The sequence below is a fragment of the Panicum hallii genome, chromosome 9, assembly GCF_002211085.1.
Source record: "Panicum hallii strain FIL2 chromosome 9, PHallii_v3.1, whole genome shotgun sequence".
NCBI classification, from domain to species: Eukaryota; Viridiplantae; Streptophyta; class Magnoliopsida; order Poales; family Poaceae; genus Panicum; species Panicum hallii.
In genome coordinates, this window is record NC_038050.1 from 31,154,577 (window position 1) to 31,226,665 (window position 72,089).

Genomic DNA, 72,089 nt, shown 5'->3' on the forward strand with positions numbered 1-72,089 from the left:
GTCACAACGCCCAAGAAATTCATGCCCATAGGGAGTATGTGGATGAGCAACTCTTGAAGATGGAGGAAAGGCAAAAGGCTCTTATGGCAAAAAATGACATGCCTCTCTCTCCAATTCATGCTCCAATGGACTTCCCTCCCCCTCCAACTTTCTAAAACCCTTGGGAGGAGCTTGGTAGCTCATCTATGATATTTGGTGCTCAAATGGATGATGATGATGATATTGTGGAGGATTTGGGCGGCCGTGAGGAGATGGATGAAGAGGAAGAAGACGATGTGCCCGCAGCCGACACACCCACAGATGAGGAAGAAGATGATGAGGACGATGACTGATGGATATGGAAGGGCCTCTCTTTTTTGGCACTTGATACCAAACGGGAAGTGAGCTCACCATAGGCCATATGTGGATGTTGGGCTTTATCTATCTATCTAGGCCATATGTGAACCTTGAACTCTAAGTGCTTGTGGACAAATGAGACTTATATTTGTGTTATGTGTGGTGGTGTGCCAATTGAGACTTTTAGTTTGTAAGACTTATTCATGTTTTGCTATGCTAGTGTGATCCTAGAACTTATTGTCTGTGTGATGATCATGACTTGATGGTTGTTTATTTCCATTTTGTTGTTGTGATATCTTATCATATGCATCACGTTGATATTTATCACACCTTGCACCCCACGAATGCAATGATATAGGGGGAGCTCTTTTAATATGAGCAAATGACATTTAAGGCTATTTTTTATTTTTTGTTGAAAAATACACATATTAAGGAGGAGCTCAACTATATGATTGGATTCAAAATGATTCGATATATTATTTGTGAGCCTTAATTCTGTTGTCATCAATCACCAAAAAGGGGGAGATTGAAAGTGCATTTGGCCCTCTAAGTGGATTTTGGTGTTGATGATATGCATAATTAAGGAGCTAATGTGATTATCGAGCTATGAACAGGTTAAAATTCAATGTAATTAATTATAGGCGTGAAAAGACGCCGTGAAAAGACGCCAATTTACTTGATAGACGGTGATGGAGCTCAAAAGAAGATCTTTATTTATTTTTTATTTTGAATTTGAGTATAGGAAATATCATACTATTAAGAAGGATACGAATGGATAGATTGAAAATATCAAAGTGCTTAATTGAGATGCTAATTGCACAAGAGAGATACAAAATCACACACTTGTGCACTTAGTTTTCTCACTGACTCAGTGTGTGTCAGAAGTTCCGACCCCTCTCAGAAGTTGGTTAATAGTTCCGACAGGGAGTCCTCGGCTGTTTTTAATAGGGTCGGAAGTTCCGACCCTATATTGGAAGTTCCAACAATCACTTATTCTGCACACTAACGGCTAGATTTGAGTGCTCGGGTATTTATACCCCCTCAGTCCCTCCTTGATTTGCTGCTGACCTAACCCGAGATAAACACCTCCAAGAGCATTCACTACTCCTCTCCAATCCTTCCAAGAGCTAATCCTTTAGTTGATTTGATGTAGGGTTGGGTGAGAGTTAAAGTCAGGTGTGAGGCTTGAGCTTTTGAGTGAGAAGGCAGCCACGTTCATCTCAAGAGCACATGAAGCATCTTCATCCATCGATTTGTGTTTGTTACCTTTGAAGCTTGCTTCTAGATGGTTTGGTGTCGCCCGGTTGAGCGTCCTCTCATGTGTGTGCACCACAGGAAGTTTGTATTACCCATTCTTTGTGGATTTCGTAGTAAGTTACTCAATCCTCCTTTGTGGTTGATTGAGTGAGGTAAAGGGTTAGTGGAAGATCCGGCTATTTGTAAGCTTCTCAACGGAGACGTAGCTTTCTTAGTAGGGGTGAACTTCCGGAACAAATCTTTTGTGTTTTGTGCTTATTGCATTTATTTAGTTCTTGTTGACTTAGAGTTTATTTTGTGCCGATCTACGTACTCGAGTTATTGTGCTTGCAAAGATCACCTGCAGAAGTCTCCTAGTATCATTGCGCAACTTTTGATTCAACCAGGTTCTGCAGTTTCAAGTTTAATTTTGAATTTCGTATAAGAACTTTTCTTTTGTCAGAAGTTCCGGTCCAGTGTCGGAAGTTCCGACCCTTCGAAATTCCTACACAGTGTCGGATGTTCCGACAGATTTAATGGCTGCGAAGAATTTTTTAGATTTTTCAGATATGCCTATTCAAACCCCCTATAGGCATCACCAAGATCCTTTCAACTACACACAATGAAGTACAAGATCGTAGATAGTTTGATAGTAGAAACAATAACCAAAGAATAAATCGGCTATGAGATAACTACGTAAAAAGATTAGATGAAGCCGACAACCCAATGACTACCACTTGATAAATTGTGAAATATATTAAGAAGCACGAGATCAAACGATGCAGCCTTACAAGAATTTGATAGAAATCGATAACTTGTAGTTTAAACTAGATGAAACTACAACGATGCGCCGGTAGCTAAAGCCTAGAGAATCTGAAATGCGAACTTACCAACAAGCCGGAGATCGATCCGATGCAACCCTACTTACTAAAGAATTCGGCGAGAAAGTACTCTACTCCTACTCCTAGAGTTTTGGCAAAGTGCCGAGAAAAGTTGTATTGAATGGTAATTTTCCTTTACAAAGTCCTCAGATCTACTATTTATAGCCTAAAGCTAGACTCCTGATCGATCACGACCCATTACAATCCTAACTTAAATAGAAAAAGTTACCATATCTATAAGATAAAATAAAAGGAAATAGACTTCTGCATGATCTTCTAATGATGTCATCTCCCAGTCTGATTGAAACCTCCTCTATTGACCGAATCTTGTTAGCTTTGATCAATTACCATGTTACCTTTGACCGGGATCCTTGATAGATTTGACCCGAATAACCCTTCCCGGGATTCTATCGGCTTCCATAAATAACTCTACAAATTTTTGACATCAACAATTACTTTATAATGCAACTTTTCATTCTGAATGCAAACAAAAATGGTGGGTACCAACTTAATTTCATCCATGAATTCACTCGTACTTCAAGAAACTGCACTTTCCAGTTTACTAATAAAAAAATATAGACATGTAATCTAACATTATAAGAATAGCGCCGGTTAAACTCTATGATAAATTCAGAAACAAATATAACCATCTGTGTCGAGTCAATAACTGAAACACGGACGAAGGTTCCGCCAAAAGGAACCTCGCTAGCTCAGAAAAGCTCAATTCGTAATATTTTCTATTTAAAATAATTTATTTTTAACGACGTTGTCGGTAATAAAGATGAAAATATTTTATCTAGTACCAACCTAAATAGAACTATAATATAGGATGAGTGAGTAGAGCGACAAAAAATATATTGTCCACTTTATTACAGTCGCATATATTAACTTTCAATACAATTGATTAGTCCGAACAGGTATATTGCGCGCGGGTTCGCTTTGCAACGAGTTCGAGTTTTGTTTAGGGCGACTTTGATAACAAGCCGAAGAAAAAAACAAAGAAAAACACAGTCCCGGTTCGTTTAAAACAGAAGGAAAAAAAAATACCGTCCCGGTCGGTTTGCATCTACCGGGCTATAGTCGGTCCCGCACAAGCAGGCAACGCTGTCCTTGGCGTCGCCGGCATCGATGCCGCCTGGCCGCAGCAGCTAGGGCCGCCGCCGCCTCACCAGAGCACCTGCGGCCAACCCGCCTTCTGCGCAAGCCTTGCTGCTTTCTCGAATTACACGGCACCCGGGGTGCCCCTCTCCCGCTGGCTTTGGTCATCCCCAAATTCCGGCGGAAGCTGCTGGCCTGGCGGCGCGGCGATGAATCAGACGAGCAGGTCGTTGTACCTCCAAAGTAAGTAGTCCCACCCTTGGGTTCCCCAATTGTTCAAGATTTCCTGCTGTGAGAAATTTATCCTGTAGCTAACGATGTGAGGAATCCTTTCTGGAACACGTAACTTTGGTTTTGGATCTTGTCATTAATCTACGAAAATAGGAATCCGCAAGACGTTTATTGTGAAGTAGTAGCGTGTCGAATCGGATTAAGGGGGTGTTTGGTTTGGAGGGGCTTATTACAAATTCAAACTGGTGTTTAGTTGTAAAGACTTATAAAAAAATCCCTATACTTAGTAATGATCTTTCTACCCTTTCTACCTCTTATTAATGTTCTCTCTCTCTTCTTCGCCTCCCACCGCCATGGCCTTCCCGCGATCAACCGGCTGACTGGGCTACATGCATGCGCGCTGCACCTGCTTGCAGCACCCTGCATGCATGCGCGCTGCATGCACCCGGTGCTCTGCTGTTGCTTGCAGCTAGCAGCTGGGCAGGCTGAATTTTTCACAAAATTCACACAAATTTTGACACAAATATTCATACAAATATATATTGTTCGGTCTGGCAATCACACAAGTAATAAAGTCCCACACAAATAAGGAAATCAATTATATTTATCGTCTACTAAACAACCCATTAGCTATTTGATCATGGAGTGAATTCATGTTTATATCTTCTTGGAGTATTTCGTCACCATCTTGGGCTATTTCATCACCATCATCCATGGAGGCTTCGATCATAGGAACAAAATTTTCATCTTCATCGACCAACTCAAAGTCCCTATCCGCAAGAGCACTATCCCTAATGAAATTATGCAGTGCCATGCATGGCTTTGCTTTTTTGTTGGATAACTAGGTACATTCAACAATATTCTCCACTTCAACTTTAAAACCCCAAAAGATCGCTCGATGACATTTCTAAGGGAAGAATGAGCATGATTAAACATCTCTTTCTTACCTCTTGGCATTGATCCATTTCTATACTCAGGGACATGATACTCGGTAACCTTGTATGGTGATAGATATCCCGGTCGGTTTGGATATCGAGAGTCCACCAGGTAAAACTTCCCTAAAAATCAAATCATCTTCAATGAGTAAAATGTGATTAAACAAAGAAGTGGAACAAACAATTAACAGAACTAGTATTGTATCTGGAGGTGGATGTGGAAACTTATCACCGTATTTGTTTCTAGCATCACTGAACACTCTCATATCATGTACTGATCCAGGCCATCCCGCAACAATAAAAGTAAACCTCAAATTGAAGTCACAAATACCCATCACATTCTGACTAGTGTATCCATGTCTCCTTATATGTTGAACCACCTTATTAGCTGGGACAACAACTTCTATATGTGTCCCATCTATTTCTCCAATGGCATTGTTGAAGTAGGGAGCAAACCGAGGTTGTTGGAATCTTTAGTGCACATACTAAATGTGGGATCCTTAGGTCTAATAATATCTTTGGATAACTTGATTACACAGGCTAAGACATGGTCAAATTTTCTGCTCACTGTCTCCATTGATCTCACAAAATGATCATCAGCTTGTCTAACTGATTGAGGTGCACCAACTACCCACAAGAACAATGCTAGAGTGTAACGCCCGCGTTTTTACCCTACTTAAATTACAGTACAAATCGCTCGCTAAAAATAATTTTCAAAACTTTTCCGTCGTCAGGGTCGGATCGATCCTAAACCCTTACCGCTCAAAACATCCCTCGACCTTTCGCCGTCTGACATCCGACATTGACCGCCAGCCTTTCTCTTTCCTCGACCCCCGCGACGTGCCGCGTGCTCAACTCCACACTCGCGACCGTCGCCGCGAATCCCGCCGACGCAGCTCTTCCCCCCTCACGCGTCGCGTCGCACGCTCGCGACCTCGCCGCGAATCCCGCCGACGCAGGACCCTCCCCCCCCCCTTCCTTTTTCTCCCCTGCTTCTCTCTTTTCCCCCTTCTTCTTTTTCCCTTTCTCTTTTCCCCTTTCCTGCTCCTTCCTTCGCCCCCCTGCACGCACAGCACAGCACCGAGCAGGGCTCGGCGCCGGTCACCACCACCACCACCGCCCTCTCTCCATTGACGACGCCACAGGGACGGCCTAACCAGGCCCCTCCTCTGCGCGCGCCGTACCCCGCCGTGCCGTCTTGGCGCTCGCGTTGCCCCTGCCGGTCACGGCACCGAGCAGAGCCGGCTGCCGCGCGTCGTCGCGCCACTGGCCGTTTGCTCCTGCGCCGCACACCCCCAGGCCGTCCCTCCCCGCTACGCGCCAACCCCCGCCCTGCGCAGCGACGACCAGCGCCACCGGCCGCCCTGCGCAGCGGCGACCCTGCCCCCCGCTGCCATTACTGCCGCCACCGACCTCCACCGCGCCTCCCTCCTCCCAGCCCTCGCCGGCCTACAAATACCCCCCCCCCCCCCACGACGCGCCTCTCCACCACCACAAGCTCCCCCCGCAACCCCCAGCCCCTCCCCGGCCTTGCTCCACCGCCGCCGCCAGGACCTCCGCCCGCCACCCCTGGCCCTCGTGGGCAGCACGCCCCACGCAGCCCCGACACAAGGTGAGGGGTGGAATGGATCCCCCTCACTCCCCTCTCCGTGTAGCACCGTCCCCGGGCGCCGCCGTGCCCTAGGGCCGTCGGGATTGGTGGCGCCGCCGGCCCCCATCCCCTCCCCTGTCCCTGGTAACGGGAGGAGGAAGAAGGGCACTTTTGCCCTGAACCCCCTGCCTCTTTTGCCTATTCCCTTAAGAGCCCACCCCCTCTTACCCTCTCTTTACAAATAAACCCCCCTGCTCATTCTATTTAGAAAATGAACCCCTCCACTACACAAAATAGTTATGGATAGGTCCCTGACCCTTTTTAGAGCACCCTAGGTATTTCCGGAAATTCCAATCAAGCCCTCCCCTCCCAACAGAAATTAAGAATAGGTCCTTAGACCCTTATTCCTTTCCTAAAACCCCATTCGACCTATTATTTTATGCGCCAAAAATTCCCCGTTTGCCCTGAAACTTTACCACGCCATTTCTAACATAATGTCGGCCTTGCCATCAAGGAATCCCCCGGAAATCTTCCCTCTACCATAGTTTCTTAAGCTAATCCTGATTCGGGCTTGTAAATAAAACCCTTAATCCCTTTTCCTTATGGAATGTTTGTTTGTGTGCGCCATAGATCACGAGGTGACCGAGGGAGAACCCGTCGACGAGCAGTACTACGAGCAAGAGTCCGAGAACCAGTGCCGTGAGCCCGAACCCGAAGGACAATACCTCGATCAGGACTTTCCGGAAGGCTTTGTGAATGGCAAGTCCAATCCCATCCTTTGACGCATATTTATCCTAGATTTATAAATACAACCTGTTGGCCTGTTTTATAAAATGCATCGATTTATTGCAAGACATGGTTGGATAGCCACCCTTTGATTGCTACGACTACTCCTTGATGACCTAGGGTTGCTCTGCTAGACGCTAACTACTGCTAGAGATGCCTAATACCTGTTATTCCCTTTATTATATTTTGAACCACGACCACAAGTGCTTTACCAAAAGTAAGGGTACGAGTGTTTTAAAAGCTAAAACGGGATTTTGGGAAAATAAAAGAGAGATATAATCCGACGAGATGGAGGGCGTTTTCTGTGTGAAATGCCGCTAGTGTGCTTGTTACCTTTGTGGTTGAGCATGGTCGGGAGATGTCCGTCTGGTCAGTATAAGGATGAACTGGGGTGTCATCTTGCCTAACTCATTTATCGTACAACCACTCGACCGTTGTGTGGGCAACGGCTTAGCATAAACCCCACTAGTTGTTCTACTAGCCAAAAAGGAGAGCGGGTGAGTAACGGGAGACCATGGAGAAGGGATACGATCTGTGTGAGTGATATTCCGGTTATGACTTCATTGATGGGTCATTAACCCCATGGTAGCTTCCGTGTTGGCTAGTTAGATTCAGCTAAGGTGGGTAATGGCTTTGTTAGGATCCGCCGCGACATTAAGGTGTTCGTAGCGCGGTACCCTTCTTGTGGGTAAAGTGTACAACCTCTGCAGAGTGTAAAAATCTATTCGAATAGCCGTGTCCACGGTATTGGACGCGTTACGGCATGGTCACTTCAATAGATGTTTCGGGATGATTGGTTTTGTGGCATGGGTTGTTTTGAAAGTACTCGGCAGTTGTGCAGTAAGCTACTGTGGACGCCGAGTCCGATGACACTAAAACTTGGATCCTTCGTGCAGGACCAACCCTACTTAAGGTTCGATTACTATAAAAATGTTTTGAGAAAGTGCTTTTGTTAAATAAACCCTTGCATGTGTAAAATCTTGCTTTATCGCAAATAAACCCTAACCCCACCCTTGATATAACCTGCATGATCTCTGTTATCACCCCCCTCCGCGGGTGTGGTTGGACTTGTTGAGTACCTTTGTACTCACCCTATATATATATATGTGGTTTTCTCAGAGGAAGACCCGGACTACGTGATCGGAAACGACGAATAAGGGTTGTGTCCGCGCCCAACTCTGCCTGTGGTGTTGGCCCTCCGCAAGATGCTTCTGCTAGCGTGTTACTCTGAGCCCGAGTTGGATCCCGCGTGGGTCACGCTTTGGTGTATTACCATAGCTATTTTATTACTAGTTATCGTCTGTATCGAGTGCCCGCCTCCTCGGAGGTTTGTACGGTAATGTACCATCTGATGTAATAAATGTGTATCAGCCTCCTGGGACTGATTTGTATATCACATTTAAGTCTCCTCGGATGAGGGGACGCTTCATAGAGCCTCTATAGATGTCATTTCCTTGTAGACTTCAATCCATAAGTTCCCATCAACAAATTATACAGTCTATCAAATAATGGTCTACTCATCCTAAGCATGTTGTAGCAAGAGTTTCTATTGGCAAGTGTTCTCTCAACCCAGTCCAGTCCTGTTTTGGTGGCAACCCTATATGGTGCTTTGTTCATGTAAGTTTCATAGTACATACCAATCATGAAGACCACTTCCATGAACTGTCTGGTCCTCTATCTCCCATTCTGAAGCATCTCCCAAATGTCACCATCACTTGAAGAACCACTTGATCCCCCTTCAGCTTCAGAATTCCCATCAGCTTCATAATTCCCTTCGGCATCATTCTACAATAAAGACATATTAGTCCAACAACAAGAAACATTTCAAAAACTAAGCAACAAATAAAAAATATTCACAACCATATAGACAAATTAAGTTCACAGCCACATAGACGAATTAAGTTCATAGTCACATAGACAAATTAAGTTCACAGCCACATAGATAAATTAAGTTCAGATCCACAAAGAAGACATAGGTACTACTTGACTTCTTGACGGCCACTCAAACATAGATTCCTAACTATATAACTTGTCATGAGCACACATTCTCTTGATCCAATCTAGCTTTCCTTCATTTGTTGGAATGGACTTGAAGACCACCCTGTTATACTCATCTTTGAAGAACAAGGTACATCAAAAAAGCTCAACACTGCCTAGTGCGGCCCCACACTCCATTGCCAAGTCCATGCAGAACTGCACATCAGCTCCCAATTTGTCCCTCTTCCTTGTTTTCTCCTCTTGCTTGGCCTTCAGGACATCATGGTTTCTTTTCTCTACACTTTCCCACTTGTTCGTCATTGTGCTCATCATACTCATAAAACCTCCTTTTGCTTTTTTTTCAGGACTTGAAGCCGTTGTACTAGTACTAGTTAACCTCCTCTTGCTCCCTGAACTCATAGGAGTATCAAACTTGTCATTCTCTTCTTTTTCTTCCTCCTCCTCATCTTCCTCTCCTAGTATGTAGGAGGTGGTTCCATCAACAGCCACATTCTTGAACATGATCTTAAGATAAGGGCAATAATCAGGCTCCCCATGGATTAGCTTCCTCAACTCAGCTTTATTTTGCTTTCCCTGCAGTATGACAAACAAGCTCACAATCAGAGAAATCTAGTTTATCATAATAAATACTTTGAACAGGCAAACAAATGATGTACCTCAAGGTTGGTCTTCCATTAGTGATGACTGACTATTACTTCCCCACTAGGACCACGGTTAATACCACTAGAGTTGTTACGCATCTTCCAGAATAGGTAGAATTGTTTGAGTATACCAACACGGTTCCTGAGTTGTTTCTTATCATATCTGAAACCAGTTCTTGCATAATATTTGTCAGACACAATCTTATATCCTTTTCCACTCATAGTGCCATTGTTGCAATTTTCTGCTTCTATTTGGTCACACCACAACTCACACAAGGTGTAAAGATTTTCTTCTGACCAATCGGCCTTGTCAGTGCACATCTAGTAAAAAAAATATTGGAAATAAATACTAATGTCCCTCCATGAACAACTCTAAAAACTGAATATCACCAATTACTGCAAGGATTAAAAAAACCTAATCCAAGCATCAAACAACCTACTACAAGCATCAAACAACCTACAACAAGCATGAAACAACCAATGCATCAAGGATTAATGTGAAGTGAAGGACAAACTTACATTGGAGCTCCCATGGGCAACTTCTTCCACGTCGTCATCATCGTCGCCATCCCAATCATCAGCAGGGCATTGCCACTGGCAGGCCCGGCACTGCCCGAACCAGATTGAGCAGCTCGGGATCCTACACGGGATCCACGAACAGATCCACGGGAGCCTGCTCCACGCCCACCGCGTCCGCCAGTACCACGTCCATGTAGATGAGCTCCAAAATCTAGGGATCTTGCGAGATCCTCACCAACCCAACCTCCTCCACAGCCACCTCGGGCAGATCAAGCAGCACGAGGGGGGCGCACTGGTAGGATCTTCGTGGCGGCACCTCCACTTCCCGGCGCGGATTGGAGGATCTGCTGGTATTGATCCATGTAAGGGAAATCTGCCTGGGAGTTGAGATCTAGCGCCGCCATGCCTCTCCGAGGCCCATGGACGGCCAGAGCTAAGGAAATGGCTTGAGAGAACAAATCGAAGCCGGCGGCGGGACCAGGCTACGAGAGATAGTCCGGGTAGCCGTTGTTCCCATCTCTGTCCATCTCCCGACGAGGTTGAAGACAGCAAGCAGGGGCGGGGACAGGGGCGCGCAGCGGTGGAGGACCGCGATGGCGAGGAAGCTTTACGGCGGCGCGCTGGGATGGGTGCGCGCAGCGGCGGCGGCTGGAGCGGGGTGACAAGGGCCGCCGGGAAGGGGGACGTGGGACCGCGCGCAAGCGGTGGATGGACCGCGGTGACGACAGTGGAGGATCTGCGAGCGCTAGGGGCGGAGACGCTGCGAGCGCGGGTTTGCGGGGTACGGGTTAGGTGAGGGAGACAAGGGTAGTGGGAGGAAAGATGAGAGATTTTACTGGGGCTCATAGAAAATAAGCGCCATAAGCATTCCTTGGAGGGGCTTATGGGCATAAGCCTCACCTATAAGCCCTCATGTTTGGATAAAAAGAGGTTTATTAGAGATTTATTAGTGGACCAAACCAAACACCCCTAATACAATGATTAATTCAAGATCTGCTTGGAATCATGCCGAATCCGGCTAACAAGTGTTCCCTTTTTTTCCTCAGAAAACCCATCCTTTTAACCCTTGTAAAAAGCCAGCTCCGAGTCTGAACTTAAGGTCTACTGTGTCATGCAGTACTCTGAGACTCCGGTATCCATTAGAGGGCACTAGAGCATATAATCTATTTCGAAGGAGACAAGAAAAGGACATACAGGAGGAAGAGGATCAATGATACCTCATCAGTGGACCAAAGGAAGGAGGTCTACACGTTAATTGCATATTCTATCAATTTTTTTTAAGCGAAGAACCAGCCAGTTTTCCACAAGCGATGCCCAAAAGGTGCTTTTGAATTGTTCGATGAAGAGGATGATCAGGGAAGATTGGATTGTGGTTTATATCAGTTGAGAAACTCGTTGACTTCGTGCTGTCTTGAGAGCCTTATAATCATACTGTATATCTAGGTACTCCATCTATTCAAAATTAGATGTCAGTCTAGTTTTTTCCTAAGTCAAACATTTCTATCTTTTACCATCAGTTCCTAGAAACTCCTATAGGTTAACAACTTGTGAATTATATATTATAAAACTATTTCTCTTGGTGAATCTGAAAACATAAATCTTATGGTGTTAAACTATACAAATTTCTAGGAATTGATGGTCAAAGATAGACTTAGGACAAAACTAGAACGATAACTAATTGAAATAGAGCGGGTATCTGTTATCTTTGTGTATCCATGGTGACCTGATTGCCCTCCATCCTATAATATTTAACCTCTTTGCTTCCTTATTAGTTATTTTTAAAAAATGTTTTGCTTCAGCAAGTAAATTATTGTTTGCAATGATATGCGGTTTTATAATAAAATTAATACACTTAATCCTTGAGAGATTAGTAATGCCCAAGTTCTTAATCAGTGAACTTTATTTTCCTTGATCGACATGAATGGCAGTGATCTGCATGGACAGAATCAATCTGATCCATCTCTGGTAAGGAGCAAATGAAGCAAAGTGAGGTCCCCTGATGGTTTCTCTACACTGTTCTTCAAAGAGTTTTGGGGCTTGTGTAAAGCTGATATTCTGGAGATGCTTAAGGACCTGCACAAAGAACACCTGAATTTAGCCAGGCTGAATTTTGGAGTGATCACCCTTATCCCAAAAGTTAAAGGAGCAAATAACATCAAGCAGTTTAGACCCATATGTTTGCTGAAAGTGATATACAAGATCATCACAAAGGTTCTCACTGTTAGGCTGACTAGAGTAGCTACTTAGGTTATTGGAGAAAGTCAAACAGCCTTCATCCCAGGCAGATTCATTTTAGATGGAGTTGTTATCCTGCATGAGGTTCTTCATGAATTAAGGAAAGGGAAAAAACAAGGCATTATTCTAAAATTAGATTTTGAAAAAGCTTATGATAAGGTGAGGTGGAGCTTTGTGCAAGAAGTTTAGGAAAGGAAACACTTTGATGGTAAGTGGATTGGATGGGTCATGGCTGCAGTAACTGGAGGACGAGTTGCCATCAATTTTAATGGGGAGATTGGCAACTACTTCAGAAGTTTTAAAGGCCTAAGGCAGGGTGACCCCCTCTCCCCCCTCCTGTTCAACATTGTGGGAGATGCCTTGTCAGAAATGTTGAATCTGGCTAAGAGGAATGGAGTGATTACAGGCTTAGTCCCTGATTTGGTGGAGGGTGGTTTGACTCATCTGCAATACGCAGATGATACGGTTCTCTTCCTAGAAAATAAGCACGAAAACCTGTCTAGGATTAAGTTCCTGCTTTATTGCTTCGAGGAGATGTCTGGGCTGAGAATTAACTATAACAAGAGTGAGGTCTTTGGGTTGGGGATGGAGGAGCAGGAACAGAGGAAGATAGCACAGATGCTGAACTGTAAAGTTGGAGCTTTCCTTATGAAGTACCTGGGTATCCCAGTCAGCGATACTAAGCTATCAAAGAATGAACTCAATATCGTGGCTGAGAAGATAGAGAACAGGTTGGCTACCTGGAAATGTGGTCAGCTCTCGTATGGAGGGAAAGCGGTGCTGTTGAATTCTAGCCTGACTAGCATCCCAATGTACATGATGGGTTTCTATCTGCTGTATGAAGGGAACCACCAGAGGATGGACACTGCAAGAGCTCGTTTCTTTTGGCAAGGGATTGGCAAGAAGAAGAAATACCACATGGTGAGGTGGGATGCGTTGAGTATGCCCAAGGAGTTTGGGGGCTAGGTTTTTTGGATACTAGACACAGCATTGCTTGCCAAATGGATTTCCAGGATTGAGAGTCGAGATGATAGCATGTGTATCAAATTGCTACGAACCAAATACCTGGGTGGCAAAAGTATTTTCCAAACGATACCCAGAAGCTGCTCTTTCTTTTGGACAGGTTTGAACAAGGTTAAGGAGTGGTATAGCCATGGTAGGGAAGTGAGTGGGAGATGGAAAGAGCACGAGGTTCTGGATAGATGTCTGGAGGGGGAATTGCTCCTTCAAAGTCAGATTCCCGCGGTTGTTAAGAATCTGCAGGGAGAGTGGAGCTAAGGTGGAGGAAATCATATCTGGAGGTAGGAACTTGACCTTCCGCAGGAGTCTTGGGGTTTTAGAGAGGGAGGAAATGTCTCAACTCCAAGAGTTGATGGCCTCGGTTAGGCTGCGAGAGGAGAGGGACCTCGCTGCTTGGAGTCTTGAGAAATCAGGCAAATACTCGACGAGATCCTTGTACAGATTCATGGTGAGCCCGGGCTGTGTTGACCTCAGGATGGTGGACATCTGGAACACTCGGATACCCTTGAAAATTCAAATTTTCTTGTGGATAGTATGGCATGATAGAGTTCAGACAGCGGTGCAGCTGAAGAGGAGGAATTGGGGTGGCCAAGCAACCTGTAAACTTTGCGGAGAAGTAGAGGACTTGGATCATCTTCTCTTCAGATGCCCTGTGTCAGTTTTTGTGTGGTGCTGGGTGAGGGATTGTCTGGGTTGGAGGTCTATCCCAACTAGTCTGGATGACTTCCAGGCAAGGGTCTTGGGTGCCCCGGGGGAGAAGGGCAACAAACTTCTAATCTTTCTGCTTGCTGGGGTTAGCTGGGCGCTTTGGCGTACAAGAAATGACTGGGTCTTTGATGATTTTTTGGTTAACCACCCGAAGCAGATTGCTCACCGGGCGTTTGGCTTTCTTCAGTACTGGTGTCCACTCTCGACCAAGGAAGCGCGGACGAGGGCGGAGGAGCTGTCGTCCAAGCTACATGCGGGGCTCGCGGGACTCTAACGCCGATGATGCAAGCTTGAAGCTGCGCTGCAGTTTTTCTTTTTATCGTGTAGTCTGGACGCTTGTTGAGTTTCTCTTGTTTTCTGTTTCGTGCTGTGTTGGTTGAGGAGGTGAAGTGGAGCGTGCTTTATGTTCTGATCCTTTGTAAGCTGGCAACCCCAGCAATCCTTATATTTTGCTTTTAATATAAAGCAGGGCCAAACGTGGCCTTTGGTCTAAAAAAAGCAAAGTGAGGTTAGAGGTGTACTTGAGCTGAAACATCAGTGATTTCATATTTTAGTGTCTACGAATGGTGTGGAGGATTTGTGTTTCTCAGCCAGGATTAGAGTAATCTGTATCTATTTTGGCATGCATGACGAGCTAGAAATCCATGATGAATTTAGACTCTGTGTGTTGCTTATGAATATCTGGTTCAGACACGATGTGTGTACAAATATGGAGGATAACTGCCTCCTTTGTTCGTTGTTTTCTGACCTTGTAAGTTGTAACTGATTCCTTCAGATAAATTATACGATGTGATTGTTTGTACAAATATGGAGGATAACTGCACCCTTTGTTCATTGTTTTCTGACGTTGTAGGTTGTAACTGATTCCTTCAGATTCTTATGTTTTACGGTGAACTACTGAACCTTTGTATCGAGCGGTTTTTCTCCTCGGTCCGGCTTTTATTGAAAGCCAAAATATTTAGGTTTTACACTGGGTCTCCAGCTTACAATCACATGGCCAGGGGCGGGCATCCAGGCCACAGCTGAAATGGATAAACCACTCCAGTAGAACTCTCTCCTACCCCCCTCCGCTAACAGAAAACAACCAAAAGGCAAAGCCAGTTTATACAGTTTTCTGCCAACAAGTACATCCACCAGGATGGCACACAAACAAAGATCAGAAAGACAGACAGAGATCAAAAACAAAGATCTTTTCTCTTTCTGACTTCTCACCATCTTCGGAGCCCTTCATGCAGCTTGAACAATAGGACCTTTCGCTTGCCCCTGTTCCTCTTTGCCCTAGTCGCTTCCAGTATTGTAGAAAACCGAAAGCCTTATGGGCAATTACCTTTATTTGGAGAAGAAACCAATACATTGTTGAAGCAAATCATTAGCCTATTGCAACTAGCATAAGGCGTTCGTTTTCTAGTTGCAACACTCCAAAATAATTAGCTGCAGCTAGTCACATAAAGTACATTATTTCATACAAAAACATTCCAGAAGTTATTCCCATGCGCGAAAGATTTATAAGCTATCATCAGTAGCAAACAGAAAGATTGATTCTTTCCTAACGCATCCAGGCATTCAGCAATAATTCTGAAACATTGGCGCCTCCAATTTTTGCATGCATAACGAATTTACAGTTGCTTGGAGTCCGTTGTTCATACTCAAATGGCCTTCAATTTCCCTAAAATCAAACCTGAACTGAACTTGATTGCACTGGAGTCACAATCAGAACATTTTTAACATCATTTATGTAATTAGAAAAACAACATCACAAACATCAATACTGGACTTCAGACTCGACCAAAAATGTAGTCTGATTGCGCTTTTTCATTCTCCTCTTCCCATCTCCATTGTTTATCGCAAGAGTCACATACGGAAAAGAAAATTTTTTAAGAATTTATCCACCAAGTCTATCAAAATGTAGTGTGCTTAAACAGCATATAAAAGACATCGTTTATATGCTTTACTTAATTACATGTGTTACTAATGCAACAAACAGCAAATAAACATGATGTATTAGCCTAGAGTCGAAGAAATAAGCTCAAGTATTCCCATTTGGAAAATTTTATAATAATAACAAATGTCCGAAGAAGTTCTTAATGTGCCTGACCATTTATAATGTAGTTCACCCTCACAGGTTGTTGAAGCATTTTTTTTTCATCAAACACTCAGGAGATCTACGTGTCATTGCATTAAGAGAGGAACAGATCGTTGAAGCATCAAATATATAGCTGAGTAATGTTAACACTACAAAAGAAAGAATCATTACCTGGTGTGAAGAAGTTTGCAAGGTGGACCTTCTCTACCAGTACAGTTTACCACCATGATTTTTTTTTTATCTCATTTCTGCTTAAGAGTGAGTGAGGTGACTGGAAATTTGGATGTGAAATACATATAAGCATTGAAATAATTTTATGGCTGTGGTTAAAGGCTAAGATGGGACAATATCAGTATTTATTTGTCAGCATCAGCATCATTTATGAGTTCCATGGAATGAGACTGCTGCCATGAGGCACCTAATATGCCCTTAAGAAAGTAAAATATCCCTTATTTGGTGCCATTTCACAGAAAACCTGGCCAGAAGATTCTTCTAAATATTGGCAAAACTAAAGTGCAAAGGACTGACAGAAAACTAATTTCCAGCATACCATGAACAGTGGCAGCAATGTTTAAGATTGTACTCACCATAGGCTATTCTGGACTGAATTTAGATTGATGGAACTTCAACTTGTCCCATGTCTGAGCTGCTACATTCCAAATCTCCTCAAGGAACAGTGTATAGTTAGTGAAGCCCTCAGCGAAAATCGCAGGCTTTGCTGACCTAAGACACACGTAATGATGCCCAGGTCAGCGAGGATGACAAGGGGGACCCACTCTCTCTCTCTCTATAAGACCGTACAAGACGATGCTCTCTCAAATGTATAGAAATTAGTAGACTAATTGAAATGATAAAATTACGCATCACTGCTCTTACGACAAAACTGATAAAAAAATACCAATATACCTATTTAATGAACTACCCACCATTGCTATTATGAAAAATGAGAACACCAATATTTATTAATAAAAACATCTCATACATGCTTCTCTATTATGCACCTAAACTGGAATAACGCAAATACTAGAAAATTGAAGACAACATATAATACAGTTAATTTATAACTTCGCTGCACACGATATATATGTAAGAGACCAAATTGCAATTCACATGTCATTTCACACGAAATGTAGCAAAAGAAATAGAAATATAACTAGGTGCAATTCATATGATTAAAATTGCAGAGTAAGAACATGTAGCTCAAGGTCGTGGCTTGAAGGCAAGCATAAAAGATGCAACTGTGCCATTGATGGCACATGGCGTCCCGACCTATCCCAAAAAAGTTGGTTAACTGGAATAGAAAAAAAAATGAGAATATGAGCATTTGGAGTAGAGTCTATTAGAATAGAGCGAAATACGATATGATAGAGGCCAGGAAATGGAAACGCCATCATGGTGTATATATTTAAATTATGCCCCCTTCATTTTTTTCAAATGGTCATCGGAGTGGAAAGCATCTTCACATGAATTGCATTACATTAATAAGACATGGCATAACCACAAATCAACAACCTCATTTTTAGAGAAAAATGAGGCAAAACCCTGCAGCGCACGCACGGTTAATTTAGTAAAATCGGGATAAAACCAAGACAATCATTTAGCTAGACTAGGTCTTAACCAACACCACATCCCAACACAAGGATAAATTTATGGCATCACCATAAAAACAACACCATACCTCAGGGGGGAGGTCAAAATTGTGGTTTAACCATAAAAAACAACATCTAATCCTACCACAAGATAAATTTATGGTATGATCACAGATTACAACGCCTAGCCATACAATATTTGACATCAGGGAGGAATCACCTTGAGTTTGTAGCTCTAATTCACTTGCGGAGGTACATACCTCACTCCTTGCGCACCGGGGCATAATGCTTTGACCTTACATTTATTGTTTTGGCGGTGGTTTTGCTAACGTGGACGCCACGTAGTGGTGGGGCTAACTTATTAGCCCTCCTCACTCCTCTCTCTTTCTTCTCTTCTCTCCCTCTCTCTTTTCCCGCGGCGAACCCAGTCGGCTGTGCTGGCCCGCAGCGGAGCACCAGCTCGCCCCGCGGAGCAGCAGGAGCGAGAAAAGAGAGAGGAGAGGATAGAAGAAAGAGAGAGGGGAGGGCTGACAGGTGGGCCTATCGTCAAGTGGCGTTTATATCACCAAAACCACTCAGCAAAACCATCCAATGGCCAAATATGAATGGTTTTAAGAGTTAGGTGGTTTTAAGAGAGAGGGGAGGGCTGACAGGTGGGCCTATCGTCAAGTGGCGTTTATATCACCAAAACCACTTAGCAAAACCATCCAATGGCCAAATATGAATGGTTTTAAGAGTTAGGTGGTAAAAAATTGCATTTAAAATGTATGTGTTGAAGTGTGTAAAAACTTTTGGGTAAAATTGTGAAAATAGGAGTATTTATGTAATTTTATAAAAGTACAAGCCCTTTTATGCAAGTATTTGATTTACAAAAGTAATTTTCAAAGTTACTTAGGACTAAAGTGAAAAAGCTGCAAGTCATTATGATATGTCTATCCAATCATTATGACGAGTCTATTCCGTCATCATGACGTGTCATAAATGCTTGCATTTAGGTCCTGAATTTTATAAAGTTACGCTCTTTAGGACAAAAGTAATTCAAATCCAACTTTTATTCAAAATTTAACGTGTAAAGATATAAGTTTTGAGTTTTTGAACTTGGGCCGTAAAGCAATGTTGTAGAGTTTGAAAAATACTCCAACTTTCGTTTTGGGCATTTCTTCATTCGGATTTTAGATTGATGCGAAATTTATGCTTTACAGAAAGATCTCTGCAATTTTCTGAATTTACGCATAAGTCCTTAGGAAATCCTATTTCCCTTCTTCCTCTGTTTTTCCTCTCTCTCTGTTCTTCCTTTATCTGGTCTCTTTCTTCTCCCACCGGCGGCTCCATCCAAATCTTCTTTCCTTCCTCTCTCCCTCTGCTCAGCTCCAGGCAGGCGGCAGGCGGGCGTTGGCGGGCGGCGGCTCGGGCGCTAGCTGCGGCTCGGCCGGTGCGGGCGCGCAGCGCGGCTGGCGCAGGGCCGGCGGCACGTGGGGCGCAGGCGCGCGGCGCGGCGCGGCTGGCGGCAGCGGCTGCGGCGCGAGCGAGCAGGCGCACGCGCGGGCGGAGGCAGCGGCTGGCGCTGGGGCGAGCGGCTCGCGGGCGCAGGTGCGGCGCCGAGCTGGGCGAGTGGCTGGCGGCCCCGAGCGATGGTTCAATGGTCAAAACCAAACTCAAGCGATAGTTGGATGTTAAAAATGGAGTTTACTCTTATTTTAAATTATAAAGCGCGTTTTGGCTCATTGTAGTGCCCGGTGCCTATATTTAGTTTATGACCGTAAGATCAACACTATATGAAATATGAAAGTGCTTTCAAATACACATTAAAAAAATACTGACATTGTATGTCACAATCTACAAACTCATAGAATAAATATTGGTCAAATAATATAAACTTTAAATCTCGAGTTGCATTGCGCGCCTTACAAGAGAAATAGAGCGCGTGTATTGAGCATATATATTAGCGCCTCACAAGATCTCCAATTGCAGTTGGTCCCGTAAGCATCCATGGACAAACGAAAAACCCCAGGCAGGTTCGTGCCGGCCGCTTGAACGATCCAATTCTGGAGGCATGTAGCACGGTGCCAATTGGGTCGCTTTCCGCTTGGGCTCTCCGGGTCAGGCAGGCCGTCCTTTTCAGGATGCAGTGTTTTTTTACACAAGCGCCTGCTTTTTATGTTGTTTCATACTATCGTCTTACTTTCGTGTGGAATTTGTGAGTGCCGATATCAAGTTGCCAAAACTTAATGGTAAATCTCTGCCTTTTTCGTTTACTTTTTTTCCATACAAAAATGCCCAAATTTGAAAGGTCAGGATAAACCAATCTTGTTCAATGCTCCCTGCCTTCCTGAATTAAAAAAACATTTCTCAGTCTGAAAAGAGAAATAATTTCTCCAGTACAAGTACATTTCTCATATCCTTGCGTTACATTGCTTGCTCTGTTTGCTTCACCACCACACAAGAACAATCAATCCCCTGTATATGATCGCGGACTCGCGGTACTACCAAGCGAAGACAGTCTACTAGCTTCAGCTTCAGCATTCTCTAATGCAGAGAGAGAGAGAGAGAGATTCACAGCGCGAGCGTGAGATCGTCGCGCCGACGGTACGGCGGCTCGGCGCGCGCGGCGGCCCTCCCTTTCCGCTTCTCCATGAACCGCTGCAGCGACGCCTTCCTCGCCACCGGCAGCAGGTCCGCAGCCGAGGAGAGCCGCCCCGCCGACGCCGACGCCGACGCCGACGCCGCGAGGCGCAGCAGGTCCGCCGCCCTGTCCGCGGGAACGTCGTCGAGCACCAGCGCGCGCCCGCCGTACACGATGGTCATCTGCGCCGCGGGCGCGGGCCCCGCCTCGGGCTCCCCGGTGTGGTCGACGTCGGCGCCCGGCATGAGGGCGAGGGGCTGCACCGGCACGGCAGGGCGCGCGCCGGCGCGGATCCTCTCGGCCTCGGCCGCCCTGACGTACTGGCTGAGCGCGCCGCACGCCGCCGCGAACCGGCTGGTCGTAGTTGCGGGGCCGCCGCCGGTGCCTGCTTCTGGCGCTGCCGCCGTCACCGGCATGATCGCCAACTGCTGCTGCCGCCGCGCGCCTCGGAGTTTGTAGGGCAGCTTCCTCTCTATCGCCGGAGGAGGAGGATTTGATCAATCGGAACTCGGTTTGTTTTGGCTTCCCAGGGGTCTGTCTGGTGGGTTCGCTGGGAGGTGTTGGTCTTTATAGGTGCGGCTGCGGCGGGAGGAAATGTAGGCGAGGAGTGGGGAGGGAGCGGCGCGGCGGGGTGTGTCGTCGTGGGCGCGCACGGAGAACACGTGGGAATTGCAGTTGCGGGGGAGAGCGCGGTGGGAGCGCAACCACCAGCAGCCGGGTTGACGGCGCCACGCCCACGCGCGAGGAGACGACGTGACGTGGTGGCCGATCGTGGCGGTGAGGTGGGGACTGGGATGGGTCGTCGGCTGCCCACGCACAAACGTCGTGCCTCACGTCGAACTGGTCCACGCACGTGGCTTCAACCTGCCTCCCGAAGTCCTAGTCCAGAACCGTTGGATCAGAAATCAAGGGGCGGCAGACGCTCTCACCACCGTTGGTAAGATCGACGGAGACAAGCAAAATCTTTTGCGGAAAGTTCTAAACAACTTTTTTTTCTAGTTTTTGGGGAATGTCATATCGACTTTCTTTGCACATGTTTTTAAGGAAATAGCTATTGTCTGCTCATTGTGAACATGTAACCTCAATATTTTCGTCTGAATCACACCCCGGAAGAGGCAACTCGTTTAAAAATGCCACCCCCACCCCTGTTCAAAAGAAAACTCTTTTTAATAGTTTCATCTGGATCAGTAATCTTGATAAACTTGAAAGGTTTGTACATTGTTTCAGACAATTTCACTTGGATTTTGTAAAGTTACTGCTCAATTTGATTTGTAGTTTTTTAAACTTCAATTAACATAGGAAAAAGAAAGAAAGCACATTTGGATTACTACTTTAATAGGACTAGTAAAGTGTACGTACGACACTACGTGTTGTAAAAAAATATTCAATAAATATTTTATATTTATAGAACACACGCCATAGTACCGAATTTGTTATTTAACAAAAATAAAAAATAGTAATAGATCATAGTTCCTGTTAAGTAGCAAAAATACATGAGAGGTATAAACACATACATCGGCCAGATTCTTTTCCACATTATCCAGGATTCATCTTACTCTAATATATGCACTTAAATGTACAGAAAAGAGTGCCTTATAACTCTTATATGACCATGCTAACACTGAAATGGTAACTCGGAATTGATGAAAGAAACTGTAGGCAGTACCAATTACCCTTTTAGCAAACTAATTGCCTCAAGTGCCAGTAAGAACACTAGTGAGGACGGGATGACATCAACATGAGACCCAGTTGCAACTGCTCCAAGTCCAGCTTCGATTGTAGAAATTGGCACAATAATTCTAGAACCGATAACGAGCAAAAGAAAAAAAAATCAAGTATCAAGAACAAAAAACTTAATTTTTTTAGAATTAGGAGAATAAAAACTTAATGATATGCAAGGCAATATAAGTAACTCGTACTGGAACCATTTGTTCAAATTGTGAGCACAGTTATGTGAATAATATTACCATACGATGTCAAGGATAGTTCAGAGGACTGCGTATGAAGTATTTAAATATATATCATGACCAAATCTAGCAATATTACTGCTTTACTTCCTTTCTTCTTCACAGTCTTTGCCATGTGTTTCTGGCACAAAATCAATAATTTACAACGTCTCAGACCAATTATACATAATGCCATGGAAAAACCAATGCGCCTCAAAAGTTCTGAAGTGAAAATTTGGAGACCTATTACGTAGATTAAATCAGAGCACAATGGGAAATCCGAACACAACCTATTAACCTATTTTATTCGCCCCTCTACCCTCTACCCATATGGTAGCCCAACCTCTCTTGCCTTGGGTGCTTAGACAGATCACTACGGACAACGGTGGACATCTACTACTGATCCGAAATCAGAGGAAATATAAAATATATGGGATCAGGATAACCAAGCTGATTGGCAGGTAGAGGCAGGCAGGATTGGTCATGGGTCGGCAAAAAAACGTATACCTGTGCATGACTCATGGAAGACCTGTTGTTGAGCACCACATCATCGAGGGCCTTCCTACCCAGACGTACCGCTTCTCGATTAACTGCACACGGAAATACATCACTAATCCACACAAAAATGTTGAGCAAGAAGAATTACTGAAAAGAACATGGATAGCCTAATCTATTCTTTCATTATGCAGGATCACCATCTAAAAGTATAATACATTAGGTAGGTTATCATCAAGTATGAGATGCAGCATTTAGACATAATTAGATATTTCATGAACATTACCTGTGCTGATAGTGTTGGCTAGGTCCTGGAATGGAATATGATCCCTGTATCGTTTTGAAGATACCATCGGCAAACAAGGAAGAGGATCGAGTGGAGAACACCCATGAGCAACCGCCACAACAGTTAATCTATTAAGCAACATACAGAAAAGCAAAGGAACCAGCATGATTATGTTCCCTTTCCATATGAAAGCACTCCCTTTTCTTTAGGTCCTGGAGGTTCAATGAAGCAACTTTGCTGCTGAGAAGAACAAATGCACATTCATTTTGTAGCTGAAAAAAGTTATAATAAAGAGGCACAACACCAATGCATCATCAAGCTAGAAAAAAATCCAGCAACATTGTTGGCAGCAAGGTTGCAAGGTTGACAGTTACACTATAGAAAAGCAGAGAAGAAAAGGATAGTTCCAGAAAAATTTTATACCACAACAATTCAGTTCTTCCTTGCTATTCAGACCTCAAATGATTAATTCCATTCTTACACATTTATTACAATACTCACTGTAGAAAAATCTAAATATAAAATTTGTAAGAAACTTAAGCATACCTTCTCTACAGGCAGAATTTATAGTAAAATGGTAGTGAAAAACTAAATTGATGAAATACTTGAAAGATAAGAAGACACAAAGCTACTGAACGTGATAATATGTTCTAGTATAATATATTTGTATACATAAATTGATTAAGAAGCTTAAACTTCACCTCTAGCAGCGGTGCAAATCCACATTGTTCTCTCAAAGATTATACTTGTCCTGGACTCCTGGTATACAATGATGAATAACTATTGTGGATTAGTGTGGGTGATGAGTAAACACATCAGAAATCTAGGGTGTTCAGAGAAGTGTGTTTACCTAGGATAGTGCCTGCTTGTGCGATCCTGCTGCCCTCACTCCTATGTCTTGGTGATGAGTAGCCACAATTCATTCAATGGTTAATTTCATCCTATCAAAGAAAATTCTTTCAATCGGTAACTTCTTCATACAGAATCTGACAGTCAAAGTACAATCCTGTTACTCAATAATTTTATCAAGCGCTTGGCATGCATCGGTGGGAGGTGGTGAGAGGAGTACCTGGTTACACATGATTTATCAGGGGACCAGGAATAGGAAGGACTGATTGTCTTTCTGCGACATGGTACACGTTTCATCCCCCTAATCCCCATCCACTTTCGGGCGCCAGGGGGCATGGCCGCGTGCTGTCAGTGCTGTGCGGCGACACAGCGCCGGAGCTTGTAAGCGATACAGCCCACCATGGTGTTGGGGTTCGGTTTCTTGAAGGCCTTGAGGCTCATCCTGACACAAGCCATTTTTCCAGTGTCCAGCAGCCAATTTTGCCTAATGCCAATGCTGTGAGTCCAACACGCCATGTGCTGGCCCTCGGGAGGCAAACTAGGTTTGTCACGAAAGTATTCTGAATTGTAAACTCGTGCACCGAACAATTCCGACACGCCGGCGTGGTAAGCGAGTGCGACGGCGCTGAATTATGATCGATACCAAGAAGTTTCGTACCAGGTTTCTGAAATACAACTTTTATCTGCTTTGGAGTATTACTCTTTGACTTGAGTTGAGGCTGATGAGGTCTCTTTTTAGAACGTTGAATTTTTCCCTGAGTCATGTCATATGGACATCAAACTAAATCCTGTGGAAGTCCTGCAAAATTCCTGTAAGTCTTTTGTGTTTCAGAGGACGCCTAATAAAATCTGACACACACACACAAAAAAACATCTTTCTGAGTGATCAATCAGTGATTAGGATGATCATGTGGTGCACAGTGGTATATGATCAGCCCGACCCTGCTGAATTTTGCTAACTACGCCCAACCGCGCGACTGAAAGCTCGCCGGCTGCATTTTCCTCCATTCGAGATCGGCCAGAACGTCTAGATCAGGAAGGGGGCCGCCGGCGAGAGTGCCAGCCTGATGACACGGGAGACGGGACGTGCCGGCCTTCCGACGACACGCTTGGCTTGGCGCTAATGCCTTCTGGATGGCGAACGTATGGGACGAATTCAGCGTGTTGGTGCACCGGAAAACTCCGACACGCCGGCGCGGTAAGAGAAAGCAATGGCCGTGTGCGTGTATCTTGATGTGGACCAGGACGACGTTTCCTCGAACGGGTTAATTGAGCTAGGCAGCTAGCTTGAGACCGAGTCCCCGACCGTGGGAGATTTGAAGCGAGTCATGTGAGGTTACTGCCTTCTGGATTAAATTTTGTGATTTTTTTTTTTGCGAAATTCATTCATGGGGAATTCCTACGTGTCTTGAACAAAGGACTAAGACAGATGGCGCCGTTGGGCATGGACAACAAGAAAAAACACATTCAATCTCCCATTATGATTCGAACCCAGAAGTTTGTTGGCTTTCCATTCTACTCCTATCAGCATTCAGTGTAAGCAAGTGCTCTGTACATTGGTTTCGCTCTTTCTATTGTAGAAACAGACAGAGCTACCAGTCCAGCAGAGGAACAAGAATTCAGAGCGCGAGTTTGAGATGGTCGTCATGGCACGCGTCGCTGCCATCTGGTCGACGGTACGGCGCCCCGCGCGCGGCGGCCCGGCCCCTGCGCTTCTCCATGAACCGCTGCAGCGACGCCTTCCTCGCCACCGGCAGGTCGTCCGCGGCGATCCGCTGGGACTCCACGGTTCCCCCACGCGCCGCGGTGGCGGCGAGGCGCAGCAGCTTCGCCGCCTTGTCCGCCGGGACGTCGTCGAGCACCAGCACGCGCCCGCCGTAGGCGATGGTCAGCGGCGCTGGCGCCGGCCCCGCCACGCGCTGCTCCTGCTCGTCGTCGTCGGGGGCGTAGGCGTCGACGTCGGCGCCCGGCATGAGGGGGAGGGGCCGCACCGACCGCGCCCGCTCGGCCGCCTTCACGTACCAGTCCAGCGCGCCGCACGCCGCCGCGAACCGCCGGCTGGTCGACGCGATACCGCTGCCCGTGCCTGCGCCTGGAGGAGTTGTTGCCGCTGCTGCCGCCATCTCCGGCGATGTTCTGCTGCTGCTGCTGCTGCTCCGCGGTTGGAGCGATATCCCTGGTGGATTCTTGGCTTGTGCGAAGAGGAGGATTGATCAAATCTTGTGTATGTCTTCGGTTTTGGTAGGGATGCTTGATTTTATAGGTGGGTGGGGGGGGGGGGGGGGGGGGGGCGGGATCTTTTTTGGCACGAAGAACACGTGAAAATGGCGGGTACTGCGGGAGGATCCTACTCTAGCTAGTAGAAGTAGCTACCAGGCTGACCGCGACCTGTGCAAGTAGACGACTTTGACGTGGCCATCTGGCGCGAGCGGTTTGTTCAAACGTCGGCGTGTGGGCGGGGCCGGGGCCAATACTTCGTGCGGCACGTCGGCCTGGTCGTGCGTGTGCTTACGTGGCTGGAGGATCACCCTACATTTAAATTGTTATACACCGTCTAATGAAAAAAAAATTCTAGGGGCAGATGCAGGTAGAGAACTAGAGAAATTCGATGTGCTGATGCCTGTCGATTTGTTTTACCCTTCTTATAAAAAAATGAGAATTATATTAAGCACTGATGTCAACCATATAGCATGTGAAAAAGTTCTTTTCTCCGGTGTGGAGCTGGAACTTGAGCTGTGCTATTTTTAGACAGACTATGGTACAATCTCTTTTTGCCATGACCAAGCACGGCACGTTATCTAAAATTTTGGGCAGTACCAACACCACATGAACGGGAAGGTTCTACCGTGCTTAGCATCTCAGCACGATGGGCTATATAGCACGGCTTGTATTTTGGACCGTGCTTGGACTGGCGCGGCACGAAAATAACCTGTCGGCCGCGCATGGCCCGTTGTTCTGTTATGATAGTTAATGTTGCTTTCTAATTAACAGCTAACAGCTACCGTGGAAGAAAAGATTCATTCAAGAAAATCACGTAATTTTCTTTTATGTTCATCCTAGTTGAGATATGCTGCCTTCCATATGCAGTGTGGTGTATTAATGTGACCATATCTTCTTGTAACAACGAGTACGTAAGCCAACTATATATATTTGGAGGACGGTGATTGGACTAGTACAGCATGAAGCGTGCCATGGGTCTTACTTGAGCATGGTAAAAGACTTGTCGTGCCAACACGGCACGGCACGATGTGCCGAACGTACGTAGAAGTCTAGACTCGACACGACATGAGGCACCAGAGGGATGGGCCGGGCCAACGTGGCCCGCCCAAGTCTAAGGATGGCAATGGACACGAATTATCCGCGTACCCGCGGGTAAAAAACCGTTGGGTATGGGTTTGGGTACCATTTCATATCCGCGGGTACGGGTACGGGTAGCAAATAATATCCACGGATATTTTTAAAACGGGTAACAAAAATTACTATCCGTACCCGAAACCCGAAATCCGCATCTGACATGTGGGTCCACATCAAAACCATATATATAAGAAAACCCTAAACCTTACTCCCGCAGACCCGCACGCTCCCAACCCCACTCCAGCATCCCAGCCACCGGCGCCCCCACCCGACCGCCCGCGCCAGCGCTCCCCCGCGCCCCCACCCCAAGCTCCGGCGCGGGCAGATCCAGCTCCGCCGCCCACCCCTGCGGGCACGCTAGGCCGCCCCCCCCCCGGCGCGCGCTAGGCGGCCGCCTAGGCCCCGCCCCCGCGCCACGCCAGCCCCCCGGCGCCACGCCCCGCCAACACCCCCCCCCCCCCCGCCCCCGAGCCGCGCCAGGCTGCAGGCCGGCCCTGCCTGAGGAGGTATTCATCCAAATTTATGCCTATTTAGCTACATCTTGCAATTAAGGATAGCTTTGGTTGTTGATCAATCACTCCATGTGTCCTTTGTTTGATGAGCATCTGAGCAACTGTGTCTGTTCTGGATGAATATGCTTTGCAATCATCTTCATTCTATCTGTTTGTGTCTAAACTTGAAGATAATAATCTACCACACACAATTCTTTGATTGTATTATGAATTTGTTTCGCTGCTGTCTGTTCTGTTATTGATGCGTTGTGCGTGAAGGATATGTACTGTTAGCTTCGATTGTTAAAATTTCGATTGTTAAAAGTTTCTTGAATTAATACAGGTGTGATGGATACCCCTACTGGTAGCACTCAACAAGGCTCTGCCACCGGTCCTCTTGCCCTTGTTGATGATAACGACCGTCGTACCATAGATGTGGAGTCCTCATCGGAGCAAGAGGACGTACCTGCCTCTTCAGGCTCGAAGAGGAAGCTCAGATCTAGTGTGTGGAGTGATTTTGAACCCGTAGAAGTTGATGGAGTATCGAAGGCTAAATGCAAACATTGCAAGAAGAAACTTTCGGGCATAACAAAAAATGGTACATCACATTTACGTGCACATTTGAAATCTTGTGTTTATAATCAAAAGAAGAAAGGAGTAAAAGTACAAACTAATTTGAGGTTTGCTACATCAGAGAAGGGGCAAGTGGCCGTAGAAAATTATGTATTCAATCAAGATATAGCTAGAAGAGCACTTTATTTTATGATTATACTGCATGAGTATCCATTGTCCATTGTTGATCACCATGGATTTCGTAAGTTTGTTAGTGCATTGCAACCTTTATTTAAGTTGGGAACCAGGAATACTATTAGAAGGGATATCATGAGTTTTTATGAGGGGGAGAAAAGGAAAGCAAGAATATTTTTGCAAAAGACCGATTGTCGTGTTGCTGTTACAACTGATCTTTGGACTGCTGATAATCAAAAAAGGGGCTATATGGCCGTTACAGGACATTTCATTGATGATTCATGGACACTTAAAAGCTGCATATTGAGGTGATTCCTTTAGCATAGTGCACTTTCTTACATAAGTGTTATGAATGTTTTTTAATTGGTTGTTTTTGTTGTGTTCACTAGCTGTTTTTCTACTGGTTGTATAGGTTTATTTATATTCCATGTCCTCATACAGCAGAAGTTATATGTGATGCATTGCACAAATGTTTGCAAAGTTGGGATATCGACCGTAGGATCTCAACGGTGACCCTTGATAATTGCACCACCAATGATAGTATGGCTGGTCTAATGGAGACAAGACTTGGTGCAAATCATATGTTATTAAGAGGAAGGGTGCTGCACATGAGGTGTTGTGCTCACATTCTTAATCTAATTGTGAGAGATGGTATACAAATTATTGCAGATTCTATTGCAGCTATTCGAGATAGTGTTGCTTATTGGATTGCTACACCAAAGAGGTACGAAAAATTTGAGAAAACAGCCATGGATGAAAATGTTAGATTGGATAAGACGCTGAATCTAGATTGCAAAACTAGATGGAACTCAACTTTTATCATGCTTAGTGTTGCTATCCGTTATAGAAAAATTTTTGAACGTTTGGGTGACCTTGATAGAAACTATATGTGCCCAACTCATCATGATTGGACTTTTGCAACTATTGTTTGTGAGAAATTGGAAATATTCTATGAGTTAACCATGCTGTTTTCTGGAACAAAATATATGACTGCTAATCTTTTCTTTCCTAAAGTGTGTGAAGTTAAACTCAAAATGAATAATTGGGGTCATGATGAGAATGAAATTATTAGAAAAATTTCAGCTGCTATGATAGCAAAGTTTGATAAGTATTGGACTGACATCCATGGGCTTATGGCTGTTGCAGAATCCACGTCTTAAGATGACAATGTTGCATGCTTGTTATATTGCTTTGTTTGGTGAAGAAGTAGCTGAACAACATGTCTCAGATGCCCATGAATTGCTAACTGAATTGATGAAGCATTACCAAGTGAAAGAACCAGAGTTTATAACTTCCTCTTCTAGTGGATCTTCTACTGTTAGTGCAGCTGCAGTGCTGTCCATTTTTAAGACACTTGCTGCAAATAAGAAGACTAATACCTTTGTTAGAAGTAAGAATGAGCTGGATCGATATTTGGAAGAAGAAACTCTTCCTAATTATGACAATGATAACTTTGACATTCTTGGTTGGTGGAAGCTAGAGGGAACTCGTTATCCAACTTTGAAGCTAATTGCTAGAGATATTTTAGCTATTCCAATCACCACTGTTGCATCTAAATCTGCTTTTAGTACAAGTGGGAGGCTTTTAAGTGATCATCGCAGTCGTCTTACTCCTAAAATGTTGGAAGCTTTGATGTGTAGCCAAAGTTGGCTTCGTCAGACTCTTCAAGGTAAATAATTTTTTTATTGCTTTGCTAATATGTTATATTTGAAGTATGTAGATAATAATGTCATCATTTTAGGTGATGAATCTGTTGATAATGGAAGATTCAACAGTTTTTGGTCTTGCCTTGAAGATAACGAAGAGGACATCAAAGAAGAATCTTGTGTGTTGGGTGCTGATTCTGGATGAGATATTTATTTGGTCAAGTGAATTTTTATATTTGTAATTTTATTATTTGAACAATTTAGATTTAATTCTGCTGGACATTTATGTATTTTTTATGCAACTGAAAATCTATATGCTAATTTATCCTTTGAATAATTCTGAAGTTTTGTTACTGGACAAACGGATATATCCGCGGATATCCGTTACCCGCGGGTAACGGATATCTGAAGTCTTGTTATTGGACAAACGGATATATCCGCGGATATCCGTTACCCGCGGGTAACGGATATGGATACGGTTTGCTATCCGTTGCGGGTAACGGGTATGGGTTCGGGTACAGTTTTTAGGTCGCGGGTATGGATATCCAGAGGCAATATCCGCGGATATTTCACCCGTTGCCATCTTTACCCAAGTCCCACCTCTACTCGAGTGTAATAAGATTAGAAGAACACGCATCCAATCGTTCGTTTCATGCATGCTTGAGATCTTTTATTTTTTTTCCTTCTACGGGATTCGATTTCTTTCTAAGGGATTTAATTCAGGAATGATGGTGATATGCATGCGTGTTTTTATATGAGCGAGTATGCAATACGAGGTATTGGGATGTTAGTGTCTGAACAATGTTTCGGAAAACATACATGTTAACAAGACATTTTCATGTATTTTTGTCATAGGGGTGAGGATGCCAAGTAGACACTTTCCCCAACAAAGATCTTAGCTCTCTCTGTGTGGAATAAAGGAAAACACGGAAATTCAGGTAGGAGGCCAATACTACATGAATCTTTGAGATAGGCCTGTTTGAGGGGTAAAAAGGGAAGGCTGCTCGGTTGCTCCTAAGAATTCGTAGGAACTTATAGGATTCCGAAGGGATTTTGAGACATGAGACTTTCGTTTCTTTTTCCCCCACTTTTGAAATTCCCGTGTTCTCCTGCTTTGAATTGTTGTAGAATTGGAAGTGACACACAATTCCAATGTGAAGTTGAGCGGTTTCGTTGGTCAACCTTTGGAGACCCGGCAGCACATGCAAGTTTGGGCGGCCGCCGGCGCCGGGGAGACTGCATGCTGCCCTGCCTATCCGGCACACCATGTGCCCTGCCGGCGTTCCGGGCACACACCTCCCTTGTCTCGCCACCGTATTTTCCAACGCTGCGCGCCGGAAAGTCCCGACACGCCCGAGCGCTGCGCGAAGGCGACGGTGGACTGTACTCTGATCAAAATAGAGAGGTTTGGCAGCTGGCTTTTGTGGTATAGTTTCAGTTTGCTTGTAGCGCTGTTCGATTGCCAAATAGAAGCACAAGTTTTAATTTGACGAATTCGGATTCCAATCGACGAACAGTTCTGAAGATTCCTTCGCATGGACATCAATCTGCAGGATTATGGAAATCCAAGCCTTTTGTTTTCTTCATCAAGAACAACATACATGCGCAACAAATGTACATTCGACGTACTCTTCCTACTCTACCAGCATGCAGGCACGAAACAGAGGAATCAGTCAGAGCGCGAGCTTGAGATATTGTTGGTCATCAGGTGCCGGGCACGCGTCCGGGCGGCGGTACGGCGCCCCGCGGGCCGCGGCCCGGCCCCTGCGCTTCTCCATGAACCGCTGCAGCGACGCCTTCCTCGCCACCGGCAGGTCGGCGGCCGCGGGTCCTCCCCGCGCCGCGGCGGTGGCGAGGCGCAGCAGGCCCGCCGCCTTTTCCGCGGGGACGCCGTCGAGCACCAGCACCTGGTCGCCGTACACGATGGTCATCTGCGCGGGAGCCGCTTCGGCGCCGGGATCCCGGGCGTCGACGTCGGCGCCCGGCATGAGCGGGAGCGGCCGCCTCACGGGCACGGCCGGCGCCGCCTGCGCCCTTTCGGCTTCGGCCGCCTTCACGTAGTGGCTGAGCGCGCCACACGCCGCCGCGAACCGGCTGGTCGCCGCCGGCCACGCGCTGCCCGTGCCTCCTGAAGGTGGTGCCGCCGGTGCCATCTCGGACGGTGAGCTGCTTCTTGCTTGGTTGTCGGTTTCGCGGAGGAGTGGAACGGAGGATTGGTGGGATCTTTGGTGGTTTGGCTCGGGCTTTGGTTGGGTGTGTAGTTTTATAGGGTTGGTGGACTAGTGGTGGTGGTGGGAGCAAGCAAGCACGTCAAGTGCGAAGGGTGCGGCGCGGCGGGTCGTCGGCACGAAGAACACGTGAAAGTCCCGGGGAGCGGTGGGAGCCGCGTAACTAAACTACTGGCGGGTGGAGGAGGAGACGGCGCCATGCGCAAGTGGACGACCTGACCTGGCCGACTCGCCGTGGACCCCCGTGCTGGGATGGGCCCGCGGGAAAATTTGCTGGGAGCGGCGTAGGTGGCCGCGGCGCACGTCGGTTTGGCCCTGGTCCTGCGTGCAGGCAGGGCACACTCTAATTTCCTGGTCCTGTGCCGCTGGATCAGGGGATGTAGGGCCAGTGGAAGAAATCAGTGAGTGGGCCATACTTGCGCTAGCAAAGGGTGGAAATCCCAGGTCACAGCCTACAGCTTGGTACTGTGTGGATCGCGAGGGGGCGAAAAGCAATTTCCTCCCCAGCAAGTCCTTTAGAAGTAGTAGTTATCTGCTTCTCTCAAGCAATGGAGAAAGCAGTAATAATTGAAGGGAAAGAGTTGGGATTTGGTTTTACTTCTGTAAAAAAAATTATCCTTAAGCTTTATGGATGGATTTGTCTCCGCGCAAACGCAAACCATGCATGCAGGAGCATGGTAAATTTTCCAAACCACTATAGATTTTTTTAATTTTTTACTATGTATTTAGACATAGGTTATGTTTGAAAAGGTAAAATAAGTTAAATGGAGGAAGCAGGGGAAAACGTGATTTTTATATGGTTTTGAAATGGAAATCACGAGCAGAGTAGCGGGAGCACACTATGCTATGTAGAAAACCAACAGCTCGGGAACGATGCCGACTGGTAATCAATCCTATGCAAAGTCGGCTGACCAGCAGCTCACTTCGCGCCGGGCAGTGCACATGGTCACATGGACAGCCGCCGGCTACATAACACAACACTCCCACAGAAAATCAAAGGCTCCCCACCGGTTTGGTTCCCGACGGACGGATCTTCCCAGATCAGCCTGCCAGCGCCAGCACGTGCGGATTAGGCCGGCGGGGTCGCGTCCCGCCGGCCGGTCCGCCACGCACGCGATGTGCCGGCGCGCGGGGCGCACGCTCGTGCTACGTGAGTGAATTCAACGGTAAACCATCTGAAAGCAGACGCCGGTGGTGGACAAAGCTCCGATCTCCTGCACGCCCCCCAGTGGTTGGCGAAAGCGACGGCGTTCTTGTACTCTGAAACTCTGATCGTATCGCCACCAGGAAGGAAGCTTCTTCGCACCTAGCTAGTTTGTGATCGAAATTCTTTTGGCAAGCAAGATGTCAGACCCGGGGCCACCGGGCTGGACATGTTACGGAGTTTAAGAGATTAAGCCCGTCTTATCTCTTATTCATTTTGTTTATCTCTTGTTTATCCTGTTTAAATAGGAGATAGAGCTAACCAACACGGAGAGGATCTACTCGAGATCAATTCTGGTGTGATCCCTCGGAGGGGGTTGGTTAGCATCTTTGTAACTCTGACCCCTCAGATATATAAGGGAGGTCAGGGACCCCCCTCAAAACAGAAGATCGTTAGGTCATCCTACACCAAAGGCAATACAAACCATACAGGACGTAGGGTGTTACGCTCCGTGCGGCCCGAACCTGTCTAAGTTTTGTGTTCCTTGCACCTTCGAGTTCCTGATCTCGGCGTCTCTTCACCCAAAACTTACCACCTTGGGCATATTCCTCGGTGGGCAGTCGGTTAAACACCGACAGCTGGCGCGCCAGGTAGGGGAGCGCGTCGAAGGTCCACCGGCGAGCTCGATGGCATTTTTCAATTTCGCCAGGTCAGTTCCCTCTCAGGGCACGACATTCGTTTTTGGTTCATGGGTCTGCGTCGCAGATGGTGCGGGCAGTTTCCGACGATTCCTCGTCGACATGAAGCCAAAGACCTCTGTTGCGGATCTCCGCAGCGACCTCGATAAGTTCGTCGGCGGGCTCGACAACTTGTCGCTCCACACTTCCGCAGCACAGATCGAGATGGAGTCCGCTCCATCCTCGACTTCTTCCGGTGTTGCGGTAATTCCCCCTGGTTTGGACTCATTCCAATCTAGGGATCTGCATAACCGATTTCAACTCGGCTTGTGCGAATCGGCCACTGACTTTCAGGAGGCCAACGCCTCTGGGTCCCTCTCCATGTTAGAGAAGGACCTGGACTTGCTACCCCAGGCCGGAAAGCCTGAAGCCACCGCGTGTCGGGGGGCTTCGGGTTGTTCCGGTACCGGAGATCTGGTGGTCACCTCTCTGTCGGAGGGGCACGTGGTGCATTGGAGGGGCATGACGCCACCAGGAAGGAAGCTTCTTCGCAGCTAGCTAGTTTGTGATCGAAATTCTTTTGGCAAGCAAGGCAATTGTTCTTTGACCGGAGAGACTCGATCGAGGCATGTGTTGTTGGAATATTTAGGCTCAGCCTATATAAATTCAAATAATTTTAATAAAATTTTAAAGATCTATTAGTGCAAAGGTGTATGGCAACAAGTTAGTCCCACCTTACTAGTGGAGGTGGAGGAAACCAACTTAAATAGTTAGATGCTCTCCATGCTCTTGCAAGTGTAGGTGAGAGGAAAAAGGAAGAACACACGCGCGCTCGCTCACCTCGCCGGGCTTGGGCTTCGGGCGAAGAGTGCGGGCGTGAATGGTTCGCCAAAATTCAGTCCAATCCTTGCGGGCACGCAGCTTTCTTTTGCAGATTTGTTTTACCACTTCGAATCTGTTACGGATTTCACGCGCGAAATTTTGGAAATTTGTAACCGACTTGGTTTCTGGGACGCCAAAAACCCTAGCAGTTCTTTTTTATAAATACGCACGGGTGCTGAAAATAATAAAAAACAGAAGACGCACAATACGCCTCAACCTGCCTGCTGCGCCGCCGCGTATGCTACTTCATCCTGTTCGTCGGCGTGCACCGGCGATCGGGAGAGCAGGTCTCCGGAACCTCACCCTCAGCGATCCTGCACCTGGAGAGAGCGAATAAGGTTTTTGGGAAGTGCTCTGCGCGACTGCTCGAACGCTTCTACATCGCCGTCCTCTAAGTTCTCGTCGCCACGGCTTATCTTCCTCCTCATCAATGGGGGGCGACTTGGCGTCATCAAGCGCGCGGAGGTGCTGATCGTCGCCGTCGTCTTCTTTACCCGGTTATTCCGGTCAGAAAAGAAACCTACGGTTTTCTATCCCTGACTATATCTTCCGGTCAGAAAAGAAACCTACGGTTTTCTATCCCTGACTATATCTTTCATACCTAGTATGATATGGTTAGGATTGATCTTGCTGCTGTAATATTTTATCTTTCTGTACGTAATTTTCGTTATGGTCATGATTTATTTTTAGATTAATTTAAAACTGAAACTCTCATTTTTCATGTCATGTCTCCCATCCCGGTGGGCAAGAACGCTTTCACAGGAAATTCCAAGTTTTTTTTCTCTTTTCCTGAATAGTATTCATGAAAACGCGCAAGAAATTTCATCTCCATTCGGACTGCAAGGAACAATTTGGAGTCATTTCATTCTCTGTTCAATCCATCTTCCTACTATGCTACAAACACGTACTGGTAACAACTAGTAACAAGCAGCAACAGCACGCGAATCAGAGCGCGAGTGCGAGATGGTCCGAGTGCGGCGACGCGGCGTCCGGGCGGCTGTAGGGCGTCCCGCGCGCGGCGGCGCGGCCCCTGCGCTTCTCCATGAACCGCTGCAGCGACGCCTTCCTCGCCACCGGCAGGTCGCCCGCCGCCAGCGCGCGCGGCGCCGCCCCCTGCGCGGCCGCGAGGCGGAGCAGCTCGGCTGCCCTGTCGGCGGGGACGTCCTCGAGCACCACCACGCCCCCGCCGTACGAGATCGTCAGCTGCTGCGGCGCCGGCCCGGCCGCCTCCGCCTCGTGCGCGACGGGCACGTCCGCGCCCGGCATGAGAGGGAGCACCGCCACCGGCCGCGCCTCCGCCGCCGTCGCCGCCGCCTTGACGTACTGGCTCAGCACGCCGCACGCCGCCGCGAACCGGGCGCTGCCGCGGCCTTGGCGCTGAACGCTCCCCGCCGCCGCTGCCATTCCCTTTGATCCTTGGCTGCTGTCTAAGCGAGCTTGCTGCTTCTCGATCTTGATCCTTATCAAGTTGGGGGATGAAGAAGAACTGATGATTCCACGGATGCGTTTGGAGCTTGAGGGATGGACTTGGCCTTGGGGATGAGCCTGCTTGGCTCTGATTTTATATCTGCGGCGAGATAGCAGGAGGAGGCGGGTGGGAACGAGGGAATATCGCGGTGCGTGCCGTGTGAAAGCAGCTTCTTTTTTCTGGCCCCGTCTGCCACGACGAACACGTGATGGTTTGGAGACGGATTGGCTAGGGACGCCGCGATATTTTTTTTGGAAGTGGTTGGCATTTGGCAAGGGTTAGGCTCTAGCTGTCCTGATGGTTTGGTTTCATGTGTGTATACGGAATGCCTTTAAAATTACTCACACGTGTTTCTTTTGTAGGACTAACCAGCGAATATTATTAGGCAATTTTGGTAATTTCAATCACTTAGAACTTTTTTTTTGCCACACAACTAAATCTGCATTTACTCCGTCCTACAAGAAGATTACCCCAAAAAATCCGCACGTGCCACACTAGCCTCATGGTGGTCATTACTTAACCTACCGGCTATAGTATTTAATAAAGGACATGTCTACAATAAGTATTTCATTTTTAATATATATACACCATAATTATGGTAAAACCTAACCATTAAATCATCATTGACATTTTGGTTTTAAATTTCTTTAAAAGCAACATATCTTGAATTGTTGAATTTGAATTTGTTCATTCAAACGTTGCTCAAAAGTAAAAGGAATTATTAATTTGGTGAAGACTGTAAACTCCGAGCTTACAGACATGAACCATTTTGGCCCCAAAGGTGAGAACACTTTACCTATACCACGTTCGAACTCACAACGAGTAGTAACTCCACTGTGATAAGGGGGGGGGGGGGGGGGGATGCAAAAAACCACCACCCTATATAGATTGTGTTGTTGCAAATGCTCACACTCCATATGATTCTGCTGTAGAAATAACCTCAATGCACATATGCTTAAACGGAATTAGTTACTTTCAGAGTATAATCCTGATGCTTTCTTCGGATTTCACAAAATGAATCATTGATGAGAGATTGAAAGTTGTCAGATTGAATTTGCTATTTGCAAATCAATAAATAATAAAATTACTGCAATATGGTGAATTAACCTAATCCAAGCACTTGAACAAGTTTGACCTTTCTTGACTCTACATCAGCGAAAATGATCGGGTAATCAGGTGCAACTGTGGTGGTTTTTGCAACATAATAGGGTGTGCTTTTGCAACAAAACAGTTTAGGAGGCATGTAAACGCGAAGCGACATATGTGGTGACTTTTTTATTTTTTCCTTCTAATGTGGACCTTTTTTTTATAGAGGAGCAATGACATTCACGTAGTACACCCGACTAAAAGTATCTCCCAACACATCCAACTATCATTGCATCCACGCAAGCTCCAATTCATGATAGCCTTCAATAGACAATTAGAAATCCCTTTAGAAAACACCACAAGGACAACTCAAAATAACTCCTACTCGAGAACAAAATAAAAATTTTAGAGTCAACATCTCGTAAATCTAATGGTTTGATTGCTCGATCACTGCTGCACATCCTAGTTTATTTAGCAATGAATTGACAAAGAAACTTTTGGAGTTTGCATTGGGACTGACAGCCCTAATTTCGGGGCATGGGATTTTCTCTCTCTATCGAATAGTTGTGGAGAATGGACTTAATCATGCGAATGTCCAACAAATTTATTTATTGTGCAATGCTGCATATATTCCACGAATCCGTAAAATTTAATCTAGTACATGCATGTTGAACATGAATACAATCTCTGCTGGCTGCGCGAATCCTCACCAAAAGAGTTATTAAGTAGTAGTACTACTCCCTCCATCTACTTTATAAGACGCACACGCATATCAAAATTCAAACTTTACCATCTTTAACCAACAATTTGACTATTAATGTAAACTTTATATGATTGGATTCGTAATCAAATATACTTTACCATGATTATATGTTTATGATAACATGCTGCTCAAGTTTTGGCCAGCCCGGATTATCTCCGGTGGTACCAGCAGGATCAGACAGTGATGATCGCCCTGCTGGCTTCCATGTCCGAGGATATTCTCGGGCAGATGACACGCCTCACCTCCGCACGTCAAGTCTGGGAGGCACCGCATGACATGTTCGGCTACTAAACTCGAGCGCGCGTCATGCAGGTTCGCTATCAGCTATCTAATTTGAAGAAGAAGGGTCTAGGTGCAGCTGAGTACTTCGACGGGATGAAAGGGTCACTACACCAAAACAGGTCAATTTCGTCGGCCAAATTTATTTTTGTCGGCCTGAGCTAAGCTGACGAAAATACGTAAATTATTTCGTCGGTTTGTGAAAGCCGACGAAATTACCTTATTTTCATCGGCCTGATAAGGGCTGACGAAACAAACGTCTTATTTTCGTCGGCTTAACCTAGGCCGACGAAAATAAGATCCTATTTTCGTCGGCCCGCTCAGACCCACGAAATTAAGCTCTTTATTTTCATCGGCCCGCTCAGGCCCACGAAATTAAGGTGTTTATTTTCATCGGCCCATTTAACCGATGAAAGTACCTGTACCCTAATAAATCGCCACGCAACCCGGCTGCCAGCCGCCAGCCGCCACACTTATCACTCGATCCCGCCCGCCCCCGGAACCCTCGCCCCGGCCGCGCGGCACGCCGCCACCCCCCGCCGCGCCGCGCGCCCCGCCGCCCGCCGCCCCCTTGCGCCCTGCCGCCCTCGCACCCCGGCTGCCCCCGCCGCCCGCGCGGCCCGCCGCCCCCGCCGCTCCCGCACGCCGCCGCCGCCCCCCGCCGCCCGTGCGCCCCGCCGCCCCCCGGCCCCGCGCCCTGCTGCCCCCGCCGCGCCGCGCGCCCCCCCGCGCCCCCCGGGGATGAGCTCCAATTTATTGTCAGATTAATGTTCCTTGTTCACTTAGTGCTGATATTGATAACATGGTTTTGTTTTCAAACTCAAATCCAGTGCTGATATTGATAACATGGTTTTGTTTTCAGACTCAAATCCAATGCTTCGCAATGGAGAGACCGGAGATTGGATTGGGACATTTCAAGGCCACAAAGGTGCTGTTTGGAGCGCTTGTCTTGACACCAATGCTCTGCGTGCTGCCTCTGGTTCCGCTGACTTTTCAGCGTATGGTTCTCACCCCGCAAACTCCTCTCCGTGTTACCTTGATTATAATCCTTCTATGGTATTTTTGATACATTAATGTTGGCATGTTGTATGTTGTGATGGCTTGGTAAACAAACTTATAATATATGCTGCAGTTTTCCTCGAGCAGACCTAAAGCTATTGTTAACAAGACAGATTACAGCTGTGAGAACCGCCCAATTTAACACCATTTTAGACGAATCGCCGGTCGTTATAATTAAGATGAGAGCTAACACGCGCTCGCGCTTCGGCGTGCCACGTGTTAACCCACATCTAAATCACGACGACCAACACGACATTCACCCAAAATGAGGCTAAATCCGGTAGTCCAGGTATGTGCTCCACCATATGTCCAAGATCATGCATATACACATACCGTTTACAATCTAGTATTTCGCCATTGTACCACAAGGAGCAATTTTAAATAGCAAGCTCAAATTGAAGTTAAGGTTCAACACAAGTTACAAGCCTTGGGCTCACAATCCAAATTAAAAGGGACATAATTCATGAAGTTTAGTGTGACATGATAATTCCCCAAAAGACGAGTACGCAGCGGAAAAATAAAGCGCGCAACGAGACGGAGTCTTGCTCAAGGACGCCGTCGAGGCCACAATGACCTACTCCTCGCCCGCACCGGGATCGGCGGGGTAGAAGTGGCCAAAAATAATTTCCGGCTCACCTGCAACTTAGTTAAAGAGATATAGCAACATGAGTACAAAGGTACTCGCAAGACTTACGCGAATAAGTAAACAAGGAGTATGCAAATGAGGGCTCACAAGAAAGCTTTAGGGTTAAGTTGTTAGCATAAGCATGAACTTTCTAACCAAAACCTATTCTAGCATCCTAGCATTTTTATTATCTTGCCCAATCCCACCATAAAATTTTAGTTAAACATTGACCAACCATAAGAGGTGACATAAGCATCATACACCACATACGACCAAGATCGATACAACTACGAAGAATTCGTCGAAACTTGAGCTTGCTCATAACCGAGAGCGCGGCAATTCGAATTGATTAAATTAACCTTGCAAGGGTGTACTTCTTTACCCACACGACACAAGGACCATGCGACTCACCCAACCGATCACATTGGGCAAGGGGGTACTCGCATCAACCTTTCTCGACAAGTTCGATCGTTGAACATCACGCCTAACTTGCGCGGAGAGTTACCTAGGTCCACCGGGGACACCCCTAAGCCTCTCTACAAAGCCCCATGGCCACGCATCTAGGACCGTGCATCAAAGATAAAACTTAGAAGGTAATTGGTTTATCCATACCATGATTGGATATGTGGTAGTACGTTATCAATGCTCAAAGACCGAGGTCATCCACGGACGGTCCTTAATCGGTTCAAGCGGGTTATGCCTCCGAGACTCCTTTCTCTAGGCCCTACCTTCCGCTCAAACCACGAAACCACACTTTCCAACTATACCGACCCAACATCAACGAACCGACACCGGACAACGTGTTTAAGGCACAAGACGTGGGTGGACATCGTGTCCTATTCCAAAGTTTTCCCTACAAGCTATAAACCATCTCTAAGCGTGGCTAAGCATTTATTTAGTGAAGTTGTACTAACTACGTGTACCAAGGACAAGGATGTACAATTCAAGAATGGATAAGGCATGAAAAATAGGACCATCGATGCAATAGAATAATATTTAACATAAGCATAAGTATATACCCAAGTGAAATAACTAAATTTAAACAAGTTGAGTAGGTCAAGAGATCATGCTTAGCTGCTTGCCTTGGTTTTCCTCGGACTCAACCACGAACTCTACTCCCGGCTCGGCTTCGACGGTTGCGGAAGGCTCAACGGGTTCGTCCTCCGGAGTCTCGGTCACTAAAATGCATGAATGATATGCGTGCATTAGAATGATGCCGATGACATGAAATGAGATGATATGATATGGATTGGAATGAAGCACCACTCAAAACACGGAAGCGAGCAAGCAAAACACATCGAAGCGCGATTAATGTTTAAATCTAAGCCCGAAGGCGAACCTACTCACAAAACAAATGGCAGGAGCAATTCATAGATTTAATTCTGAACACAGAGAATCTCAAGAGAAAATCATGAGAGTTGGATTTGCAGCTAAATTAATTTTGTGGGATTACTTATGGTTTCTACAAATTTCAGCTACTAGAATTAATTTAAATCTTAAAGGCTACTCAAAACATTTTCAAAAATCCTAAGAAAATTACCAGGGCTACTAGATATGACAAAAAGAATAACAGAAAAGGTTTTGGTATTTTATCATTTTTCAAACAAAAGATATGAAAATTACAAGTTTGCAGGCAGCAAAACAGAAGTTTAATAAAACTCTATCAAACATCCTAGGAACAATTACACAACTTGCACTATGAGAAAAAGCATTTTACAGGGAATATAACAAACTTTAGTTTGACATTTTTAAGATATTACACAAAAATCTAAACAATTTTCTTACTTTACAAAAGGAAAGGCATAAATATTTGCACAAGATATTATCATGCTTGAAAGTAATTTTACTGCGTAGACCTATTGTAGAGGAAACAAAAAAAAACAAATCTCACAATTGTTAGAGCCCTAGAACAATTTCTACACATTTTACAATCTTTCAGCATATTTAAACAAAACAAAACAGCCCCAAAAGGGCTAGGGCCACCCGGGCCAGCACCCGGTGGGCGCCGACAGGTGGGCCCGCGGGGACCGGGGCCGAGTCAAGGCCAGCCGCGGCCTTGACCCGCCGCGGACGCGGCCAGGGCGCGCCGTGGCGCGGCCCGCATGCGAACACGCGCGCGCGCGACGTCGCGGCGGCCGGCACGAGGCCGCGGCCCACGGGCGCGAACGCACAAGGGCGGAGCGCGCGCGGGCAGCGCAGCGCGGAGGGGGCGCTCACCCGCAGCGCGGACGAGCGAGGCGGGGCGGCGGAGAACAGGACGGCGGAGAGTGGCGGCGGCGGACGGGGGCGCGCGTCGGGGAGCGGCGGCGGTGAAGGAAAGGGGCGATTGGGGGCCGGGGTCGAGTGAGTAGGTGGAGGGGAAGCTTCGCGCGCGGGGAATCAGGCGGAGGTGGAGCGACGGCGGGGGATTGCGGCGGCGGCGGCTCGGACTAGGAGAGGAAGAGGCGGAGGCAGGGGCGTGCGGTTCAAATGGGGAGCGGGGAGAGGAAGGCGAAGCGGCGGGGAGAGAAGAGAGAGCGGCGCGCGGGACTCGAAGGGGCGGCGGTGGCCACGATGGACGAGCCAGCGGCCGCCGGCGTGCGCCACCGCGCGGGCGCCCAATGGGCGGGCGCAGAGGCGCAGGAGGCGCGGAGGGGGAGGCTGACGTGCGGTCCCGGGCGCGCGGAGGAGAGAGGGAGGAGGCAGACAAGTGGGGCCGGGAGAGGAAGAAAAAGAAAAAGGCAATGGTTCAACTTACAAAATCAAAAACATGCATTTCCTGAGCTCAAAAAATCACCAAATGTTTACTGAAGCCATATTAAACCATCAAGAACACAATGAAACCACTAGAACTCAAAAATCTATTATGGATTGATCACAAAAATTCAAACAACAATGCAGTTTTCAAACATTCCAAGAATTTTATGGCTCGGCAGAGACACCCAAAAATTTAGTAAAAATATCCAAAATTCATCATTTGAAATCTAGTATTTGAATAAAATATTTGGGGGCACAGCCACATAGCAATTTTTAAACTTCCTTCACAACTTGCACATAAATCCTACAAGAAAAATAGATGCTCATGATGTAATTTAGTGCATATGATGCTCCTTGGTGCTTGGATGATGCTCATGATGATGTTTTAAATTTTTATCTTGTGCTTTTACATTTTGGGTCATGACAATTCTCCCCCCCTTAAGAAAATCTCGTCCCGAGATTTGGTAGATAGAGAACGTTAAAGCTTTGAGTGTAGGGAGGCCATATTCACCTAGACAAGATAAACATCGAAAAAGGGATGTACAAGGCATGGGTGGTGTGGCGTGGTAGGGCATCGCTAACTTCTCTTTGATGGTGATTGTGTACACATATAAGATACCTAGAAGGATGGACTTCTTAAGGAAAGTTGGGTGCGGTGGGAGAAGCTTGAGGACTCACTCATTGGAAGAAGAAGTCGGGGTAGTCTTGACGCAAACGATCCTCGCGTTCCCATGTGGCTTCATCTTCGGAGTGGTTGCTCCATTGAACTTTCACAAACTTCACCATACTTCGTTTTACTTTCCTTTCAACATGATCTAGGATGGCAATAGGATGCTCTTCGTAGGTAAGGCCCGCTTGAAGATCGAGTGATTCAAGGTCGATGGCGTCGGTAGGAACACGAAGGCATTTCTTCAATTGAGAGATATGAAACACGTTGTGAATGGTGGAAAGTGATTGGGGAAGATCCAATTGATAAGCCACCATTCCAATCCTTTTAGTGACTTGGAAAGGTCCGACGAAACGAGGTGCCAATTTACCCTTAACTCGGAAGCGACGAGTACCCTTGAAAGGAGAGACCTTAAGATAGACATAATCACTGACCTTGAAATGGAGTTCACGGCGGCGACGATCGGCATATAGCTTTTGATGGGATTGAGCAATGCGAAGATTTTTGCGAATGATCTTAACTTGGTCTTCGGCATCTTTCACCAAATCCGGGCCAAAGAAAGGCCTTTCCCCGGATTCGGACCAATTGATAGGTGTTCTACAACGCCGTCCATAGAGAGCTTCAAAGGGAGACATCTTGATACTTGCTTGATAGCTATTATTATAAGAAAACTCCGCAAATGGCAAACAAGTGGCCCACTTCTTCTCATATACTAGAACACAAGCCCGTAACATATCTTCAAGGATTTGATTCACTCTCTCGGTTTGGCCATCGGTTTGAGGGTGGTAAGCGGTACTATAGGTGAGGTCGGTTCCCATGGCTTCATGAAGACTTCTCCAAAAGTGGGCAACAAATTGAGGACCATGATCGGAGACAATTGTTTTAGGAACACCATGAAGACATACAATGCGAGTAAGATACAACTCCGCATATTGCTTGGCTCGATAGGTAGTCTTGACCGGAAGAAAATGAGCCGATTTGGTTAGACGGTCAACAATTACCCAAATGGAATCATACCCATGAATAGTCTTCGGCAACCCGGTGATAAAGTCCATTCCAATATTTTCCCACTTCCATGATGGAATAGGCAAAGGTTGAAGAGTACCGGCCGGTTTGAGATGCACGGCTTTAACCCTTTGGCAAACATCACACTCGGCGACATATCGAGCGATTTCCCGCTTCATGCGAGTCCACCAAAATCTTTGCTTAAGATCTTGAAACATTTTAGTGCTACCCGGATGAATAGAGAATTGAGAATTATGAGCTTCATCAAGAATTAAGCGCCTCAAGTTGTGATCCTTCGGCACGACAATACGTTTCCCAAAGAATAGGACTCCTTGATCATCACAAGAAAAACATTGAGCTTTACCCTCCTTCATTAGTGTACGAATGCGGGCCATACCTTTGTTATTTCTTTGAGCTTCCCTAATTTGATCATAGAGATTGGACTTGATTATAAGAGCACCAAGATGACCTCCCATGACCATACCCATTTCAAGTTTCCGGAATTCATCACAAAGAGTATGAAGAGGAGGTCCCATGGTCAAACAATTGCATTGGGCCTTGCGGCTTAGAGCATCGGCAACGACATTCGCCTTGCCGGGGTGATAGTGGACTTCAAGATCATAATCTTTGATCAATTCAAGCCATCGACGTTGCCTCATGTTGAGATCGGATTGGGTGAAGATATATTTAAAGCTCTTGTGATCGGTGTAGATATTGCAATGATTTCCAAGAAGATAGTGACGCCAAATCTTTAGAGCATGGACCACGGCCGCAAGCTCCAAATCATGGGTCGGATAATTTTCTTCATGCCGCTTGAGTTGACGAGAGGCATAGGCCACCACTTGGCCTTCTTGCATAAGAACACAACCAAGACCAACGCGAGAGGCGTCACAATAGACATCGAAGTTCTTGTGAATATTTGGTTGAGCTAAAACGGGAGCGGTAGTAAGACGATCTTTAAGAGTTTGAAAGGCTTCTTCGCAAGCTTGAGACCATTCGAACTTGACCCCATTTTTCAACAATTCGGTAATAGGCTTGGCAATTTTTGAGAAATTTTCTATGAACCGGCGATAATATCCCGCAAGCCCAAGAAAACTCCGAATATCGGTGATGCTTCGAGGTTGCTTCCAATCAAGAACATCTTGCACCTTGCTAGGATCGACGGCGACGCCATCCTTGGAGAGAATGTGACCAAGAAAGGATACTTTCTTGAGCCAAAACTCGCACTTGCTAAACTTGGCATAAAGATGATGCTTCCGAAGTTTTTGTAACACAATATGGATATGGTGAGCATGATCATCCCGAGTCTTCAAATAGATAAGTATGTCATCAATAAAGATAACCACAAAGATATCGAGCTCCTCCATGAAGATACTATTCATTAAGTACATGAAATATGCCGGGGCGTTGGTGAGGCCAAAGGACATGACGGTGTATTCATAGAGACCATATCTAGTAGAGAAAGCCGTTTTTGGAATATCTTCTTGACGGATTTTGATTTGATGATAACCCAACCTTAGATCAATCTTGGAGAAATAACAAGCTCCCGATAATTGGTCAAACAAGATATCGATTCGAGGAAGGGGATACTTATTTTTGACGGTGACCTCATTCAACGGACGGTAGTCAACGCACATCCGTAGACTATCATCCTTCTTCTTCACAAAGAGAGCCGGGCATCCCCAAGGAGAGGAGCTCAGACGAATGAAACCCTTATCCAAAAGGACCTTGAGTTGCTCTTTCAATTCTCTTAGCTCATTAGGAGGCACACGGTAGGGACGCTTGGAAATGGGAGCCGTCCCGGGCATCAATTCAATAACGAACTCCACCTCACGATCGGGAGGCATGCCCGGTAATTCTTCCGGAAAGACATCCGGATACTCGCAAACCACGGGAATACCTTCCAACGCCGTGGTTTCGGTACCCGCCAAGGAATAGAGACAAGCTTTCTTTGTGGCGAGAGAGAGAAGAACCCTATCCCCGGAGGGGTGCAAGAGATCGATGGTGCGTGGCCCACATTTGATAACCCCATCATGCTTTCCCAACCAATTCATCCCAAGAATTACATCTAAGCCTAGCCTATCTAGGATGAGAAGATTTGCTCGAAAGGTGGCTCCCTCAATAAGAATTGGGACTTTATCAACAAAGTGCTTAGAGATGATTTCCCCACCCGGTGATTCTATGTGGTAAGGTTGTGGTAGGGTTTGCATTTGGAGTTTGCTATGCATCATGAACTTCTTGTTAATGAAAGAAAGGGTTGCTCCGGAATCGAAAAGAACGAGGGCGGGATGGGAGTTTATGAGAAGCGTACCCATGAGTACTTCGGCATCGTCCGGAACCTCTTCCGCGGTGGTGTAGTTGAGACGGCCACGCTTAGGAGCTTGCGATGGCTTGGCTCCTTGGCGTGGGGCTTGCGGTGGAGGGTTGTTAGGTCTTGGTGCATTGGAGGTGCCGCCTTGCCTTGGTGAAGGACAATACTTGGAAATATGACCCGTGCCACCACAATTGTAGCACGGAACCCTTAGAGCGCCGCTTGGGTTGTTCCAAAAGGCATTGGCCGGCCTTGGGGGTTGTCCTTGAGGTGGTTGAGGATGACGCGCCACCCACATCGGGCGCGGTGGTTGCGCACCCGGCGCACGCGGTGGGGGAGGTTGAGGCCCCACACGTGGGCGAGATGAGCTACCACCCGCCGAGGTAGGAGCGGGACGCTTATGCTTGGCCTCGAGTCTCTTCATCTTGTGCTCGGCACGGATAGCAATGTTCACCAAGTCATTGAAATCATCAAACTTGGTGGTGGATAGCTTGTCTTGTAGCTCTTCCGAGAGGCCGTCATAGAACCTCTCCCGCTTCTTGGCATCGGAGGACACTTCATCGGGTGCATATTGAGATAGAGTATTGAAGGCATTGACATAGGCCATTACATCCCGATGGCCTTGGGTGAGGTTGAGGAATTCCTTCTTCTTGATGTCGATGATACCTTTAGGAATATGGAAGGAGCGAAAAGCCGTCCGGAATCCTTCCCATGTGAAACGGTGATTGGCGGGTTGAGAAGCCTTCCAATTCCGCCACCAAGCCCCCGGAGCATCATGGAGTTGGTGAGCGGCGAATAAGACCTTATCATGCTCATCACATTGGATGAGGTTGAGCTTCTCCTCAATGACATGAAGCCAAAAATCCGCGTCAAGAGGATCCTTGGAGCCACAGAAGATAGGTGGGTTGGTGCGGAAGAAATCCCCAAACTTGTTTACTTGCGGCTCCTCCCTAGGAGCTTGAAATCCAATATTGCCCAAGTTGCCGATATGATTGACCAATTGCCCAAGTAGTTGAGTTTGTTGGGCAAGCACATCGGCGAAAGTGGGGTGGACGGGAGGTCCGGGAAGATCGTTGTTGTTGTTGTTGTTGTTGTTGTTGTTGTTGTTGTTGTTGTTGTTGTTGTTGTTGTTGTTGTTGTTATTGTTATTCCCACCCGAACCGTTCCCGCGGTTCACGCCGGTTCCCGAACGCAAATTCATCCTAGCAAGAGTTTAAGATAAGTTAGCGACCGAGGAAGAAATAATAATCTTAAGGAGAATGATGGAATGATAAGGCGTAGATAATGACTTGACTTAAGATCGAGATTCGAGCGGTAACTTATCAAAGAAAATATATAAATGCGACGAGTGTCAAAGATTTGATCATCACCATTCAAGGTCACTAGGGCAGATTTAGAGAGCAAGAAAGACGGAAAACGGTCACCCACATGCTTTATAATTGTTATATGTGTATGCGTGCATGTATGCAACATATGAGTGCAATATGCCGTCACCTCACATCATTTCCACATGATAATATAGGGTTCATAAATAACTCCTAAGGAAGCACGCATGAAAGGTACGCAAATAACTCGCATAAATAAACCACTAATAACACATCGAGGCCTAACCATAATCATGAGATTAACTTGACCTTAGTTCCCAAGCATCCAAAAGAGTTTAATCATCACAAAATGAGCGCGTCTTAACGTTCTAGCGCTTAATTCCACCTTACAACCGCATCAACCCAAGTGCCACGTCCCTCCTACTAGCACTTGGACTAATGGGCGACTTTCCCTCTCACTAGCCGATAAGCAATCATGGGTCAAAAGGCTCTGGAAACCCCAAAAGATTTGCGCGGGTGGCGGGCACCATATGGAACCGACGCACGGGCAACCCCATCGAAATGGGATTGTATGATCCCTGCATCTCGGCCCAAGTACCCACCACATGCGGAAAGCGGTGTGATGGAGGCGCTTCCTCATGCGGCGTGTTCCGCGCCCAGTCATCCATGATCTTCCTTGGCAACTTCATCGACCGAAGGTAAGGCTCCACTTGGTATTGGAGGCGGACGAGACGACTCCTTGTCTCCTCCAACTCCCATACCAAACTCCGGTGCGCCATCTCGTAGGCGGAAATGGTGTCCGCCATGCACGTCTCCAAGGTGTACGGTCCCATCGGAGGTGAGACAACATGAGCAATGGGATCCTCTGGTCCCCTCACCGGAAGGTAAGTGAACGGAGCCTCCCAAAGCTCACGGTGCTCGTAGCGAAGACGGGCGATGGCTTCAAGAGCCACCTCTTGAATAACCATCTGCACGGAGGTACCACAGGCGCGGAAGTTGTACTTCATGGCTCCCACCACCCACCTTGGCTCAAGGTGGAGGCTCGCCATGTACTCCACCAAACCAACACCCAAGCCGCGAGCATAGACCTCGTACTCGGGCTGGAAAAAGTAGTGCGAGCTCCTCAACATCTCGTTGAGGATCGCCGGGAACCCAATCGTGTTCGGAGCGCGAGTCGCCATGATCAAAGTGACCATCTATTCAATAAAACATAAGAGATTAAGCATATTTAATTGACAGGTGAAGCAGTAGACGGAATATTAGCTCTAAGACAAAGGGAGGAAGTTAGCAATCAATCCTTAAGTTCAAATTTTAGAAAAAGAAATATTAATGCAGGTATTCAATTTTATTTCGCTCTCAACCCCCTTTTAGCAAACTTTTAAGTTCACTTCGTGGAACCTTGGCTCTGATACCCGCTGTGAGAACCGCCCAATTTAACACCATTTTAGACGAATCGCCAGTCGTTATAATTAAGATGAGAGCTAACACGCGCTCGCGCTTCGGCGTGCCACGTGTTAACCCACATCTAAATCACGACGACCAACACGACATTCACCCAAAATGAGGCTAAATCCGGTAGTCCCGGTATGTGCTCCACCATATGTCCAAGATCATGCATATACACATACCGTTTACAATCTAGTATTTCGCCATTGTACCACAAGGAGCAATTTTAAATAGCAAGCTCAAATTGAAGTTAAGGTTCAACACAAGTTACAAGCCTTGGGCTCACAATCCAAATTAAAAGGGACATAATTCATGAAGTTTAGTGTGACATGATAATTCCCCAAAAGACGAGTACGCAGCGGAAAAATAAAGCGCGCAACGAGACGGAGTCTTGCTCAAGGACGCCGTCGAGGCCACAATGACCTACTCCTCGCCCGCACCGGGATCGGCGGGGTAGAAGTGGCCAAAAATAATTTCCGGCTCACCTGCAACTTAGTTAAAGAGATATAGCAACATGAGTACAAAGGTACTCGCAAGACTTACGCGAATAAGTAAACAAGGAGTATGCAAATGAGGGCTCACAAGAAAGCTTTAGGGTTAAGTTGTTAGCATAAGCATGAACTTTCTAACCAAAACCTATTCTAGCATCCTAGCATTTTTATTATCTTGCCCAATCCCACCATAAAATTTTAGTTAAACATTGACCAACCATAAGAGGTGACATAAGCATCATACACCACATACGACCAAGATCGATACAACTACGAAGAATTCGTCGAAACTTGAGCTTGCTCATAACCGAGAGCGCGGCAATTCGAATTGATTAAATTAACCTTGCAAGGGTGTACTTCTTTACCCACACGACACAAGGACCATGCGACTCACCCAACCGATCACATTGGGCAAGGGGGTACTCGCATCAACCTTTCTCGACAAGTTCGATCGTTGAACATCACGCCTAACTTGCGCGGAGAGTTACCTAGGTCCACCGGGGACACCCCTAAGCCTCTCTACAAAGCCCCATGGCCACGCATCTAGGACCGTGCATCAAAGATAAAACTTAGAAGGTAATTGGTTTATCCATACCATGATTGGATATGTGGTAGTACGTTATCAATGCTCAAAGACCGAGGTCATCCACGGACGGTCCTTAATCGGTTCAAGCGGGTTATGCCTCCGAGACTCCTTTCTCTAGGCCCTACCTTCCGCTCAAACCACGAAACCACACTTTCCAACTATACCGACCCAACATCAACGAACCGACACCGGACAACGTGTTTAAGGCACAAGACGTGGGTGGACATCGTGTCCTATTCCAAAGTTTTCCCTACAAGCTATAAACCATCTCTAAGCGTGGCTAAGCATTTATTTAGTGAAGTTGTACTAACTACGTGTACCAAGGACAAGGATGTACAATTCAAGAATGGATAAGGCATGAAAAATAGGACCATCGATGCAATAGAATAATATTTAACATAAGCATAAGTATATACCCAAGTGAAATAACTAAATTTAAACAAGTTGAGTAGGTCAAGAGATCATGCTTAGCTGCTTGCCTTGGTTTTCCTCGGACTCAACCACGAACTCTACTCCCGGCTCGGCTTCGACGGTTGCGGAAGGCTCAACGGGTTCGTCCTCCGGAGTCTCGGTCACTAAAATGCATGAATGATATGCGTGCATTAGAATGATGCCGATGACATGAAATGAGATGATATGATATGGATTGGAATGAAGCACCACTCAAAACACGGAAGCGAGCAAGCAAAACACATCGAAGCGCGATTAATGTTTAAATCTAAGCCCGAAGGCGAACCTACTCACAAAACAAATGGCAGGAGCAATTCATAGATTTAATTCTGAACACAGAGAATCTCAAGAGAAAATCATGAGAGTTGGATTTGCAGCTAAATTAATTTTGTGGGATTACTTATGGTTTCTACAAATTTCAGCTACTAGAATTAATTTAAATCTTAAAGGCTACTCAAAACATTTTCAAAAATCCTAAGAAAATTACCAGGGCTACTAGATATGACAAAAAGAATAACAGAAAAGGTTTTGGTATTTTATCATTTTTCAAACAAAAGATATGAAAATTACAAGTTTGCAGGCAGCAAAACAGAAGTTTAATAAAACTCTATCAAACATCCTAGGAACAATTACACAACTTGCACTATGAGAAAAAGCATTTTACAGGGAATATAACAAACTTTAGTTTGACATTTTTAAGATATTACACAAAAATCTAAACAATTTTCTTACTTTACAAAAGGAAAGGCATAAATATTTGCACAAGATATTATCATGCTTGAAAGTAATTTTACTGCGTAGACCTATTGTAGAGGAAACAAAAAAAAACAAATCTCACAATTGTTAGAGCCCTAGAACAATTTCTACACATTTTACAATCTTTCAGCATATTTAAACAAAACAAAACAGCCCCAAAAGGGCTAGGGCCACCCGGGCCAGCACCCGGCGGGCGCCGACAGGTGGGCCCGCGGGGACCGGGGCCGAGTCAAGGCCAGCCGCGGCCTTGACCCGCCGCGGACGCGGCCAGGGCGCGCCGTGGCGCGGCCCGCACGCGAACACGCGCGCGCGCGACGTCGCGGCGGCCGGCACGGGGCCGCGGCCCACGGGCGCGAACGCACAAGGGCGGAGCGCGCGCGGGCAGCGCAGCGCGGAGGGGGCGCTCACCCGCAGCGCGGATGAGCGAGGCGGGGCGGCGGAGAATAGGACGGCGGAGAGTGGCGGCGGCGGACGGGGGCGCGCGTCGGGGAGCGGCGGCGGTGAAGGAAAGGGGCGATTGGGGGCCGGGGTCGAGTGAGTAGGTGGAGGGGAAGCTTCGTGCGCGGGGAATCGGGCGGAGGTGGAGCGACGGTGGGGGATTGCGGCGGCGGCGGCTCGGACCAGGAGAGGAAGAGGCGGAGGCAGGGGCGTGCGGTTCAAATGGGGAGCGGGGAGAGGAAGGCGAAGCGGCGGGGAGAGAAGAGAGAGCGGCGCGCAGGACTCGAAGGGGCGGCGGTGGCCACGCTGGACGAGCCAGCGGTCGCCGGCGTGCGCCACCGCGCGGGCGCCCAACGGGCGGGCGCAGAGGCGCGGGAGGCGCGGAGGGGGAGGCTGACGTGCGGGCCCGGGCGCGCGGAGGAGAGAGGGAGGAGGCAGACAAGTGGGGCCGGGAGAGGAAGAAAAAGAAAAAGGCAACGGTTCAACTTACAAAATCAAAAACATGCATTTCCCGAGCTCCAAAAATCACCAAATTTTTACTGAAGCCATATTAAACCATCAAGAACACAATGCAACCACTAGAACGCAAAAATCTATTATGGATTGATCACAAAAATTCAAACAACAATGCAGTTTTCAAACATTACAAGAATTTTATGGCTCGGCAGAGACACTCAAAAATTTAGTAAAAATATCCAAAATTCATCATTTTAAATCTAGTATTTTAATAAAATATTTGGGGGCACAACCACATATCAATTTTTAAACTTCCTTCACAACTTGCACATAAATCCTACAAGAAAAATAGATGCTCATGATGTAATTTAGTGCATATGATGCTCCTTGGTGCTTGGATGATGCTCATGATGATGTTTTAAATTTTTATCTTGTGCTTTTACATTTTGGGTCGTGACAACAGCACCTTTTATGGCTTGCTTAAATCAGTTTTGTTCCATTGTATGCTTGGCTGCTCGCGATGTGTCCATGGAATTTCTTGGTAATATGTTTATGGTGGTCTTTATTTACTTAGTACATGATGTTTTAAGAGTATGCACCAAAAGACTGGATGGATTGCACTAGAACTAGAATAATATGTTGACTGGATGGATTTTCCGCTAGCTACCTGAATGGAAAAATGGAATGTCCAAACTACACTGGATCGTTTACGTGAATGCCATGCAAGTTCAGTTTCCACATGAAGACCTAGAGTGTTATGGTTCCATTTTTGGGAATAGGTTGTTGATTATATCTCTTTCTTTCAGAAAAATATGGGATGCGCTGACAGGCGATGTGCTCCACTCCTTCGAACACAAGCACATTGTCCGTACATGTGCTTTTTCTGAGGTTATGCTCTAACCATGTTAAAGCATTATGCATGTTTCTTTCTCTTAACCAAGTCCTTCCATCGGCTGCTGTTATTACCCTTTTTGTTGCCTCGTTCTATCAGTTCTTCTTTTCCCTAGTGATTCATGTTTATTTTTTCTTGGTTGAGGATGATGGTGATTATCTGTGTTACTTTTGGCTTCTTGACATTTAGCATCTGACTGATCATATAGTTATTGATAATGGCAAAAATAGCTGTCCTCTTGAGTCTCGTTTGGTTGCATGGGTTACTAGGATTAAGGATTTATGCGATCATTGGCTGGAAGTGTCAATTGCTGATGTGAACATCCCTGATCTAATCATCACAAGTTCTTTAAAACTGGTTTAGTTGATATTGTACTTTGAAGTTGTCCACGGACTTTCAAAGTATTGTCCTCCTAACTTAACTCTCAATACATGCAAGTAAGTTTATGCAGTTTTTTCAATCTTATCTTCTAAGGTACTGTACAGTTTCCTTTCCAGTTAGCTCCCTATTTGATTTGCTCCTCATGTGGTTCGAGTTGGAATTTCCTAATTTAGAAGGTTGTTAGATTATCCATCTTCTCTTTCTTTGGGAATATGTACTTTTATTATTTATGTTTTAGCTAGTTTTCCAATTAGGTACCTTCTGAAATTTGAACTGTACAAGATCGGCTTATATTGTCTAGTCTGAAATTCTGGACTTATTTGTTTAGTCTGAAATTCTGTATAGGGTTTATTCTCAAGCCAGTTACATTAGTCGTGAAGAAAGATCTAGAAATGTCCATCTTGAAGATAACTTTTTGATGACTAATTCTAGAAAGTTACCCAACGGATCATCTTAAACTTCTTTAAATCCCTACATAATTGTTTCCTTAACCTTTGATTGAAGTTTTTCCCCCATTGACTCTAGGAGTTTTTCTTTCTGCATGCATAAACCTCATCCAAAAGATTAATGTTTCATCAGGATACCCACATGTTGCTTACTGGAGGTTTTGAGAAGATTTTGCGCATATATGATTTGAACCGTCTGGATGCAGCTCCAAGTGAAATTGAGAAATCACCTGGTTCTGTCAGAACTGTCACTTGGCTTCATAGTGACCAAACTATACTAAGTTCCTGCACGGATATGGGTGGTGTGCGGTTTGTCTGGATGTACCATTAACTGTATTAATTTTTAGCTCTAGATTTTCCCTTTGTCTTCCCTATTGTGATTAGTGCTGCCATGTAAAATTGATTTAATATACAAAATAGGCATGCTGAACACTTATTCAGAGAGCCTGGCATAATTAGTAAACACAGAAATATATCATATGGGGAACTCTTTTTTTGTTTTCAATGCAGCTATTTTTTTAAGCAGGATTCCATTATTTTCGTCGGCCATTAAAGCTGACGAAAATACTTGACGTATTTTCGTCGGCCATTAAGGCCGATGAAAACGTGAGCATATTTTCGTCGGCCGTGCCGGCCGACGAAAATATCGTTATTTTCGTCGGCAACCGATGAAAAAACGTTTATTTTCGTCTATTTTATTTTGTCGGCCTAATTTCGTCGGCCGACCGACGAAAATAGCTATTTTTATCGGCTTTTAGCCTAAGCTCGGTCCCGAGTACAGCCACTTGTTGCCACGATCACTGCACGTGACGATCCAGTCAGCCTCAACGCCTTCTATGCCCACCTCCTCAGCGCTGAGCTCCGCCTCGAGCAGCACATCGCCACCGGCCGGGGAGCTCTACTCCTCTGCTAATGCCATTTCTCGCAACTATGATGGTGGCAACCTTGGTGGTGGACGCGGCGGACAGCAGCACCATGGTGGCCAAGGTGGTCGCAGCCGTGGCCGAGGGCGCGGCCGGGGAACCAGCAAGAGTGGTGGCCCCAAGCCTACTTGCCAGGTGTGCAACAAGTATGGCCATGACGCGCTCCGTTGCCGCAACCGCTTCAACCACGCCTTTCAGCCAGAGGAGAACCACGAGCATGCTGCCAACACAGTGAACACTAGCAGTGGAGCCTACACGGTGGACACCACTTGGTACACGGATCGGACTCCGGTGCGACGGATCACCTGACGAGTGACCTCGATCGCCTCACTCTCCATGAGTGCTATGCCGGCAAGGGCCACGTCCAGGTTGCTAGTGGTGCAGGTCTGCATATTACTCACATTGGTCAATCTAAGGTTCCTGGCTCATCTAAATCACTTTTTCTTTATCGGAGTGTTGTTGGGGTCCTCCAATATTTGACACTTACTAGACTAGACATCTCGTTCGCCGTCAACAAGGTCAGTCAGTACCTCTCGAAGCCAACCACGGTGCACTGGGAAGCTGTGAAGAGAATTTTGCAATATATTAAGGGCACGGTCAATATGGGGCTGCATATCAGAAAGTCTCCCTCCACGTTGCTCAGTGTCTTTACTGACGCCGATTGGGCCCGCAGTGCAGAGGATCGGCGTTCTACTGGAGGCTATGCTCTTTTCTTTGGTCCAAATTTAATTTCATGGAGTTCTAGGAAGCAACCCATGGTATCACGGTCATCGATTGAAGCTGAATATAACGGGTACAGCTGAGGCAATTTGGATACGGTCTCTTCTTCGTGAGCTTGATATTCCTCAACCAAGACCACCAGTATTATGGTGTGATAACCTCGGTGCCACATTTCTCACTGCTAATCCAGTGTTTCATGCATGGACAAAACACATCGAGGCTGATTTTCATTTCGTCTTTCATCTGAAGATCAGAGAGCAGATGCTTTCACCAAGCCATCCGCAAAATTAATGCTAAAACAACTCAAGACCAATCTCAACTTAATCTCTGTCAGTCGAGATTGAGGGGGAATGATAACGTGCAGGTTAATGACAGATCATAGTGGGCTGCATTAACATAAATTCATAGTCTAGTGACAGAAGACTGAAGGTGTACCACCACCATTATCATTACTACTGTTGTAACTCATGTTATATTAGCACTATATAAAGAGAGGAGAGTGCAGTGGATTGTTCATGGCAAAACAATGAGATTTTACGGTTTATAACTATAAGTGATATAATATATAATAAATGAATGGTCAAAATATTATTTGGAAGACAGTATATTCGTACTATGCCTTATAAAAATTGGATGGAGGAAGGATTAACAAAGAACCTGGACTTGGTGGTGTCAAGTCAATGACGGGTGTGATACGTGCACGTGGCCAACAACATAACGATCGTTCAAAAAAGAAGACCACGACCGAAGCAACTTGCATCTAATTAAGGTGAGTTTTTTTCTAGTAGACACGCACGCTAATGCATGATCAGTACGACGAGTGAGCCAATGCAATTAAGAGGACGTTCGACGCGGAAAGCACAGGGAAATCCAGTCGTCCGCTAGCTGTGGCGACACATCAGCACGCGCACCCTCCTGGAACACCGAGGCCGAAGCAGCACCCCGCGTCTTCAGCTTCCAGCTCTGGACGCCGGCGACGACGCTGGGCGGGCGTAGTACGGCGCTGTGTGCGCGGCGAGCCTTACCGCCTCTTGTCCACGATGAACCGCTGAGTGGCTGAGTGGGAGATGTTTTGGCAATAGAACCAAGACCGCTTAATGGGATTTTATAAGAGTTTCATAGCTATTAAATTTTGTTGATGTGGCAGTATTATTATAATAAGAAGAGAGAAGGAAAAATTTTATGGGATGAGAGAGGTCACGACGCTCACCCAGCTCGGTTACTAAGTTTTTAAGTTCTGATAACCGTGCAATAAAATCATGCATCGAGACTGGCCTAAGTATGAACCGGTATTTGCAATAAAATTCCAAATTTAGAGTGATTTATGAGGGTATTTTTGCAATTTTATTTTTTCTTCTATATATGCGCGCACGTTGGTATCGCGTTCCTTTGGCTTGGACGCCTGTGGGCAGCTCGATCGAGAAGACAATGGCAGAATGCCTTGTTTGTCTGCTCGTGCGGCCAAACCGGCGGGTGGGAAGTGTACGTGGTTCCGGTCCATCTATCGGCACGACGAGAACGTGCTTGGAGTTTCGTTTGGTTTTCGTCGGTTTCGGTGGGTCCGGAGGAGAAAGGTGAGCGCAGCGCTTTTCGGCGGTGGTCTGCCGCTGCTCTGCTTTCGGCTCAGAGCAAGATAGGCAGCTAGCCACACTAATTCAACAAGTGGGACAACTTGAGTTTGTGGCCTTGGCCGGATAACCCGCAAAGCCTGCATAGCCTGCATGGCTGCAGTGCGAACACCCGCTACTACTTGCAGCATGCAGCAGAGCAGTCCTGCATACTTGCCTTCTTAACACAAACAGAGCATTGGGATCTTCCGGTTCTTTTATGAAATATCTATCTCCAGGGTATAGATGGAAACAATAAGGAAAGCCCCAACAGAATACTGACATGATCATCAGAAAACTGAAATAGTCGATTAAGGAAAAAAACAAGATCACAACGCCGGCAGAAGTTCACAGTTCTTTCTGCCTCTTAACTGCGTGATTTTTTCCTTGATTTTTTTTCTCAACCGCACCTTAGCACTTTCTTCATCAAAAGGAAGGAGCAATTAAATTCTGATTAAGAAAGTTGTGACATACAGGGGATGACACAGCTACACACATCGATACATGATTATACTGTGAGCCGTCGGCGGCCTCACTAGTGCTTGCGTATTGCAGCAGATCCAACAATTGGCGAAAACCCGCTCGAACCCAGGCAGAACCCTCCTCAGCGATCCCGGCGGTAAGACGGGGTGAAGACGGAGATTGATTGTTGAAGTCATGTTTATGTTCCTTCCAAAGAATACATGGCATGAGGATAACCACCAAATAAAACACTTTCCTCAACGATGTGTAATTCCGCTTCCTGCCAAGCATCCATCCAGTCGGCAAGCGAGCTCTGTTCCGTTCTCCATCAAAGTTTGCGAACCGACCCTCTGAAGTAGAAGATGCCACACGCCTTCATGCTGAAAGAGCAATCGACTAAAAAAGATGGGAGATAGTCTTGCATTCCTATTGGTAGAGTGCGCAGAGTTCATCATCTTACAGATTATATCTCTTCCTTCTGTCCGCTGTCCAACAACATTTATGAAGGGTGAGGCAACCGAAAAATTTGCACCTTAAGTTCAGTTACCATAATCTCATTTCCAGGAATAGGTCTCTCAGGCACATTAATTATGTTCAGCTTCAAATGGACCCAAATATGGAGCACACGGAACTCTTAAGTCTTAACCTTCGCTAACCATGATATCAGACACCGGGGATTGCTGCGCTAGCAATCCTAGGCCAAAGGTCAGCACAGTCCTTGCCAAAGGGTTCAGTAGATCATGTAGAAGGAGAAACAACATGTTCACCAATGCAGCTATAAATTACTCCTTTGGCAAGGACTGTGCTGACCTTTGGCAAACAACATCAAATTAGAAGGCATATTGACAAGTCCATACATCAAGTTCGAACATGTTCACCAAAGTCTTAACCTTCTCATCCAGAAGATATGTCACAAACACAACACATCAAAATATATAACAAGTCCATACCTCAAGTTCGAACCACGAGTCCATACATCAAATATGTCCGAAGAACAATACGCCTGAACCTTATCTCAAAACAAGGTCCAAAATAAACCTAGCTAGTTGTTGTTGAAGTGCTGCCTGTGACATTTCAGGTACTTAGGAGCTAGGCACGCTAATTTCTAGTACGAAGTTGTGTGAAGTTTGTGTTTGTTTTGATGAATGCCTTTAAAAACTTAAATACATGTTAAAGGGTATTTTTGTAATATTGGGAAAAATTAGGGTTCTTTTTGTAAATTGTGTATAATTGGGAGGTTTTCAAAAATATGAAGGGTTAATTTGCAAATGTGAGTTTTCACTCTTTAAACACCGTAAGAAGTGTAAATACTCCAAGGTTTCATTGAAAGGGTAAAACTTATTTTGGATTTATTTGAAATTGAATGATTTGTTAATTTTTAAAAATAATTTCAAAACCCTCACTCTTTTGAAGTTAGACCCTAAAGCAAAGTGGTAGATCTTTTTAAGCTCTACACTTTTGATTTTGGGCATATTTTCGTTAGAGCTATAATTTGGGAGAAAATTTTATTTTTTAGTGAACTCCTTGAATTTTTGCAAAATTTATGAACAGGTCCTCATCTTCTTCCTCCTGCTTCCCCCTCTCTGTTTCTCTGCAGCGCCGCCCACCACCTATCGCCGGCATTTTCCCCGGCCGCCAGCTGCCCCTTCGCCGCTCTTCCTGCGCCACCTGGCCCCAGCTCGCCCGCCCGCCGCTTAACCGACCCCGCTGGCTCCTTCTCGCGCAGACGTGTCGTGCCACTGCCCGCCTGAGCCGCCACGCGCCCGTCGACCACCAGCAGCTGCTTGCCGCCCGCCCGCACGCCTCTTTTTAGCTTGGGAACACGCCCAGTAAACTTCTCCTTTCTTCTATCCCCTCGCGCGCACCCGCATTCCTGTTCTCTTCTCCGCTCGACTACTTCGCCGGAGCTCCTCTATCCACCGCCGTCAACCGTCTCCACCACTTCTCCTCTCCAATTTCGTGCTGCACCAGCACCGCCGCATCTCATTGCCCCTTCTTGATCCACTCTTCTTCCTCCTCCCACGCACGCGCAGCCCAGAACATCGCGCCGCCGATCTCACTCTCCGCCGCCGTTCTAATTCTAGTCGAACCGAAGTTCCACCCCTTCTCCTCCCTCGCCAAGAGCACCATCAACACCACATCTCCACGCCGAAGCTCCCTGACCAATTTCCTTCACCTTCCTGCACTCCAGTCGCTAGAACACCGTCGCCGCCCTCGAAACCTCACCGCGCCGGCTCTGTATCTAGTCGAACCGCCGCTTCCGAGCTTCCCTTCTATGATTCCAGCCACCCCCAAGTCCACCGTGAGCTCCTGAACCTTTTTCCCCACCTTTCCCTCGCCACCGGTGAGTCTCCTCGTCGGATTTTAACCGCCGCCGCTCGACTTCTTCTGTTCAAGTCGATTAGGGACCTAATGCAAGTCTTTGTTTCTTTCTAGGGTCTTGTTTGCAAAATATACGCCCGTCAGCTACACACCCATCGGCTACACGCTCATCGAGACTACACGTCGACAGGCTACACCTCTATCGGCTACTTTTGCCAAAGAAAAATCAAGCCGATGCGTGCACAAGTAGTTACTCAGGTTAACACCTCAGGCAGGTATCGTCTAAGGCACAGCCGATATAGGACACATCAATCGGCTAAATACAGTCGATGCAGTATGCACAGATCGGACTTTTGCGATGCACACCCCTATCAGCTAGATAAACTGTCTGAAGAACATGCTGTTAAGTAGATTAGATCAGCTCTGTAACCTTCACCAAATAACCATTTTGAACAAAGTTTTTACACCAGAAACTCAACTTAAGTTTAGTTTCAAATCTTTTTGTTGTTTGTACAAATTAGTTAAGTCTTGAAGTGATATATTGAATATACTCTTGTTGGATTGCAACTTTATTGTGAAACAAAATAATAACCATTTGCTTCAAATAATTGCATATCATGTAGATTTGACTACACTCGCTGACGGTACCTACGAGCTAATCTCGGAACCCGACGAGGGTATTTCTGAAGCTCAAGTAAACGTCGCCAAGGGTCTTTCTGAAGCCCCAAACCCAGGTTCGGAAGATACTGACATTACTGACCTCAGCCTCACTAGTGAAAGCAAGCCCCGGTGCATAACCCAGTATTTTAAATTATGCACTTATATTGTTATATATCTATCTTGTGCATTAAGTGCTAGGAGTTGTTATGAAACCCTAGTTGCATGAAACCTAGGAATCTATATAATGTTTCCGAATCCTTATCGAGTAGATGCTCTGCTAATAGGACCGGCAGAAGTCGAGTGATTTCCTTTCACTCGCACGATATAGGAATTGATTGTTTACTTTCCTGCAATCATTATAAGGATCACGGACGGGGTTATGTGCAGTACCATGACATGGGATGGTACCTCGTCTGTGTTGATCAATTTGATAAGGCCGCAGTGTGTGGTAGTGGTGGTCAAGTGTTTGAAAGTACTAGCCACGTACCGTAAATATGGTACGCGGTAAGCCTAGTACCTGATTGGCCCGCCAAGTGGACATATCCCCCATCACTCGAATTTTGGTTTATGTACACACGCACCGACGTGTGGGAGTACGTTCTGCATAGCAGATGGGAGTACGGTCATACAGTCGCGCTGTAGACGTACGTCCTGCATATTGGATGTGCGTATGGTCCTGCAGTCGCTTGTGGTGGTGCTGATCCACGACCCGGAATATGAGGGGAATGGTTGCCCGGAAAGGAAAGTTTCTGAACGTGTGAGTTAGGATCCCTTGCAAGGTTATGAAATTCGATTCAGGAATCGTCCGTTTCTTGCGGTGATTGAGACTGCTTGATACTTCTGCCACATAGAGTAACAAGAGCAACAGTTGGTGGAATAATATTGATGTATGATTTAATACCTAACTTGCTTGTCTAGTATAGATGCTCACTTAGAATGGCTAATTGAACTAGAATCTGAAAGCTAAAATATGGAAATAAGGACATACTTTTTGTTGTTTTTCAGCAAAAGAAACCTAGAGCCTTTCAACATCTCATGGTCTAATTATGGTTGACGGGTAAGCCTTGCTGAGTATTAGTATACTCAACCTTGCTAGTAATGTGGTTTTCAGGTATGTCATTCGAGGACTCAGTTGCTAGTTCTCCTTGGCCTTGCACTTTACTGCCTGGCTGGTTCGTGGAATTGGATCCATCCACGGTCGGCCATGACCCTTCGGAATGACGCCATGCTTTGGGCTAAGTATGGTGCCTACTTTGCGACGAGTAGTCGCGTTGTTGTTTCTTTTCCGCTGCCATCTCTGTATAATGTCCATTAAAACTTAAAATTTTTAAATAATGCCTGTATAAATTTGTTTTAGTTAGGTTTGCAGCACTCCATTAGAACCTGGTTTGTAATAACTACTTATGCCTATGTTGTAAAAATGTGACGGTGATTGTATCTCTGGACTCGCCTTCGTGCGAGGTATGCTTGAAAGATCTGGAATCCGATGGTTTCATCGGGACGTTACCCGATAGACCATTGGGTTGTTCCGTTTGAAGTGCGTTGAGATCATATCGCCTGTATAGCGATGGTCTACGCACTTGAGCCGGAATAATTCAAGCGGTTCTGCCACATGCCGCCAATAGATTGATGGATAGAAGCAACTCTCAAATACCTAGCTCGACGTTCTGCGTTCTGCATCATGGAATGAGAAAAGCAAATACAATTGGACATGCATAACATGCTCACTGTTCTTGTTGAAGCTGTTTATACAAGTTTTGGTGGCAATCCGAGTGAGATTGAACCTGCTTTTTAGCTTCTTCGACTCAAGAACACTTTCTTCTTTTCAATAGGTAAAAGCACACCACCTTCCGATGGCAAAGCTTAAGAAAAGATATTCACACTTTGTCTTTGATTTGTCAGCTCGGAATGAGCTGGAACGCCAGTGAACGGCACAGGCGAGCTCGGAACGCCGGCGAGAATGAAGATGGACACATGCTATCACTTGGAACACAAGCACAAGAGAGTTTGGTGCTGCCCTAAAAACCGCAGTGTTTTTCTTGTTTGTTCTTCTCCTTTATTGAACACAAAAGCAACAGACTCTGGTGATGATCCGCACACCACGCTAATGACGCGTCCATCCCCACATCCATGATGTGCGTCCACCTCTAGCGCGAGCTATTCTCGCGGGCATGATGCGCATGGCAACCACACGTCGGTCCTCATGCGCATGACTAACAGAAAGATTACATGCAAATCTAACTAACTCTAACAGACGCTAGGCTCATCTAACAAATCTCCTCCTGAGCCTTGCGTCTCCTCTACTTGATCTTGACGAGGCCGAGCTTGTCACGAAGTTCACAGAAACGCTCTCGCGGCAATGGCTTTGTCAGTATAACTGCCAGCTGCTCGGCAGTGCCAACTGAAGCAACATTCACCCTGTCCTCCTCGATGCACTCCCGAATGTAGTGGTATCTTGTATCTATATGTTTGCTGCGATCATGAAAGATAGGATTTTTACTTAGCTGGATAGCCGATTGGCTGCCGATGTAGATCCTGACCGCCCCTTCAGACTTGCCCTTCAGCTCTGACAGGAGGCGAGTCAGCCAAACTCCCTGGCAGGCAGCTGCTGTGCATGCAATATACTCGGCTTCGCATGAACTGAGCGCAACAACCTTCTGCTTCTGACTCTGCCAGGTGATGATGTTCTTGCCATGGAAGAAAAGGACACCTGTGGTACTCTTGCGAGTGTCAACGTCTCCAGCATGATCAGAGTCGCTGAACCCAACAAGTTGAGCCTCCTTCTCCCTTGTGTAGACACAGCCATAGTCAAGAGTTCCAGCAACATACCGCAACACTTTCTTCACGGCTGCCAAGTGCTCGGTGGTAGGTTTCTCCATGAACCGGCTAACATAGCCCACCGAGAAAGCCAGATCCGGTCTCGTGTTCACCAGATATCACAGCGAGCCCACCATGCTCCGGTAAGCAGTGGGATCAACGCCGGGCGCTGTGCTTGCCTTGCTCAGTTTCAGGCGTGGCTCCATTGGAATGCAGTTGGGATTGCATCCAAACAAGCCAGCATTCTCGAGTATCTTCGCTGCGTATGCCTTCTATCCCAGAGTGATGCCCCTCTCGGTCTGATTTACCTCCAGCCCAAGGTAGTAATGGAGCAGTCCCAGGTCACTCATTTGAAACGTGCTCTTCATCTGCGACTTGAACTTGTCGATGTTGCTTGAGCAGCCGCCTGTGATCACCAGATTGTCAACATAAACTCCCACAACAACGCGGCGTGCACCCTTCCCTCGGAAATATACGGCGTTTTCGGAGTCGCTCCTCCTGAACCCAAGTCCGATCAGCGAGCCATCTAGCTTGGCGTACCAGGCCCGCGGTGCTTGGCGTATTTCATAGAGTGCCTTGACGAGTCGGAGCACCTTCCCCTCATGTTCCTTGAGCACGAACCCGGGAGGTTGCTCGACGTAGACCTCCTCCTGCAGCTCCCCATTTAGGAATGCCGATTTGACGTCCATGTGATGCACTGGCCATCCTTCGTTCGTGGCGTGCGCCAGGAGAAGGCGCACGGACTCCAGATGTGCCACCAGCGCAAACACCTCGTCGAAGTCCATGCCTTGACACTGTACGTAACCCTTTGCGACAAGCCGGGCTTTGTACTTGGAAATGATCCCGGCTGCATCCTTCTTGGCCTTGTACACCCACTTGAGGCTGATCGGGCGCGAGTGATGCAGTTGATGAGCAAGCTCCCACGTCCCGTTCGCCTCGATCGCGGTCATCTCGTCGAGCATGGCAAGGCTCTAGCACTCATGTTGCTGCGCCTCGGCGAAGGTGGATGACTCGGTGTCGTTCGCCAACAGGAGATGCTCCTCCAACTCCCGTTGTGCTAGTCCTGCCGGCGAGGTTGGCCCGAGCACGTTGTTGAGTCTTCTGAAACGAAGAGGGGCGTCGTCATGATCGGCGTCCAGATCCACGTCCCCAGCGCTAGGGGGCGTGGCGAACTCCACTTGCTGCCCAGCGATGTGCACTGGTGTCCACGGCGACGCCGGTGCTGGCGCTGCTGCGGAGGAAGGAGGCGCGGGCGAAGTCCTCGCGGCAGCAGGGGTTGGCGAGCGCGCTGGAGACGACGTGTGAGCTGGCGATGTAGCGGTAGCAGTTGTCGTCACTGTGGCAACACCAGGGGCCTCCTCCAGCCCCTCCTTGATGGCGAAGTCGCCGCTCGTATCTCCCAGCTCCCCGGTCCAACTCCACTGGCCGCCCTCATCGAACATGACGTCGCGACTGATGTGCACGCGATGCGTTGTCGGGTCGAAGAGGCGGTAAGCCTTGGAACCAGGCTCATACCTGACGAAGATGGTGCACCGGCTTCGGTCATCGAGCTTCCTCAACCCCGGCGTCGTGATCTTCATATGTGCGATGCACCCGAACGTTCTCAGGTGGTGGACGCCGGGCGGACTTCCAGTCCATAGCTCGTAGGGAGTCTTGCCCCCCATGGTCTTGGAGGACGAGCGGTTCAGCAGATATACTGCCGTCGTGACCGCCTCCCCCCAGAACACGCCTGGCAGCTCCTTGGCCTTTAGCATGGATCTCGCCATGCCTGACGGCTTGATTTCGGCGCTCGATGACTCCATTTTGCTGGGGAGAGTACGGAGCCATGAGTTGACGCTGCACTCCCAGCGTAGCGCAGTACTCCTGGAAGTGGCTGGCCAGGAATTCTCCCACCCCGATCGGTACAGAGGGCGAGTAGTGGCTTGCCGGTGTTGCGCTCCGCCGCGGCCTGGATGCGCTGGATGGCTGTGGCCACGCCGTCCTTGCTGGGCAGCAGGGCTAGCCACATGTAACATGAATAATCATCAACGAGGAGCAGGAAGTACCGGTTACCACTGGGTGTTGGAGGCGAGATCGGTTCGCAGAGGTCGCCGTGGAGGAGTTGGAGGACTTCGGTGGAGCGCCCTAGGGCACGCGGAGGAAATGGAGTCCGCTTGTGCTTCCCTACCAGGCAGGCGTCGCACAGCTGGTCGGGCTGATCCAACAACAGCATCCCGCGCACCAGCTCCTCCCTGCCCATCTTCCTGAGCGCACCGAAGTTGACATGCCCGAAGCGGGCGTGCCACAGCCAGGCGTCTTTCCTTGGCATGTACTGCCCAGCACACCGGCCGGGCGATGGTCACCTCCAGCACATAGAGCCGGCTTGGGCCCCTGTGCACCTTGGCGAGTAGGTGACGCTCCTCGTCGAAGACTCGCATCATCCCTTCCTCGATGAGCACCTTGAAGCCCACTTCGTCGAGCTGGCCGACGCTAATGATGTTGGTGGTGAGGCGTGGGATGAAGTAGACATTCCTGAGAGTGCGGTGCTCCCCGTTCTTGCAGGAGAAAAGAATGGTTCCACGGCCCTCGATCCGAATGACGGAGCCATCACCGAAGCACACCGTCCCGACAATGCCTGTGTCCAGGTCGGAGAACGTGTCACGGAAGCCGGTCATATGGTTAGTGGCCCCGGTGTCCAGGACCCATCGCTTCAGGTCCCGGTCCTCCGAAACATCGGTGGCAGCAAAGACCTTAGCCTCCACGATCTCAACGCGGGTCGGAGGCGGTGATGCAAGGAAGACGTCGATGCCGTCGAGGGCTAGCGGGAGCGTTGTGGAGTTTGGCAACTCCACGGCTGGGCCGCTCTCGTCCATAGCCCCGTATGCGAACATGAGGGTGGCCTCGTCCTCCTGGGCCGCGTAGGCCTCCCCCTTCACCTTGAGTTTGCCGCGGCAATCTTGGGCCCAGTGTCCCTTTTTGCCACAGCGCTTGCATTCATCGTCCGAGCTGGCCCGGTTTGAGTTGCTGCGTCCCTCAGAAGCGCCCTTTCCTCCCCGAGCGCGTGGCTTGCCACGACGCTTGCCCCGGCCGCCGGAGCTCGCTCCTCCGCGGCCAGAGTCGCCGTCCTTCTGCTTGTACCGGTCCAGCCACTGCTCCTCCGTGAGCAGCAGTTTGCCTCCCACTTGGGGCGCCGGTGGTGGCGGCAGCGTGTCAACCTCATCGGCTGCCCGGAGCGTGCCGGTGACCTCCTCGATCGTCAACGTAGAAATGTCGACGAAGGATTCCATGGATATGATGAGTTGCTTGTATCTGGGATGCGCCACTCGCAAGTACTTTGCCACCACCTTGGCCTCCGGCTCCAGATCGCCAAGCACCTCGAGGCGCTGCACGATCCCGTTCAGGCGGTGCGCAAAGTCCTCGATCGGTTCTCCATCACGAAGAACGATCGTCTCGTACTCAGTTCGGAGGTTTTGTGTAGTCGCCTTGCGCCGCCTCGCGTCACCAATCCGGAGAGTCTTGATGGCCTCCCATGCGCCCTTCACCGAGTCCTTGACGGCGAGCGTGGACACCATCTCCGTGGGAACGGCGCTGCAGATGGCCTCCAGGGCGGTGCGGTCGTCGTGGTACTCGCCGTCTCCGGTGTCGATGACGTCCCACAAGTGGCACGCCTGGAGCTTCAGCTTCATGAGAAGAGCCCACTCGTTGTAGTTCGTCTTCGTCAGCTGTGGCTAGTTGCCGGAGCTGCCGGTCTCACGAGTCACGCGCTCGACGATGACTTCGCGCGGACGGCGCGACTCGCGCCGGTACTAGGGTCGAGTGTCGCGCGTGCGCGAACGGTGCGGCGTGGAACGGCTTGGCGACGGTGTGCATTGCGGAGCCTTCCCTTTGGGCGATGCTGGTGGCGTCTTGTTGCCACCAGACGACTCAACCTTGGGCGGGGAATGGCCACGGCGCAGCGGGGACGCCATTGGAACGCGACGGAACGAGCGGCCTGGCTCTGATGCCAAATGTCAGCTCGGAGCGAGCTAGAACGCCAGTGAATGGCACAGGCAAGCTCAGAACGAGAATGAAGATGGACACACGCTATCACTTGGAACACAAGCACAAGAGAGTTTGGTGCTGCCCTAAAAACCGCAGCATTTTTCTTGTTTGTTCTTCTCCTTTATTGAACACAAAAGCAACAGACTCTGGTGATGATCCGCACACCACGCTAACGACGCGTCCATCCCCACGTCCACGATGTGCGTCCACCTCTAGCGCAGCTATTCTCGCGGGCATGATGCGCATGGCAACCACACCTCGGTCCTCATGCGCATGACTAACAGAAAGATTACATGCAAATCTAACTAACTCTAACAGACGCTAGGCTCATCTAACATGATTTACTTTTCCTTAGTTTAGTAGCATCTCCTCTTGAGACTGAAACATGACATGACCATTGATTCCGCCTCCATTGTTGGAAAGCATAACGATGGATCTTTAGCTAGCTCATAGGCAGACGAAAGGTATAGTCTCGTTAACAGATATGATTCGCCAAAGCCGGAAGCTCGGGTAAGTAAGGATCCCCAAAGGAGGTGGGGATGTAGACGTGCTTTCTTTTATTTAGTAAGCTCAGCCGAAGAGCCTTGGACCGGCTTGCACTGGTGTTCGCTATCAAGAAGCTATAGCACTACATGATAGCACATCGGGTTACCCTCATCTTCAAAGTTCACCCACTTAAATATCTCATGACAATACCAATGCTTACATGAAGATTGGCAAGATGAGCCATCATCCTTACTGAGTTCTTCCGACCTTCCAGCACCGGGCAGGTGTCAGACTCTATACATCGTGTTACCACTTAGCAGAGTCCTGTGTTCTTAATAAACAGTCGCTACCTCCTGGTATGTGCCGCTTTCCTAATCAAAAGATAGGAGAGCACCCCTTCTCCTGAAGTTACAGGGTCATTTTGCCGAGTTCCTTCGACATGGTTCTCTCGACATCGATCTCGTACTAAACGAATGGAACTTTCCAACCTTCAAGAAAAGGTCCCATCCTTCAATATCATGATTGGGTCAACTAGTGACAGATCATAAGTGAAATAGTTTGATCGGGTCGACCAGGTCAGGCCCGATCATGAGAATCTCTTGAGACCGGGAAATTGGACGACGACCCGTGTGGAGGAAATGGAACTGACCATACCCCAAACCGACACAGGTGAACAAGTAGAGTATACTAGGGTGCGTCGAGAGAACCATGTCGAAAGAACTCGGCAAAATGACCCTGTAACTTCGGGAGACCTTGAGATCTTTACCTTCCAATTGCCCTTCCGAAGGGTAACCCCTTTGGGGTTTCGGATTGCAATGCCCGCACTATCTAAAGATCCAAAAAGTATTAGGCCACTTTCTGGTCCAGTTAAATGCCTAAGCTGTAAAAGTATGGATGGTTTTTTTTTCATAGATATCGTTTGTTAAGTCTAGAAGTTCCTCCGAGCAAGTTCTTTTCCTGATACCGCAAAGTGAAATTGAAAGATTAGCTAGCTAGGTTTAAAGAAAGATTGTATTATACATACTCAAATTAGCTAATACGGATAGAGGAAAGCAAATTAATACGAGATATACATGTTAAATATGGAGGGTTTCGTACAAACTTTATCCATGAGTTGGGGGTGAAGAAGAAGGGGATGGGGTTCTGTATTGCTCCATTTTCAATATATCACTACCGGTTCGTGTTTGGAACCAGCAATAATATATACATATTTTCACCGCCGGTTCTAACGTTCACTACGCCAGCCTAATTACTAATCAATAGTGAAAACTTATCACTGTTGGTTCGATTTAAATTGGCGGTGACGAGTGGTTTGAAAAAATTGTTTCAATAGTGGTTAACCATCCTGTAGGCATATATATTAACGCTTCTATATTCTTGCTGGTTAGCCGGCTCCTAAACACGCTAATAACTCTACCACCAGTAGAATTCAGCAGACTCAGAAACTACAGTAGACAGAGACGCTGTAAGCTGCAGAGCGTGTACCCAAGCAGAACTGGTATAGACATTCAGAAGCAGAAAATAATTAGAATAGTCAGATTTCAGAACTTCTACGGCAGGACATGTAGATTCAGAAAAACAAATAAAAAAGGACCCACTAGCAATTATGTTAGATTAACACAATAAAATTTGAGCATGGAGTAGGCAATAATCCATTCATCAATGAAGATGGGTGTAAGCATGAATCGAGACTAGAAAAATTAAATAAGACAAGTGTCACTAACCACCTTGAGTCAAATAGCAGCTTTCTAATCCACTCACGAAGAATAAACAAACAAACCAGTATCAAATCTTGACAATTAGACCATACAAAATCTCTTGGAAATCACACGACTAGTTATATGTATCACTATCAGCATCATCAATCTATCTGAAAAGTAACTATATTATATTATGGGATAGAGCACTACAGGAAAACTGGTAACTTCTGACGGTTAGCCGTCGGAAGTTATCTAAGAAGTTACGGCTGATAACTTCCGACGGTTTAGCGCTAAGCCGTCGGAAGTTTGCTCGACGGGTCGAAGTCGTCGGAAATTTTCAACTTCCGACGGCTTAACACCAAAACCGTCGGAAGTTAGCCAGCAGACGGTGACTGACGGCCGTCTCTTAACTTACGATGGTTTTCGCGGCCGTCGGAAGTTAAGCCCCGCAAACTTCCGACGGCTGCCCAAAAACCGTCGAAAGTTAAGCTTCCCAACAGCGCAACTTGAAACCCCAAAACCAACCACAAACATTATATATAATCAAATTTCATCCACAATTATAATTCACAATCACAAATTGCACGCAAGTACACAATTCATATATCCACATACATAAACTTCACAGGTTCATAATCAAAGTTCACAAACTTCATACAAGTATCATATCAAACAAATTCATACAACAATAATATTTCACTTAAGTTTGGCCACCTCCATCACCTGGTTGAATTGATCCGTCACTTCTAATGAATTGATCCGCCCAATTCGATGTTGGATCAACGTGTGAGTCTCCCGGTGCCGCTAAGTTAGGTGGTGGGGTGTGAAAAGGCTATAAAAGATAAATGGACAAGATTAGTTTGAAAGATAACTAATTGGATAACCTTTATTTAGAGTGACCATATTTTGCAATGACTATGAACTAACATTTGAATCCTTGACTATCATACCTGAGGTGAAGCTGATGGCCAACCGGCCTGTGCAAAAGGTGGAGGTACTAGTGGTGGCACTTGTATATTCTGTTGGGTCGCTATTTGCTGAAAGATCAAATTTGTCAGTAAGAATGTAACTTAACCTAAGTTGTAACAATTAAGATTTACCTGCAGTATTGCATTCTGTTATGCAAGTTGAGCTTGGAACCACTGCTGCTGTAGCTCCTGTTGTCTTACTTTTTCACGCATCCTTACAACCTCCGCGCTGTCGTTGCCACTACTTGTGCTACGACTTGCTGACCGCGACGATCCCGCTCTTTGCCGCGACAGCACCTGACTCGAGTCAATGACTTTGTCGAATAATGGATACCTACAAATATTGACCAAATATAGCAAATTCAAAATATGTATTTTTGCTTAAATTATAAAATTAGATTGAAATTTAAAGAAATCGAACCGGCCATGAGGTTTTCCACCACCACTACTGTAAATGGCCTCAGGATCAATAGGCGTGTTTCT

General features: G+C 46.8%; 3 protein-coding genes across 3 annotated transcripts; all 3 read right to left on the bottom strand.

Annotated features, from left to right (window-relative positions):
* Positions 1 to 20,184: 20,184 nt before the first annotated feature.
* LOC112872979 (protein TIFY 11f-like) lies at positions 20,185 to 26,342 on the bottom strand. Its single transcript, XM_025936011.1, has 2 exons — positions 25,709 to 26,342; positions 20,185 to 21,007 (listed from the first exon to the last, which is right to left on the bottom strand). The coding sequence occupies exons 1-2, from the start codon at positions 26,207 to 26,209 to the stop codon at positions 20,441 to 20,443; spliced, it is 1,068 nt and encodes a 355-aa protein (XP_025791796.1). The 5' UTR covers positions 26,210 to 26,342; the 3' UTR covers positions 20,185 to 20,440.
* Positions 26,343 to 31,879: 5,537 nt separating this feature from the next.
* On the bottom strand, positions 31,880 to 32,588 carry LOC112877179 (protein TIFY 11e-like). Its single transcript, XM_025941394.1, has one exon. The coding sequence runs from the start codon at positions 32,475 to 32,477 to the stop codon at positions 31,998 to 32,000; it is 480 nt and encodes a 159-aa protein (XP_025797179.1). The 5' UTR covers positions 32,478 to 32,588; the 3' UTR covers positions 31,880 to 31,997.
* A 3,472-nt stretch (positions 32,589 to 36,060) lies between these two features.
* Positions 36,061 to 36,811, bottom strand: LOC112876780 (protein TIFY 11e-like). Its single transcript, XM_025940956.1, has one exon. The coding sequence runs from the start codon at positions 36,657 to 36,659 to the stop codon at positions 36,201 to 36,203; it is 459 nt and encodes a 152-aa protein (XP_025796741.1). The 5' UTR covers positions 36,660 to 36,811; the 3' UTR covers positions 36,061 to 36,200.
* Positions 36,812 to 72,089: the final 35,278 nt, after the last annotated feature.

Excerpts from the sequence above, each read along its gene's own strand:
- LOC112872979 (XM_025936011.1), bottom strand. The coding sequence starts at position 26,209 with ATGGCGGCAGCAGCGGCAACAACTCCTCCAGGCGCAGGCACGGGCAGC. Across the intron at positions 21,008-25,708 it reads ACCATCTCAAACTCGCGCTC|TCAAATCCTCCTCCTCCGGC; the intron begins TGAATTCTTGTT and ends AGTTCCGATTGA.
- LOC112877179 (XM_025941394.1), bottom strand. The coding sequence starts at position 32,477 with ATGGCACCGGCGGCACCACCTTCAGGAGGCACGGGCAGCGCGTGGCCG.
- LOC112876780 (XM_025940956.1), bottom strand. The coding sequence starts at position 36,659 with ATGGCAGCGGCGGCGGGGAGCGTTCAGCGCCAAGGCCGCGGCAGCGCC.